The sequence below is a fragment of the Lissotriton vulgaris genome, chromosome 1_1, assembly GCF_964263255.1.
Source record: "Lissotriton vulgaris chromosome 1_1, aLisVul1.2, whole genome shotgun sequence".
In the NCBI taxonomy this organism is placed as follows: domain Eukaryota; kingdom Metazoa; phylum Chordata; class Amphibia; order Caudata; family Salamandridae; genus Lissotriton; species Lissotriton vulgaris.
Window position 1 is genome coordinate 558,611,580 of NC_141685.1, and position 72,089 is coordinate 558,683,668.

The 72,089-nt window shown below is 48.9% G+C and overlaps 1 protein-coding gene across 1 annotated transcript; it reads left to right on the forward strand.

The window, feature by feature from the left end:
- Positions 1 to 30,678: 30,678 nt before the first annotated feature.
- BARHL2 (BarH like homeobox 2) lies at positions 30,679 to 43,756 on the forward strand. Its single transcript, XM_086936326.1, has 3 exons — positions 30,679 to 31,739; positions 36,216 to 36,441; positions 42,900 to 43,756. The coding sequence occupies exons 1-3, from the start codon at positions 31,208 to 31,210 to the stop codon at positions 43,198 to 43,200; spliced, it is 1,059 nt and encodes a 352-aa protein (XP_086792452.1). The 5' UTR covers positions 30,679 to 31,207; the 3' UTR covers positions 43,201 to 43,756.
- The last annotated feature ends 28,333 nt before the right edge of the window (positions 43,757 to 72,089 follow it).

A 72,089-nucleotide genomic window follows, 5' to 3' on the forward strand; every position in this document is an offset into this window, starting at 1 on the left:
CTCACTAGCACTTTTCTAAGATTAGCCATACGTGCGCGCAAGACAATGGAAAATCCCTGAAATCAGAAACTAGTCATAATGACACTACTGTACAAATTTTATAAGGAAATGAAATTTACTGTTCAATCACTGTATGAATTATTATGATATCATGGAATGTTATTTATATAATTGTTTGTATTACATGTAAATGTGTGTTTTTGCAGTATTCGGTACTTTTATGAATTTTATGAAATTCGAATAAAGGTCTTTTGAACTTGAACTTGAACTTGATAAACCTACTTTAAATAAGCGTTAAGTCATGTATTCAGTTATGTTCAATCAAGACTGAATTTTAACAGAGACAGAACATGTCCATAATAGCTGCAGATATGTCTGTGTAAGGCAGCACGTGTACACTGTTCTGAATTAAGATTCAAAAAAAGAAAAAATTATTTAAAATAAAATATATACTTTATTGTGAGGTGCACTTTTTGTTTAAATTATGGTTACCAACATATGCGATGGCCAGATTATTGCAAGCATTGAAGTCTTGTTGGGGTTGAGCTCTAATAAGTCCTGATACCCCACCGACTTGATTCCTTACTGCTTATCTTAAGAACTGAGACACAAAACAAGAGAGGATGTTCTTATTTCAACATGGTAAAACCAAGGAAGCTGGTCATTTACAAATTAATACCTTATTACACTTGAGTCCCTATTGTTAAATAGAAATATCAACGTACAAGGCTAATCAGTAGTTCAGAACTTTTACCTAATGCAAGTTCTACATAGGAACCGTTAAACTTGCCATATTACAAGATGACCTACCGGTTATTAGATCGAAGAATCGGAGAGAGTCGAAGAGAGCATGTTTGTATTCTTCGAACCCACAGGAAAAGATATCAGGGGTATGCAGTCAATAAAAAGTTCACTTCGAAACGGATTCTACGAAATGTTCTTTAAAATACTGAAAATAAAGCAGTAAGGATAGCGCAGTCAGTGCCCAGGCATCAAGTGAACAAGAGATATCAATCATGCGCGACTTAAAAAATCGGTGCACTTCGAACTTAAATAGAAACGTTCGACATAGCATAGCTCCGTTTCACTCTTACCAAAAGCAGGAAAGCAAGAATGCTGTCGGGTTCTTATGGTTAAGATGAAGAGCGGCTGGAGTATGCCGGCGCGATAAAGTTGTGGGAAGATATATCACCACGCTCAGTTCGCACTTCTGGGAGTAATGGGATAAGAAAAAAGGGGGAACTATATTAGTAGGAACGTCGCTGGTAAGGCATGTAAAAATGTTGCGGTTAGAGCGGGAGATTACACCTCGGGCTTACCGTAAATAGAAAGTATCTGTGCCGTGTGGATCAACCTGCGGGAGCCGCATATAGGGTAGCCGCTGGCGTCCCGCAGCCGTTGAAAAGGTGAAGCGATTCAAATTGATGACGTGTGTCTTTTTGTATCACCACACTCAGATCGCACTTCTGGGAGTAATGGGATAAGAAAAAATCGAACTATATTAGTAGGAACGTCGCTGTTAAGACGTGTAAATATATTACGGTTGGAGCGGGAGATTGCACCTCGGGCTTACCGTGAATAGAAAGTATCTGTGCCGTGTAGATCAACCTGCGGGAGCCGCATATAAGATAGCCGCTGGCGTCCCGCAGCCGTTGAGAGGGTAAAAACAACTCAAATTGATGACGAGTGTCTTTTTATATGGAGGCCAATCGTATTGCTTAGTGCATGACTTCGTTAAGAAAAGATACGCCCATGGAATGCAACTCCCTGTAACTTGGAGATACCGAAGCCGAGTGGGAGACTGAATCATATGGTCGACCCGCCTATTGGGTGACGTATGTATAGTACCGACACACCCCAAAAAGGGAAAACATTAGCGTATATTTCAATGTGTTTCGTATGCAATTTAATGTTGTAGATATCCCTTATAACATTTAATTCGAAAAGTATGAAGGCCGACCGACCAATTACAAACGACCAGGATATATTTAGCGTGGTACATGAATAAACGGTCATTAGACTTCCAGGGCGCAAAAAAGGTAGCGAGTGGGGGTATAAACACGCACATTGCTAAATGTAGCTACGCCCTGTACAGAGAGGAGAACTAAGTGTGCTCCGAATGGGAATTATATGAATATGTAAATGGCGGTATTAAATGAAGATATTCAGAATGTCAAAAGTAAACGTAACATGTATCTAGGGATATTGACAGGTGTTTGAATCTGATAAAACTCTAGCAACAAGCACCACCAAAAACATAATGGAGTTACAAAAGATTTTCTGTGTCTACTGGATGTTATAATCTAATGGGGGCACTTGATGCGTACCAAAGAATAAAAAATAGGGAGGGGGTGTTTTTATGGAGGGTTTTGAGAATGGAAGGAAGGAAGAATGGGAAGGACCAAAACTTAAGCGGGCTCATCGTGCTAATTTGGACTGTATTTAATGCAGTACAGGACATACGTGCGAGTTATTATTGTATGGCATTCTCCCAGGGGATTTCACTATTTAATCCCCTTCTGTATGTGTCCAGAACAAAAATCCAGTAGACTTCTCGTTTTTTCCTAATGGCGCATCCCCCTTTGTTGTCCGCAGTTTTTATTTTCTCTAAGATACGCCATTGGAACTCATCTAACTTGTGATTTTTGTCGAGAAAATGTTTCACTAAAGGTGCGTTTACTTTTTTCGTTTTTTTATCGCTGATCTATGCTCAGTGAGGCTCGTTTGTATTGACCTGCAGGTTTCGCCGACGTAGCCTAAGCCACAGGGGCAACTGACGAAATACACCACATTTGTGGTTTTACAGTTCCATAATTCAATTGCTTTAGCGGTAAAGCCATTGTGGGTGAATATCTCACCGCCTAGGATATTTTTACAAGATTTGCATGAAGAACAGGGCACCGTCCCTCGAACCGGTAGACTCGTTATTAAAGATCGTTGCTGGAGGTTGGTGTCAGAATGTTTAACATTAAATTTAGAATGAACTATCTTGTCCTTAATGTTTCTGTTCCTCCTATGTGCAAACAGAGGTTTAGGTAAAGTGGAATTAGAAGTTGGATTGCAATTCAGGATATGCCAATTGGCATTGATAATTTGTCTTATTTTTTCATTCATAGTTGAGTGAGTCGTTACACAAACAAGTTGGTCCTTAGCAGGTTGTTCTTTGGGGGCTAGTAAGGCATCGCGATCAAAGAAGCGTGCCCGTTTATAAGAATTTCTTATTAATCTATGTGGATACCCGCGATCCAGGAACACAGGGGGTCCTTGTTATTTACACTATACCTGACCACACCTACACCATCCAAACCAGCGCAGCTGCAGCCGTTTGAAGCGCCGCTGCCTCCACTGCCGAGACGCCACCAAGCTATGGCGGCACCGCGCCGCGCAGGAGAAGTTCCTATACACCGAAGCAGGCGGATGTCAGTCCAGGGTCCATACAAGAGCCGCCAGAGCATTACCACCACGTCCCACAAAGTCCCGGAAGACTACGAGCAAGGTAGGTGTAGTGAAGATCACGGATGAGCAACTACACAGGAGCAGCCCACCAGCCTCTCACACAGCCACCGCAGTGGCCGCTATCTTGCCCCAGCTCCTACCCTAAATCCTAATGGACCCCCTTAGAGTGTATAGAACCCTCCATTAATATCGGGGCACGTAGGATCAGGCTCTACTTTGCTTTCTATATGTATTACTGTTCCTAAAACTCTTCTTATTTTACCCGTACAGCTAAACTCTGTATTGCGATTTGGAGCTTTAAGAAACACCTTCCTTCTAACGTTATCTAATACTACCTGAATATTTGAATACATTTCAGTGTTTGCTATGGATTTGTTAATGGCCTCGACAACCGCTGAGATGCTGGGGTAATAGTTGTAAGGAAAGCCAGCGCTGATGCTCAATGGCTCCTAAGCAAGCTTTATAGTAAATTTGACCTCAAGCACTGTAAATGTATTCCATGTTCTTGGATACTGGATTTCGGTTAGGGCTTCCTCCCAGTCCCCATTTAAATACACAGGTTTATCCAGTTTCACAGTATAATTAGAAATGTGATTGTTGGGGGAACATGTCCTTCGAAGCGTTGGATGGCAAGGTCATATAAAAGGATGTTGTCTCCATATTGTAGCCTTCAGGGAGCCCCCTCTACTCACACATTCTGAAGGGAGTTGGCCAGCCCTCAACTGTTACATTTCTCGAGACACCCCCTCCATTCAATCAATCAATCAATCATAGGCATTTATACCGCGCACTACTCACCCGGAGGGTCTCAAGGCGCTTGGGGGGGTCCGCACTGCTCGAACAGCCAGGTCTTGAGCTTCTTCCTGAAGGAGAGGTGGTCTTGGGTCAGGCGTAGGTTGGTCGGGAGGGAGTTCCAAGTCTTGGCGGCCAGGTGGGAGAAGGACCTTCCTCCTGTTGTCGCTCTGCGGATGCGGGGGACGGCGGCGAGGGCGTGACTGGTCGAGCGGAGATGGCGTTTGGGAGCGTAGAAGTTGAGGCGGCTGTTGAGGTAAGTCGGGCCTTGGTTGTGTAGGGCTTTGTGTGCGTGGGTGAGGAGCCGGAAGGTGATTCTTTTGTTGATCGGGAGCCAGTGCAGGTCTCTCAGGTGTCTGGAGATGTGGCTTCGTCTGGGGACGTCTAGGATGAGTCTCGCCGAGGCGTTCTGGATACGCTGGAGTCTCTTCTGGAGCTTGGCGGTGGTTCCGGCGTAGTGGGCGTTGCCGTAGTCCAGACGGCTGGTGACGAGGGCCTGGGTGACCGTCTTCCTGGTCTCGGTGGGGATCCACCGGAAGATCTTACGTAGCATGTGCAGGATGTTGAAACAGGACGAGGAGACGGCGTTGACTTGTCTGGTCATGGAGAGGGAGGAGTCCAGGATGAAGCCCAGGTTGCGTGCGTGGTCTGTCGGTTTAGGTGCGTTGCCCAGGGCGGGGGGCCACCAGGAGTCGTCCCAGGCGGAGGGTGAGGAGCCCAGGATGAGGACTTCCGTCTTGTCAGTGTTCAGTTTCAGGCGGCTGGTCGTCATCCACTCGGCCACGTCTTTCATCCCTTCGTGTAGGTTGGCTCTGGCGGTGGCGGGGTCGTTGGTCAGGGAGAGGATCAGCTGGGTGTCATCGGCGTAGGAGATGATGTTCAGGTTGTGTTGGCGTGCGATGGCCGCAAGGGGGCTCATGTAGACATTGAAGAGGGTGGGGCTGAGCGAGGAGCCCTGAGGGACGCCGCAGATGACTTCCGTGGCTTCTGATCTGAACGGGGGGAGGCGGATTCTTTGTGTCCTTCCAGCGAGGAAGGAGATGATCCATTCCAGTACCTTCTCCTTGATTCCGACGTTGCTGAGGCGCTGCACTAGGGTGCGGTGGCAGACAGTGTCGAATGCCGCGGAGAGGTCCAGGAGGATGAGGGCCGCTGTTTCTCCGTTGTCCAGCAGGGTTCGGATGTCGTCAGTGGCAGCGATGAGGGCGGTCTTGGTGCTGTGGTTGGCCCGGAAGCCTGACTGAGATGGGTCGAGGGATCCAGTCATCTCGAGGAAGGCTGCCAGTTGCTTGTTGACGGTCTTCTCGATGACTTTGGCTGGAAACGGGAGGAGCGAGATGGGGCGGTAGTTCTTGAGTTCGGTGGGGTCCGCCGTTGGTTTCTTTAGTAGAGCGCTGAGTTCGGCGTGCTTCCAGCTCTCAGGGAAGGTGGCGGTGTCGAAGGAGGTGTTGATGATGTCCCGCAGGTGGGGTGCAATGACAGCGTCGGCCTTGTTGAAGACGTGGTGAGGGCAGGGGTCGGTTGGAGATCCGGAGTGGATGGAGTTCATCGTGCTGATGGTGTCTTCGACAAAGGCCTGTCTGTTAGCCCCGTTAACTTTCAGTTTCAGAATCTTTTTCACCCTCTGTGGGTCATCCAGTACCTTTTGTAACTCCGCATTGTAAAAGACACCAACACCATTTTGCCATCGTAGTCCTTTAACCTGTAAATGTTTATACCTTCTTTAAGCTCCAGATTCTCTACTATAAATATTTCATCATTAAAAGTCGGCTAGTAGCCCTTCATCAAGACGCCTTTCAACTTTGAAACCTTAACGTGATTACCTTCTTTTAAAAGAGGCTTCTTTACCTTAGCAGCGAAACTGTTTCCACATCACTAAGGAATTATCGGTTGGAAACAGGAAACGTTTTGATGGTTCTGTGATAACTGGTGTTGTAAGATCTAGAAAGACCTGCATCCCCTTATCCTTAGGTGTTGTAGGCTGTGAAATATCTCCAAATCTTAGATTTTAAAGTTCTGTTAAAATGCTCTATAACAGCAGCATTTACCTCTGTGCACATTACAATATGATGAACAGTGTGCTGTTTTAATAATTTCCTAAACAAATTGTTTAAAAATTATGTTCTGGCATCTGTTTGCAGTTTTTGAGGGGTTTGTCCTTTCCTGAAGATGGCTTTAAAGGCAGTGGTGAAACAAGTACCGCTGTTATCGCTTAGAGCTTCTGCAAAGGCATACTTGGACAATACATCTATTACCATTAATATATATCAATCTCTGTTATTATGCTTGGCTATATCTTGAAGACTGATTATGTCTGCCTCCCATTGATTATCTAGCTGTGCATTAACGATGGTCGTCTCCTCCTAAAATGCCTCCTGACTGGCTAGTGGAGTGAGTACATCTCTTTCCCAGATAACCAGATCTCCATGTGCACTCTTTTTATCTGCTCATTTTCAACTAGAGCCCTTCTAAACAGAGCCTTGTGCTTTCAAAGCTTTGGACCCCACTCACATCATAACAAATCTTCTTTCAACCATCCCCTGACATGTTATCAGCCCCTGCATCCCATGAAATGAAAGATGATGGTTTTGTGCAGGGGCATTTCATAAAAAATAAAAAATGTTAGAAACACATAAACAGGGCAAACTTTACTGTTTCCTGGTACACATCTTTTTCGTTGTTGATGGACAGTTTGCTGACTTTTCATCACATATAAATAATGACACATTTTACATACCTTACTAGGGCCCTGGCAGATAATTTGCCTCTGCGTCATAACTTTTGATATTTGTACAGCTGTAAAGTCAAGACTGTAGACTGGACTTCCTTCTCAACCCTCCCATAACTTTGTACACTCAGGGTACTGATGTCATTCAAAAGATCATACAATTCTCAGTGATACAATACACAACCTTTTTTTCCTGAAATAATCTTCAGTCAGTTGCTCCAAGGGAATATGTAAGCTGGTCGTCAATGATAGTATCAAATCCCTCATATGGCTTTTGGATACGCTCCAGTATTCATCCATTGTAGGTAGCCACGCATTGATACATTAGTTGGATATGCAGATAGGACTGTCACACTGCATCGCCATCGGTGGCTCACCAAGTTTCAGATAGCACAGAGTTACAGTTTCTATTTCAGCTATTCTTTCTTTAAGGAACACTTATACCAATCTGGCAATACACAGTTATTCTAGACTTAGCTCAGAAGCATCTTACGCACTGACATTCTGATGTGTGACCAAAACGTGAGTAAGTATGTAACATTAAATAATACAATAATAACACAATACCTGTGGACTCGTAACAGTTTTCATGGGGCTAAAGAGCTGACTCATCTATTTATAAAATAAATATTGCACATACATCCTTCTATAGCCTTTTCTGCCATCCTTATAACAAATTACGTACACAAACCATGCCTACGACAGAGTTTTGAGCTTTGCACATTCGAACATCAGATCTCTTTCAGCGTGATCAACAAGACCTTAATCATATTAATGTGGACATTTTTCTTTTCCTTGGACAAACCATACACTAACTTTAAGTTTATATACTTTGATCTGATCTAACAATATATGTACCAGCAGCCCGGCCCGACCTTGTCCGGGAGCTTTCAGGCTTCCCCCTACCCCCGCGTGCCCCGACATTGCCCAGCAGCCCGTGCCCCCGCCCGCCCCGTCCCCCGCCTGCCGCCTGGCCCGACCCTCGCCTGGCCTGAGTTAATGGAGGTGTTAGTCCCCGTCCCCTGCCTTCCCCGACCCCGACCCCGGCCTGCCCCGACATTGCCTTTTGTAACTCCCCGCCCCCCGCCTGGCCCGACACCCGCCTGCTTACCTCAGCCGCCGCTCCTGAGTTGACAGCTCCTCGCCGCTCTGCTCCTCACCGCCTGTCCGCTGCTGCTCCTCCCCCGCGCCATGTGCGCCTCTCCACTGGTTGCACCGCTGCTGGCCTGTCCGCTGCTCCTCACGTGACCGCTCCTCCCCCGCGCCATGTCCGCCGCTCCTCTGACGCCGCCCTGACGCCGCTCCATGACGTGAGCACGCACGTCGCGGCCGTCACTACTTTGGGGGGACTACTTTTTTTTTTAAATACATTTTTTAAATAAGGTTTATTTTTAAACTTTATCTAGCCTATAACCATCTACACACCCTGACGATTTCTACGGTGTATCGGGTGTGTAGATTGGCGCAGTGGTTCCGGAGTTTACCCGCCTCAAAGCCTGAAAGTTTCTCCTTTATTATAGTAGTATAGATGACGGATTGTTCTTCAAGTGTACGAGATGTATAGACACTTGTGTGCCTCTTGCTGCATATCATTTATTTTATGGTAGTAACAGAGGTTATAATAGACATGTTTGACACATGTGCTCACAACAATAGCAGCAAAACCATTATCAGGTCATATGGTGTTGTAGGATATGCCAGGGGCTTCTTTTTCAAAATCTGCAATATTATAAGCACAAGCACATTTCTTATGCGCCTCTTTGTTTTGGATGTGAATATCCGCCAAAGAGGGTACCGGAAGTGACGACAGACGCTATTGCTTGCAGTTGCTTGCTTGCCAACTTCTTCAAGGTTGTGCTTTTATTCATTCATTCAACCTCTTAGGTATTGTTATCTGATTTTAACTTTTACCATTAACAGCTGGAGGAGTAACAAGACTAAGTCTAAGTGGCGTTTTATTACTGGGGCAATGGTAATGTCTGTTAGGCGACTGCACTCACAGTCAAAAACAAAATCAGCAGAAACCCTAGTAACCAGCAACCAGTGTGTCGAGAGCCCTCTGAGTCCCCTAAAACCTAAGAAAACTATTCGTCGACGCAAAAGCGGAGCTCATTTGACGCTATTGAAATCCTATCCATCGATAAGGTCAATGTTTACCAAAAAGGGAAGAAGTTCTAAGCACGGAACTGGTCTAAACAATGGAGATGAAGGAAAGGAGGAGAATCCATTAGAGGTTTCAAAGAACTCCGAAATATTAGCCAAGAATGGAGCGGAAAGTCACTCAATAAGACCAGAGGTGCTTTTCCCCGTTGTAAATATACTAAAGATAAATGGAGATGAATGTAATGCAACACCCCTTTTTTCAGTGAGAAGTACAGATCTGCAGCAAGAAGACGGGGAGGATAATATTTCGGAAATGGAGATGGAGCAGGCCCTATCCAAGCTTGAGGTAGTGGGTTCTCCTCAAGGTAAGGGCAGTGAAAGAAAGGAAACTACCCCAATCTCCCCATTAGCAGATCTGATAACCCTTTTTGAAAAGGCAAAAGACAATGTCAGTACCCATAGGTTCATGTCGGACTGCTCAATAGTAAAAGCAAGTGATTTCACTACTAAAATGGAACAGCAGAAAGACTACAGCTTACTCATTGGGCAGGCGAAAATAGAGGATTTAACTCTTCCGGGCATTGCCATACCATTGGAAAACAATGCCGTTCGAGTAAAGCAGCTAGAAAAATTGGATGCTTAAGGTTTGGACTCAGAGTCTCACTCTAACAAAGAAGTATTGACTTCTCAAGAAGGAGCTCACACACATACACCTATCATGTATAGTAGCACTCCTACTAACTTTTCTTTGGCTTCGGACTTACATGACTTTACAGGTGAAGAACTATCAATGTCATGCGATAAAAGGATAAGGAATACTCAGTATTCATTGTTCGCAAATGAGGATGCAGGGGCTGAGGGGCTAATGAACACGTTCCTCAAATTGGAAAAAATCTTATCCGCAATCTTGTCTCTGTTGGAGAAAAGTTTTTCTAACACCGATCATATTCTCAAAGTCCTCAAGCCCATTTTAGTTGGGGTTTTAGATCTTAAACATCAAAGTCAAGCATGTGTGAAATGTGTTTCCCCTATGTTTAGCAAAGCATGTCAAAAGCATAATGTAATAAATAATACTGATAAAGTATATGGGATAGGGGAGCCAAAATAATTGTTGGTAGACTTTGAAAGTTCGTTACCTGTAAGAAATTCAATCTCAAGCCCATCACACGTAGACCTAAATGATTCTGTAAAGGTCCCCAGCCCGGGGGTAAGGTTAAATGTAAGTGTTTCTCCTGTAAAAGACACAGTGCGTGTTTTTCCAATTTTTAATATGTGTAAGTCAAAAAAACCTAATCCTCAACAACCAGATGAAATAATTAACATCTTAGAGAGTTCTGCTGTGGGGGAAATATCAATAGTAAGCAAGGAAACTACTAAAAATGGTCGTAAGATGAAAAGGAAGATGAAAAATCGCAGGTTCCCAAAACGCAAGCAGAGAAAGCTGCAGTTCCAACCAGTAAACGAAAAGGAAAACACTTACATAGCCTCTGTGGAGGAAAAGAATACAATGTCTGTGGAGCAATTAAATATGAGCTCGAGTTTGAAACCCGAGCAGGATCCTGCCCTTCAGCAGAATAGCTCGTTTGCTAGGCCGAACACCAATCAGAATAATGATGGGGAAGGTGAAGGCATGTTGAGTAGGGGCTCTACCTTGCATAGTAGCTCAGGAACTAAAGAGGTCAATCTAAAAAGCGCCGTAGCATCCCTGAGTGTAGAACTAAGTGGTGCTTCACAGGAGTCAATTGGACCTGCTTTTTCACCAACGAATCCAGCATTAAGTAATAGTGGGGGAGTTGGTCAGAGAATGATTATAGCGGGGACTAAAAATAAAGGGGGGAATTTGAATGTCGATCTTCCCAGAAGCCTGCAAGAGACTAATTTAATTGGGCTTTCTGAAACAGGAGTTCGGCAAGTGAATAAGACTTTAATTTGTATCCCTCTTTTTGATTCTGAGCTAATGACACTGAATAGAAGCGCCCTTCTTAGAATCATATCTGAAATAGATGATCTAAAGTTAATTACCAGTAATGACATTGAACTGGTTCATTTAGATTGGAGGTACAAACCATATGCAACTAGAGCTATTTTTACATCTGGGGTAGTGTATTCGCTTGTTTTAGCAAATGTGGACGGCTTCAGGAAAAGAGGAATAGATGTTCTTATTAGTACGGTACCATATGGTGTCCCGCCCAAAAGCCTCGAAATACCTAATCATCAGCAAGGGAAAAGATTCACTGTACATAAGGCTGAGAATACACCTACAAAATTTGAGGACTTGGAAATAACAGTAGGAAGGGTATCGGGTACAAGAGAAACTAAGCTTTCAGCACCTGAGGTCCAAGAGGTCCTTAATAAAGATGGTGGAGACGAGGTGTCTAAATGGAGTTGGATCGCAAGTACTTTGAATGGGGCAAAAACAACTAACACAAAACCCATAGAGCGGGGGTAGCCTATTGGGGACAATTGTGTCGTGGAACATGGCGGGGCTAGGAAAAGAAAAACAGAAGCTTAAATCCTTAGAATACCTAGCCCCTAAGATATTTTTCCTACAGGAAACGTGGGCAAGTGATGACTTTCAGTTAGAGAACTACTATGTGTACTGTAGCAAAGCAAAAAAAATATCTAAAAAAAGGGGCATGCAAGTGGGGGTTTAGCCATTTTGTTATGCTGTGAGTTGGCATGGGACCCTGTGATATACATACATCCATCAAATTTCTATATCTGTGCTAAGCTAAAAATGGAGAAAAAAAATGTTGTCATTCAACCTTTTTGCTTTTGGTAAACGTGTATATACCACCTGGGAAAGCGTTTACTCCATTGTTTGACTCCATTTGCTCTTTTGTGCAAGATCTATCTAGTAATGGGGAAAGAGTATGTATAATGATGGTTGGGGACTTTAATGCTAAAATAAGTAACAGCTCCTTCTCATCTTTTTCCAACGTGGACTTGGAGGAGGTTTGGTTCATACCAGAGTCAACATTCCCGGCCGATTTAAAATCAGACAAACGTGGCCTTTCACTCTTGCAAAATCTTAGGAACCTTGACCTTGTATTATTAAATGGCAGATCCCCAGAGGATTCACCCGCAGCACTTACATTTCATGGGACAATTGGCCACTCCCTACTTGATTATATGGCAGTGTCTTTTCAACTGTTTGGGGCATGCTCACAGTTTAAAGTGCTTCCCACTAAATTGAGCGACCACAACATGTTGGTGGCAAATTTAGCATTAAATTTTGAAAAACCTGAAATCTGGAACCAAAGGAATGACAAGGTAACTTATTCTCGAAATAATGGTCGCACATGCTGGTCACATAAGAACCTTCTGAACTTCCAGTGGGTATTCAAAATTATTGCGCCCAGTTTAATCCGGGAGTGCCCAATTGTGAGATATGAAAGAGTAATGGCTGCTATAAGAAATCTGGGAAGAAAGAAGCCAGGTGAAAGAGCCGCCCCTAAAGTAATACTCCCCTCTGAAATTAAAAAGTTGAATAATAAGATAAATGGGCTGATTAGAGCCCAATTTAGAGATCCTAGCCCATTAAGACAAAAAGAGATATATAGATTAAAGCAGGTACGGAAAAGAAAATTAGCAGCTGACCGTAGGGCCTCCGAAGATGAAAAATGGGTTAACCTTCGGGAAGTGGCACTTTCTGGAGATTCTAGAAAATACTGGGCCTTAATAGCCAAATTCTGTGATAGTAGAGAAAAATCTCAACCCATGTTAATCCCAGAAACAGAGTGGTCTATTTATATATCCTTATTGTATGTCCCTAATCTATTTAAAGATGAGGGTGAGGTTTCCACTAATACCATGGCACTGGCGGGTGACGTAGAAGCACCATCAATGAGGGAAATTGAAGGATATATTAAGGGGGCAGGATACTCGGGTGCAATGGGTCCGGACGATGTCCCCGTAGCTATAATAAAAAAGGACTGTGGCGACTGGGCAAAATTATTACAACCTTTATTTGCCCATTGCTACAATTTCGGGGACATCCCTTACTCATGCAAGGGAAGCATAATAGTTCCGCTATACTAAAAGGGCCCTAAAAACTCCCCGGCTAGTTTTAGGCAAATTTCCCTTCTAGATGCAACGGGAAAATTGTTTGCTAAAAGTATCCTGGTTCACTTACAAGAGTGGGTATTTGGGAACAATTTAATTCCCCTTGAACAATCAGGGTTTCGGAAGAACAGTGGCACTTTAGATAACATCTCTGTTCTGCAAACACTAATTGATAAATATCCCGTTGGTCGGAGGACTCCATTGAATACAGCATTTATTGATTTCTCCACAGCGTTCAATAGGGTAGATCGGGGGACGCTGTGGAGGAAATTGATTACTATGGGGATCCCAGGAAATCTGCTAAGAGTAATAATTGCACTTCACTCCGAAACATGGGCCCAAATTTTGTTAGGGGGCACTCAAGGCCTTTCAAAGAAAATTCCTACCAACAACGGGTTGAAGCTGGGGTGCCTCTTGGCCCCTTTACTCTTCTCAATCTGCATAAATGACTTGCCGAGTCGGATAGGGAAGAGTAAAGGGGATCCTCCACAAGTGGGTAATCTAAAAATAAGTTGTTTACTGTATGCTGATGACGCTATAATAATGGACTTAACCTCAATTGGGCTGCAGAGACGACTATAGGAATTGGTTAGGTACACTAGGGAATACTTTTCAAAAATAAATGTTTCAAAAAGTAAAGTGATGATTTTCAGATATAATGGCTGTAAGGTTAGAGCAAATTTAAAATGGTTTTTAGGAGATGAAATGATGGAAATAGTAAAATTTTATCCTTATCTAGGAAAACTTTTCACAAATAGGTGTTCTGCTAACAGGCACATGGATCATTGCAAAAGTAAAGCGATCTCACAAGCCTCCGCAATTAATCGCTTGTATTTGCAATGTGGGAAAAGACATTTCTCTCATACTATTGCCGTATATAAAATAAAGATTCCCCCGACCTTAAATTACGCAAATGAAACGATAGATGAAGGTGAATGGGCATAGTATGAGAAAGTGAAAGGAAAAATCGGGCGAAATTTATGCAATCTGAGTAATGCTGCGTCAATTGCGGCCCTTAGGCTCGAATTTGGCCTTCTTTCAACATATGTCTTAACAATGGCAGCTTGTTTAAGATGGGGCAATGCATTGATAAATGGCCAGGAGAACACATTAAGGTTGGCATTGCATAAGGAAATTTTTGTTAATATGTTATCAAAAAGTGTAATTTTTAGGATTTATCTAAAGGCTTTAAGCAGTTTTGGTATAGATTTTGAAGGGGCGGCGGGTTTGGATAAAAAAGAATTAAAATATATAATTAAAAGAACTATATACGTGACTTCACGGGAAAGAGATTTGAAAATATGCCGTGCAAATGGAAGGTTGGACTGTATTGCGGAGAGCTCTACAGTTAAAAATCCTCAGCCATACGTTCTTTGGAACTTGAATCATGGAGTTCGCAGAGTGATTTTATTATTAAGAATGAACCTGCAGCCTCTGAGGATTGTAACAGGAGCCTGGGAGGGTATCCCCAAAAATGAAAGACACTGGGATTTATGCAATGGCGGCATACAAGACCATAACCATGTTTTGATTGTGTGTCCAGCACTTCTTTCAATACGCCGCAAATACTTAAGGCATGGTTTTTTACAGTATCATATCTCAACAGCAGAGCAGGCCCATAACTTCCTTTTGCTCCCACCATCTGAACTGATTTGTTTTTAAAAAAAAATGTTTTCTTAAAGAATTTTTGAATGTATATTAGAAAAATTTAGCAGACGAGTGTGACCCTTATGCTTTTAAAGTACTGCGTGATAAGTTCTGATGGCATTAGCACTTTGTTATGCACTTTAAGCACTTTAATTAGTTACTAAATATGAAAATTAATGCTTAATTTTATTGTGTATAGCATTCTTGTAAAATAGTTAATTAACAAAGTGCATTTCCTTAGAAACATAGCTCCTGGGTAATTATTTGTGAGAAATGTCCTAGAATAGCGTATTAATGCACTAGCACCTTTGTAATGCATTAGCACTTTATAAAAACATTTGCTGCTACTCCGATTCCATGATCACCTCCCTAAAAAAGTTTTTAACTATTTATGTAAATTGTTATGTGTATATTGGATGGTAATGGTATTTTTTCTTAACTAAGTGCCACCCAAACGCAGATGAAGTTGTATCTACTCAAGTTTTAAATATTGTGATTTGTATGAAATGTTGTTTTATCTGTATTTTATGTGGAATTCCTCGGAATTCCAAATCATAATAAAATAAATTGCACAATTGGATTGTGGAACTTTCAGTCTGTTTTGAACAGCAAAAGCAGGAAAAATTTACAGCATTAACATTTGGCAGCGTCCCCTTTACCACAGCTCTTTCTCCTGATGCTCTCTACGATTCAAAAAAGAAAGAAAGACAGACTATTAGTTTAAAATAAAATGTAGCTGGATATATGGGACAAATAAGTGTCTATAACATTTTTACTAACCTGGTCATTTTCATGAGACTTGGCTGTGGCTCAGAAATTGTGAAAGTCGCTGAGGTCCATCGAGGTATAACGGGCATTGGAGTTTCTGCACAGCTGTTCCACGACGAACGCCTCCGGAGCCGATTCCTCCAGAAACCCTATATCTTCATAGACCAGTGAGTTAGGAGCTATAAAAGATTTTTCACCATCTTCCATGTCGCTGAAATTGTTTCCAGCATTTGCTTTGTTACTCGAGACTTCACTGCGGCTGTGGAGCTCCTAATAGGGGATATCAGTTGCTGCAAATCATCGAGGCTGAGCGTTTTCTACCGACTGGCAGAGCTCCTTGTCAAAACAGGTGATGTGGTGACCACCCTCTTCAGGGTCGCTCTGCTGAGCATTTTGCTCCATTGCGTCGGTTGTCAGACTGCCATACTATCTATCGATAGTGTTCAAACCACCAACACAGAGCGTCGTTTTGATGAAGTGGCTGTATCTCTTCATAATGACCGAGCAATCTCTTTCTGGAGAGCGGCTCCTGGGTTTGGTATAGGCTGCTTAGGAGCTCCTTATAGGTATTCTAAGCATTAAAAACAAATGGGGTGTGCTCCTCTACATCACCTCACCTGATCTCCGGGGGCTCTGGTTCGTCGAGGGCTGTTACATAGCCCTAACCACGTGGTAGAACAATGAGCACATGACTAGCATGTGACACAACACACATGTACCAACACGATTATGTGGACCCCCCCTCCAGGTAGTCCCAATAATGGAAGTGAGGTCACTTCTGGCGTGGGACAACTATCGCGTTCTGCATGATGTGGAAGGCATCTCTCCTTACTACTCTCCGGGCATTGACAGTAGTTCTGTGCCCAATCTGAGGGCATGCATGGTATGCCTCTCCAGGTCACAGAACAGATTCTAGACTCACATTACAATGGACAGACGTAGGCCCCTTCGCTGTACTAGATTTGCCTGGAACTAGTTCCAAGTAAAAAGGCCCTACCTGTTTCACATGCAGTCAAACACTCAGAGCAGGGGTACTCACTTGTTTACCATTACATGGGCATTCCATCCCAGCAGGCCTTTATTATTAGCTTTTCAACTCTGAACACAAGCCACATGTAACCACTGAATTAGACATAAGTGAAGCTCTCCATCTTTCCTATACAAGTCAGACACTTTTCCACATAAGCTATACTTTAAAATAGATCATGCAAAGTGGTCACCACCTGTACGTTAGGACGCAGAGCCATACAGAACCAGCTGACGTCACCCACAGCGTCGAACCTATAGGTAAATAAATATGCTGACATCAGACTCACAAAAATCAAACCTCAGGCATTTGAAGCCTAATTTCACTAACACATAGGAACCAGGCCACATTACCTCTGGCCAGACAATAGGGAGGTCCACCCTTTCCTTTACAAATAAACTTACAGCTGAGGCACAGTGAGCCCTTTTCCTTTTAGGTTATCAATATCACCTTTGTTTTTGATGCCATTTTCTTTACATTTACTACAGTGCTGCTCCTTTGTATACAACTAAACACATTTCCTCACTTGTTACCCACATCTGTTTTTGTATACAGAAATTGCAATGCCATAATTTGCTGTGCCACACATAGTGTGAGAACACACACATGTATGTAGTAAAACCGTATGCATTTATATTACAACTACAGTAATCTCAATGAACGTGTAATACAGCCTTGAAAAGTCCTGTGCAGAGTGGGGCAAACCACGTGTCCGGTAAGGAAACTGAAAAACATTTGGAATGCTGCCAAAAGCGTAATATTTCTTCCTCACAAACCAATAAGAATAGAAAAAAAGAATATTTTTTTTCAAAAACAAATGAAATATTTCTATGGGCTTATTTGCATAAAAATGTTAAGGGCAACACCAAGCGAGTTTTTTAGTCAATAATGCACGTGTATCTCAAACTCAAGAATTATATTTAGCAACTTTACCTAAATTGACCATCGGGTTTTAAAACTTTCAATAATAAAAATAATCTTTCGATATTACACGTTGGCAAACTATTATTTTAGGGAATGAATCGTGATACTTCGAAATGACCAAAAAACACAGTTGATGGACAGAATGTAGAACAATGTCATACATTCAACCCAGTACAAGGATCTGGGCCTAAATCCATCGTTTTTTTGCACTCCACACCACCCTGGGTTAGAAACTGGCTATATGCAAATCAGCTCTTACCCTGTGCCTCATGGGAACAGTCCAGTCCGAACTACCAAGCCATGTCTAATATACTGTATTCAGAATATAAAATAACACAATATAATAGAATATTAAATGACTGATATGTGTTCTGCTAGCATAAATTTTGAATACACGTTTAGTGCCAGCCAGGCGTGGTACTCAACACCTTCATTAGCATTGCCCAGCGTCCTGCTGGAGATAGATACTAGAATCGGCTGGGTACAGCATCCGTTTCATGCGCGCTGTACATAGGGTGACTTAAAACACGTTTCACATATTCGTGCACCTACGTCATACGTTCCCCTAATACTTTCAGTTACTAAACCTGTTTGTGCCTGAAGAGTCAACAATTAAAGGATATATCTTGGCCCGTCTGTTTTGCATCCGGACTGTGTTTAAACTACAGCTCACAAAAGGGGACACTGGAAAGGCGTTTAGAAAGGACCACGCGCAGCCTATAAGACTTGTAGACGAGGTCGTTGCTGCCGCCGTCTGGTGGAAGAAGATATTACCTCCCAGAAGTCTCCGAGACATTCAAGGGCGGGGACGTCATATGTTCTATTTCCAATGAGTCAGAAGCTGCGCCCAAATAAAATAGATAAAAATAGACACAAAATAGACCTAAAAAAATCAAGATCCTCTCTCTACCTATAACCACAGGTGAATTAAACAATCTATGCTTTATGTCGGCTGAGCGACGCAGCACTTTTCAAAGCTTGACTGAAATGTGAAGTTCACAGATTGTCAGAAATACAGACGTGCTGTTCTACTTGGCACTGTCAAAAGAAGATACCGTCTAGGAAGAAGTATTTGCAACGGTGTTTCTATCGCTCAAAACCCAGTGAAGTTTTGCTTCCGGGAAACGCGGAAGGAACCTTATGCCCCGGGGACAGAGGGCGCCGGCAGACGCAGCCCCTGTCATTTTCTTCATCAATGCTCAGCCTTTTCTCAAAGGCGAAATGAACCCTTGTTATTAAAGCTACAAAAAATGACTACTTTAAAGTCGATGGCTGTATTTTCTCAAAAACGATTGCAAATTGAGTCAGACGAAAATATCACGACTAACATCCACGTGTACTTTGAAATAATGTTACGTAAGTTTATTTTGTGTGCTTCTTACAGTGTACGATCCGCACACATCGTTTCTGTCATGCTGGGGTTTTTTTTAGAACAGATATTTACCAATTAAATTAGCAAACGCAAAATATGGTAAATGCCCTCAGTAAGATAAAATCTATGATCTGTTGTTTTCCGTCTATAACATTCTTGCAATCGGTAATCTGTTGGCTGCGAGCAGGGGGTACTCGAGGCAGTTCGGCTGCAGGGCGTGAATACAATGCATCGGACCTTTGTGGTGGTGTACAAAACCTGTGAAAGGTGTAAATATACTCGTGCTAGATTCGTTTGATTGTTGTCAGTAACGTTTTATTCTGGCTGGCATGGTATTTACATATAAAATATACATGGATAGACAGGGAAACAGATAGATACAGGATAGATGGCTAGATGGATAGATAGATAGATAGATAGATAGATAGATAGATAGATAGATAGATAGATAGATAGATAGATAGATAGATAGATAGATAGATGTGCCATGGCAATGAAACTAAAGGTGGACCAATAACACGTTATTTAGATTAAATGTACTAATAAACACATATTTATTACTATAGCACAAAGGTCATATTTGTGTTCCTTCTCATAGTAGAGGAAACTTCACAAGAGGAAAGTACTGTACGAGTCACATGGTCGCTTCATTGTGATTATTCATTCATTCACAAGTGTAACTAATTGCATCCTGAATTTGGTTAAAAAAAGTCTTTAAAACAAATACACATTAAAAAGTTGCCACGCAGAAACTATGTATGAAGTTGTGCAGAGCGCCATATGCTTTTTAGTTCTATTATTGAGATGGTGGACTTCATGGCCACTCAAAAGTCCATTTCTTGTGCACCCTGGTTCTTCCCTATACTCAAAGAGGGTAATAAATAGCATATGTGTGCATGTGCAGACATATTATATAATATATATATATATATATATATATATATATATATATATATATATATATATATATATATATATTGTTTCCCTACCAGTGAAAATAAATGTTGTCTAATAACATGTTAATTAAAGCAGTTGTACAAACATCACAGAGCCAAACATATATTACTACGGTGCAATGTTCATATATTTCAGTTTATTATCTCAGTGAAGTGACCTTGGCATGAAAAGGACACTGTTTACTTCCTCAAAGATTGCATGTCCCAATTGCTCTACACAAGACAACAACTCTCCTGAAATTGACTAGGCCCCTTCAATGTGGTTTTCTCTTCGAATCAAATGTAACCCCTTGCATTTTAACTTTGGTAAAATACCATATATATTTTTAACAAATACACACGCAGCAGTCCCATCGAGTAAGCCATATGCCCAGATGTGAAGTGTGTAATATGATGTCATCAAAAACAACCAAGGGCTTTGCCTTTCTCTTGTGTCATCTCCCAATACTCAATATTGGTAAATGGATAAATACCATATTACACTCTGTATGTATATTTATGGTTTCATGAGTTTACTGGTTGCTACTAATAAAAAAAACAGCTATGGTTTTAAACCCCATAATTGAAATAAATATGGACGGGAATCCGAGGCGTTTCACACTTTGGTCTGATCGCCTCCTCCCAGACCAGTAAGTCTTTGTTTTCTGGGTTTCTAGGTATTAAATAATGACAACAAACTATACCGTTTAATGAAACCCCTCTTTTCGTTCAGAAACAACTGCGGCAAAAATCCGTTTTTAAAAAAAAATAAATGAAAGCACCTAGATCGGTAGGTAATTCATCAGCTCTACACACGCATACTTGATACAACGGCATGAGCATAATACATCAGGCTGACCCCCTTCCTTCGCTGAGCATGAAATAAATGTGATATTAGACTGCCCTCGGGCGCAACTGCAGGTATTACTCATTCCGGATTCTTACACTTGGCATGAGACCAGCAGTGAGCACGTGTAGTCCAACTTCTAATGTTTTATGGGCATAGGACGGCCACTACTGTGGCATAACACGCGCACACCCCTTATTCTGAGGGACAACCTATTCCCCCGGATATAGAGGTAACGTGATGAGGGGCGGGGACAGATCCTAGCTCCGTTCTTCTCTGCCGTGTGCCCTGTGTCACAATCTGGCGTAAAGAACGGGTGCGTCTGGATGGGACACTGGCCCAGGGTGCGCGGGGAGCCAAAGCTTCATCTATTTAGGGGTTCGGAATGCGCACGCAAGAGTGAGCCCTTCATATCAGCAATCCCGAGCGGTGTACTGCCTCGCATATCTTACCAGCTCGTCAAAATATAATCACACCTATATTGTTAAGCGCCTACCAACCGGCATCAAGGCGCTGCTCTGCGCTCGCAGCGGTCCCGCCTCCTCGTGCTGCTGTGACTTTACCAACGCGCGCGGCTCTGCAGAACGCGCAGGTTTCTTCGGTGACCTGAACTTCCACCTCCCCAAAACCACCTCGAACCGTGCTCAGAGGCTCCATTCGCAAGGATCCGGGAAGCGCGGATAGACATAGTAAAGCTGGCAGCGCAGACTCAATTCATGGCTTCTTTTTCACCCTTCGAATTACCTAGTTAAATACAAGCGGGAAAAAACGAAAAAACACAAAACTGATAGAAAAAAACAATGCCTTGAAACAATTATTTACAGCGGCACCAGATACCACATTATAGTTGTAATGTTCTGCAGACGTCGTGTGGCCCTTAACCATATAGAACCCGAATTCGAATCGGTGTTTTCGGAGCTACCGTGTGTGGGGCGGATCGGCAATCATCCTCTCTGCCCAGTTAAACGGTGAACTTTGCTCCAGTGCCCCATCCGCCCTCGCCATCCCTGGTCCACTGCCCCATCCGCCCACGCCAACCCTGCTCCACTGCCAAATCCGCCCACGCCAACCCTGCTCCACTGCCAAATCCGCCCACGCCAACCCTGCTCCAGTGCCCTCTCCGGTCCACCCCAACCCTGCTCCAGTGCCCTCTCTGGTCCACCCCAACCCTGCTCCAGTGCCCCATCCGGCCCTCTCCATCCCTACTCCAGTGCCCTCTCCCGCCCACGCCAAACCTGGTCCACTGCCCCATCCCTCCAGGCCAACTCTGCTCCACTGCCTCATCCGCCCACGCCATCCCTTGTCCAGTGCCCCATCTGCCCACGCCAACCCTGATTCACTGCCCCATCTGGCCCATGCCAACCCTGCTCCACTGCCCCATCCACCCACGACATCCCTTGTCCAGTGCCCCATCTGCCCACGCCAACCCTGATTCACTGCCCCATCTGGCCCATGCCAACCCTGCTCCACTGCCCCATCCACCCACGACATCCCTTGTCCAGTGCCCCATCTGCCCACGCCAACCCTGATTCACTGCCCCATCTGGCCCATGCCAACCCTGCTCCACTGCCCCATCCACCCACGACATCCCTGCTCCACTGCCCAATCCGCCCACGCCAACCCTGATTCACTGCCCCATCCGCCCACGACATCCCTGCTCCACTGCCCCATCCGCCCACGACATCCCTGCTCCACTGCCCCATCCGGCCCATGCCAGCCTTGCTCCCGTGCCCTCTCCGGCCCATGCCATCCCTACTCAAGTGTCCTCTCCGGCCCACGCCAACCCTGATTCACTGCCCCATCCGCCCACGACAACCCTGCTCCACTGCCCCATCCGCCCACGACATCCCTGCTCCACTGCCCCATCCGCCCACGACATCCCTGCTCCACTGCCCCATCCGGCCCATGCCAGCCTTGCTCCCGTGCCCTCTCCGGCCCATGCCATCCCTACTCAAGTGTCCTCTCCGGCCCATGCCAACCCTGCTCGAGTGCCCCCTCAGCCTATGCCAACCCTACTCCAGGGACCCATCCGGCCCATGCCAATCCTGCTCCACTGCCCCATCTGGCCACCCCAACCCAGCTCCAGTGCCCAATCCAGCGCACAGCAGCCTTGCTCCAGTTCCTACTCTGGCCCACGCAACCCTGCCCCAGTGCCCCCTCCTCCCACGCCATCCCTGGTCCAGTGCCCCATCCGCCCACGCCAACCCTGCTCCACTGCCTCATCCGGCCCTCACCAACCCTGCTCCAGTGCTCAATCCAGCCCACACCAGCCTTGCTCCAGTGCTTTCTCTGGCCCATTCCAACCCTGCTCCAGTGCCCCATCCGCCCACACCAACCCTGATTCACTGCCCCAACCGCCCATGCCAACCCTGCTCCCCTGCCCCTTCTGCCCATGCCAACCCTGCTCCACTGCCCCATCCGCCTACGCCAACCCTGTTCCAGTGCCCCCTCTGGCCCACGCCATCCCTGCCCCAGTTCCCCCTCCTCCCACGCCATCCCTGCTCCAGTGCTCCATCTGCCCATGCCAACCCTGACCCATTGCCCCATCCGCCCACGCCAAGCCTGCTCCACTGCCCCATCCTGCCCTCACCAACCCTGCTCCAGTGCTCAATCCAGCCCACGCCAGCCTTGCTCCAGTGCTTTCTCTGGCCCATGCCAACCCTGATCCACTGCCCCAACCGCCCATGCCAACCCTGCTCCCCTGCCCCTTCTACCCATGCCAACCCTGCTCCACTGCCCCATCCGCCCACGTCAACCCTGCTCCATTGCCCCTTCCGCCTACGCCAACCCTGCTCCTGTGCCCCCTCTGGCCCACCCCATCCCTGGTCCTGTGCCCCCTCCAGCCCACCCCATCCCTGCTCCAGTGCCCCCTCTGGCCAACGCCATCCCTGCTCCAGTGCCCTCTCTGGCCCACCCCAACTTTGGTCCATTGCCCCCTCCGGCCCACCCCAACCCTGCTCCAGTGTCCTCTCCGGCCAACCCTAACCCTGGTCCAGTGCCCTCTCTGGCCCACGCCATCCCTGGTCCAGTGCCCTCTCCGGCCCTCGCCATCCCTGCTCCAGTGTCCTCTCCTGCCAACTCTATCCGTGGTCCAGTGCCCCCTCCACCCACACCATCCCTGCTCCAGTGCCCCCTCCACCCACACCATCCCTGCTCCAAACAAATATGGAACCCTATTCCCTTCCCCCTCCATTGCCCCTCCAGCCCACACCATCCCTGGTCTAGTGCCCCCTCAGCCCACACCATGCCTGGTCTAGTGCCCCCTCAGTCCAGGCCATCCCTAGTCTAGTGCTCCCTCAGCCCTCGGCATGCCTGGACCAGGGCCCCCAACAGCCAATGCCAAGCTTGGACCAGGGCCCCTCCAGCCCACGCCATACCTGGACCAAGGCCCCCCACAGCCCATGCCAAGCCTGGACCAGGGACCCTCCAGCCCACGCCGTGCCTGGACTAGGGCCCCTCCAACCCACGCCATGCCTGGACCAGGGCCCCCTTCAGCCACGCCATTTCTCCTCCAGTGCCACCTCCAGAAGAGGGCATCTTCCATTAGTAACCAAATATGTGCACTATTACCCTCCAGTCTGGGGCATCCCTGTTCCAGTATCCGTGTGTGCTATGTGTATGCAGTTGCATGTAAATATATGCAGTTGTATATTACACACACACATATACACAAAAATACACAGTATACACATACAACGTACAACTTGCCATGTGAGTGCTCATGATATATTCAGTGATGTGAAAAGTATGTGTACAATACATGTATTTTACAAACAGATTCATTAATAAGTGTGCATTTGCATTGATACCTGTGAGTAAACATAAATCATACTTTATATACCCACTTATATATAGGTCACATATACTCATATCATGAATATAGCAGCTATAAATAAACCTATATGCACTATATGTCTTTGCATAACTTGCGTGAGGATTTTTGTGTTATGCACTTTATGTGCGCGCACGCACACACTCACACTCACATGTGAATGAAAATATGTGTGAATTTGTGTGCATTTGAGACAGTCTTCACCGATACAAATAGATTTGTTTGTGTGAACATTCAGTCACACATATCTACCCTTGTTTACGTGCATGGTTAGGTGTATACAATTGCTATACACAATTTGGTAAGTGTGTGTATGTGCAATATTCATGTTGAACACACAAAAACACACGTACCTGTGTTAAAGTGAGGTTAAGCCGATGCATGTATGTTCCAAAGAGCAAGGTCTTGAGGTCCTTCCTGAACTGGAACAGTGTAGGGACTTGCCAGAGGAGCAGGAGGCGGTCATTCCAAACCTTGGCTCCCAGGTAGAAGAAAGACTTTCCTCCCATTCTGGTCTTTTAGGTGCGTGCGACGGTGGCCAGAGAGAGGTCAGCTGATTGTAGGAGTCTCTTGAGCGCAATGTTGTGGAGGGCCTTGTATGCGTGAGTGAGGAGCTTGAAGGTTATCCTTCTTTCGATGGGGAGCCAGTGGAGATGGTGGAGGTGTTGGGTGATTTCTAGGATCAGTCTGGCTGTGGCGGTCTGGACAGTCTGGAGTTTGCGAAGAAGTTTCTTGTTGATTCCGGCACAGGGGGCATTGCTGTAGTACAGTCTGCTACTGATTAGGGCGTGCCTGACCGTTTTTCTGGATTTGGGGGGAGCCATTCGAACATTTTTCAGAGTATGTGAAGGGTATTGAAGCAGGCCAAGGATACAGCATTGATCTGGTGGTTCATCGTGAGCGATAAGCCAAATATGAAGCCGAGGTTTTGTGCGTGGTGTGTTGGGGTGGAGGATTCCAAGGGTGAGGGGCCACCAAGTGTTGTCCCACACGGAGGAAGTGGAGCCATGGACGAGGACTTCTGTTTTACATATAAAAACATATTCTATACATGCGTGGATATATATTGGAGAGAACAATGCATGTATATGTACATGTGCATACACATGTATAATATGTGTGTATATCTTTATGTCTATGCATGCATGAGTGCATATATACACCCTCCATATAGATACGTGCAAGGCCAATAATAGTATATACGCCCATACACATATTTAAACAGCCAAACAGGACGTTCTATATAAAGATAAACATTTTAGGCATTGGAATCTAGTTTGGCATACTATCCAAGGAAGGTTAGTGCAACTTGACCACTCACCAGCACTCCCTTAACCTTAAAGAGGTTGTGACAGCTGCAGCTGGCTGCAAAAGAATGGATGCAACCTGCTGCATGAGGGCCAGGGGAAACCCTACTGCCTAGTCCCTCTCATCCACCATGCTGCATCCCCAGACCCTCTCATGCAGCACACTGCACTCCTGGCTCCCTCACATGTGGCACTCTGCACTCCAGGCCCTCACACGCAGCACACTGCACTCCGGGCCCTCACACGCAGCACTCTGCACTCCAGGCGCTCACACGCAGCACACTGCACTCCGGGCCCTCACACGCAGCACACTGCACTCTGGGCCCTCACACCCAGCACTCTGCACTCCAGGCGCTCACACGCAGCACACTGCACTCCGGGCCCTCACACGCAGCACACTGCACTCCGGGCCCTCACACGCAGCACTCTGCACTCCAGGCGCTCACACGCAGCACACTGCACTCCGGGCCCTCACACGCAGCACTCTGCACTCCAGGTGCTCACACGCAGCACACTGCACTCCAGGCCCTCACACGCAGCACTCTGCACTCTAGGCCCTCACACGCAGCACTCTGCACTCCTGTCTCCCTCACATGTGGCACACTGCACTCCAGGCCCTCACACACAGCACACTGCACTCCGGGCCCTCACACGCAGCACACTGCACTCCAGGCCCTCACACGCAGCACTCTGCACTCCAGGCCCTCACACGCAGCACACTGCACTCCGGGCCCTCACACGCAGCACTCTGTACTCCAGGCCCTCACACGCAGCTCACTGAACTCCGGGCCCTCACACACAGCACACTGCACTCCAGGCCATCACACGCAGCACACTGCACTCCGGGCCCTCACACGCAGCACACTGCACTCCGGGCCCTCACACGCAGCACTCTGCACTCCAGGCCCTCACATGCAGCACTCTGCACTCGAGGCCCTCACACGCAGCACACTGCAATGCGGGCCCTCACATGCAGCACTCTGCACTCCGGACTCTCACACGCAGCACTCTGCACTCCTGGCCCTCACACGCAGCACTCTGCACTCGAGGCCCTCACACGCAGCACACTGCAATGCGGGCCCTCACATGCAGCACTCTGCACAGGCACGCCGGTGCCGGGCGTTATACTGGGGCGGTGATGTCAGGCAGGGGAGGGCCAGGGTGGGGGGTTGTATAATGTGAAATATGGACCATTAGAGGTAAGTACCAAAAAAACGAATGTGTTGCCCATGCTGCATCACATTTGGCGATGCAGCGTGGGCAACGAAATTCGTTTTTTTCCGGTACTTACATCTAATGGTCATTATCCCGCATTTTACAACCCCCCACCCTGTCCCTCCCCTGCCTGACGTCACCGCCCCAGTATAACGCCTGGCACGGGCCGTGCCTGACTCTGCACTCCATGCACTCTCATGCAGCGCACTGCACTCCAGGCCCTCATACAGCACAGTGCACTGGGCCCTCTTAAATAGCATGCTGTACACCGGGCACTCTCATGCAACACACTGCACTCTGGGCCCTCTCGCGCAGCATGCTCCACCCAGCCTCTCTCATGCAGCACACTGCACTCTGGGTCCTCTCGTGCAGCATGCTGCATCCAGCCCCTCTTATCGAGCACATTTCACTCTGGGCCCTCTCATACAGCACACTGCACCCCGGGCGCTCTCACGCAGCATGCTGCACCTAGTACCTCTTATGCAGCACGCTGCACCCCGGGCGCTCTCACGCAGCATGCTCAACCCAGCCTCTCTCATGTAGTACACTGCACTCCGGGCCTTCTCATATAGCACAATGCACCCCATGCCCTCTCATACAGCACACTGCCCCTTGCATGCAGCACACTGCACTCCAATCCATCACATACAGCATACTGTATTCTAGCCCCTGGCATGCAGCAGACTGCACTCCGGGCCCTCTCATACAGCACACTGCACTCCAGCCCCTCGCGTGCAGCATACTGCACACCGAGCCCTCTCATGTAACGCGCTGCTCCCAGCCCCTCCCATGGGGGACGCTGCACTCCAAGCCCTCCCGTACAGGACACTGCACTCCAGCCCCTCGCGGGCAGCACACTGCACACCGGGCCCTTTCTTGCAGCAAGCTGCTCCCGACCCCACTCGCACAGCAGGGCGCCTACCTGATCCTCACTTGCAGTGGGCATCGCTAGTTACAGCACCCTGCCCCCCATGGAGCACGGTGTGCCCCTGCACCTGCCGGCTGCGCCTTCGTCCCTCTGTGCGCCGCATGGCGCAGCCCTCGTGCAGTAGGGTGCAGCATTGCCCCTCTGATGAATCTGTGTTTGCAGCAGGCGCTTCCATGCTTCAAGAAGTTTATGTGTTTTTTTGAGTGTGTGTTTTTTAAATGCCGTTTCCATGTCATTCGCCATACGGTTTTCTCGCAGATATATTAAAAGTAACCAATTATAAGATGGGAGCCCTTAAGTGCCAACATATGAACTGACATATTTCTCCAGCCGGGTGACGTGTCTGCGAGTGGGGCAGGTTTGCCACAGATTCATGGGGTCTTAAAATGGTAATTCCAAGTAAAATAGAACTCCGAGAACTTTGAATCATTCATTAGCACCTTATAATTACTCTGCTAATTAGGTTGAACACGGCACTTAATCAGGAGTAATACGCCGGCTTGTCACTGGCACTTCCCATTACCCTGACATTCAACAAGAGACAGCGGCGGGGGCGGGGCCGGCACCGCGCGGTGCGGGCTGCGGAGAGCGCCCCCTCCCGCGCCGAGACCACGCGGCACCGTCTGAGGCAGCCAAGGGCGCTCATCCCTTCCGAGCAACGGCCACTCAGTCACCTACCCCAGCCGAGAGAACTCACCCCTTCGATACTCAGTACCCCTAGTCCCAGCCTAAGGCTGGGACTAGGGTAGGGTCACTCAGTGCACCTCTGCCCCAGCTAAGATGGCTGGCTTACCCCCCCCCCCCCCCTCAGAGTAAGGGTCACCCAGCCAAGCCAAGAGCACTCACCTCTACGTCACTCTGTACCCCGTGTCCCAGACTACGGCACTCACTCATTTAGAGCTAGGGTAGCTCAGTGCACCTCTTCCCCAGCCCTTTGTCACTCAGCACACCCCATACCAGCCAAGGGCACTCACTCCTTCAGAGCAAGGCATTCAGTGTCCCTCTGTCCGCACTCACCTATTCAGATCAAAGGTCACTCATTACCTCTGCCCCAGCCAAGATGACACACTTCTTGAGTGCGGAGGCCACACAATGCCATGCGCCCCAGCCTGGGTCACTTATTCCTCAAGGGCCGAGGTCCCTATCGCCCACCCCTCCCGAGCCGAGGTTACAATCGCCCACCCCTCCCGAGCCGAGGTTACAATCGCCCACCCCTCCCGAGCCGAGGTTACACAATCCCTCAGCTCGAGCCACGACCAGCCGCCACTCCGGATCAGAGGGCACTCGGCACCCTCTACGCATCCAAGACCACTCACCCCTCCAGGGCAAAGCTGGCTCAGCCTCCTCCAGCGCCGAGATCGCCCCGCACTCCCCGAGCTAAAGACACAAAGTCCACGTCCTTCCAGCGCCTGAGAAGCCGAGCACCAATACCCTGGGTATTGAGTCACATGTTATGTACACAAAATGCAATATGAGGCGCTGTCTAAAATCATTATTATTGTTCTGATTGTTGTTTCCAGTTACCGCTGGACACGGCACCCAGCAGGCCTGAGTGGGAGTTTGAGTGAGAAATCTTTCACTTCAGTGTGCCGCCAAGAGACCTAGCCTTGTTCATATGAGCGCTACACTTCCAGGAGTGTCTTTGGCGCGTTCCCGCTGCAGCGCGCAGTTCACAATATATCTGTCTCTGAGTTTATGCTCATATATGTGTACATATGTGTTAGTATATATCTGTATGTGCATGCGTGTGTCTGTGTATGTACGTTTGCACGTTAAAGCTGATTATTCAATGAAGATATATTTGTCAAGTGCATTGTAATTGTCTCGCTCTTCCGTAGATCATTTTCTTTGAACTTCGGGGCGTGGATCTGCGAGGCGAAAGAATGATGTTAAAACTCTTACTGAGACAGCGAGCCAAGCTAAGCATTATCTGGGAGTGCGTATTCCTTTTTATAGCAGCGCCCAGAGCCATCGTCTTTGCTACAACAGTTCATTAACAAGTGCATGTGGCTGCGGAGAAGCCGTCGCTCTCAGACTGACATTCTTACACGCCGGGCCTCCGTCAGACTGAAATACAGTGGATCTTTCGAAAGACCCACACACTGCTATTTGCCGCTCCCTTTGTTTACTGTCCTTTTCATCTGCTTCTTTCTTCCTGGCGCTTTCGGTGGCTTTCAGCTTTTTAGCCCTCGCTTTTCTTCCTTCTCCTTGTGAGTCTTTTCTGGCGATGTGTATGTTTCATTCTTCGCATATATTTCTCTTCTCCCGCTTTTCGTTCTATTTCTTCATTTTTATCAATCCTTTCTTTTTTTTTTCCTGTTTATTTGTTATTTTTCAGTCATTCTTTTTTCATTTCTGCATGCAAACCTTTTTCACCTTTCGTTTTTTAAATTATTGTTTTTTTCAATTTCTGCTGCTTCCCGGTGCTAATGGTTCCTATAGAATTTTAAGATAAGATGCCCACACGACCGACCAAAAAGAGAGCAGCCCTGCTCAGTAGCGGCTCCGTGTCAGCGAGGTGATGGGCGGCCGGTGATTGGCTGCTGGCTCGGTTCGTCACCGACTCCACGCACCTGGGCACCAATTGGCGCACAGAGGAGCAGTGGGCGCGCGCGGGGCTGGGCTGCGGGGCCGGGGTCGGCCTGTCCCAGGTGACGTCACGGGCGGCGGGGACTGGAGTCGGTGCGGGGGAGGCGGAGGCTGAGAAGCGGATCAGCGCAAGCAGAGGCCGGAGTCCGTCCCTTCAGCTCCCGCAGCGCATCCAACTTTCAAACAAAGTTCAGCCGGAGCCAGGAGGAGCCTCAGTGAAAGCCGGAGCCTCAGGCATCAACAGGACCTGCACCTCCGGTCACTCACGGCTCCTGCAGCCCCCAGGGCACCTGCACCCCAGGGGGGCCGAGGTTTCTTCCGGGTGTCTGTGCTGAGCCCTACCAACTGACAGGTGTCTGCACAGAGATCTGCGCCCTCCAGTGTTCTCGACTCCAGGCGCACCTGCGGGGATATCGTCCATCCTTGCAGGCATCTGCGCCGAAAGTTGCGCTCTCACGTGTGTCTGCGCCTAGCTCTGCGCAGCCCGAGGTGTCTTCAAGGAACTCACTCCATCTGTGACCGCACGGAGCTTTGCTCTCCACTGTTGCCTTCAGGGAATTGTACAGCTTTGCAGCAGTTTGCGCCTGACCTGCGCGTCCAGGTGCCAGTGTTTCCCTGCGCACCGAGGCCCGGCATGAGGAGCTGCACCTAAGGCGTCCACGCAGCGCTGCCATGGAAGCCTCCAGCGCCTCGAGTTTCGGCATAGACACCATCCTTTCCGGGGCCAGCCCTGGCACCGACTACCGGCCATGTGAGCGAACTCTGGTGGGGGAATTTCGCGTCCAGACCCCCCTCTCGCCGCCCTGCTCGGACATTGACACTGTGGGCAGTGCCCCTTCCTCGCCCATCTCCGTCACATTAGAGCCCGAGCAGCACTGTTTGGGGCAGGAGCACCCGCACCACCAGCACCACGGCCAGCACCACCCGCACCTCTGCCAGCAACCCTCCCCCCTGGGCCTCGCCGGGGCCGGCGCCAGGACGTCCACCTCGTCCTTCCTCATCAAGGACATTCTGGGCGACAGTAAGCCGCTGGCGGCCTGTGCCCCCTACAGTACCAGCGTGCCCTCCCCGCCGCACCAGCACACCCCGAAGGCGGAAGGGGCCGGCGAGGCCTACCGGCCCAAGCTGGAGCAAGACATGCAGGAGGCCAAGAGCAAGATGGAGCGCGCGCGCGAGGAGGCGCACATGGACCTGAAAGGCCACGGTGAGTACCTGAGGCGAGCGGGGCCCCGAGCCGGCCGCAGCCTGCTACCGAAGGGGTGGTGGGGGTGGTGGGGGAACCGGGGGCCGTCAAAGGGTCCTCCTCGAACAGTGAGCATGTGACCATCAGGGGGCTATCCCGGGCCCTCTTCAGACAGAGAGGGCGACCACAGAGAGGCACCGAGACAGGCTTGGGGCCTGGGTAATGTGCAATGAGTGGCCCAGACCTCTTTTCAGCCAGGAACAGATTCTAAAGATGCCAGAAAACCACAGGGAGTTCACTTGATGGCCTCTTCGGGGAGGGGGGGGGGGGGGGGGTTATGAGACCCCTAGGAACCAGCCCGGAGCTGTCATACAGCCCTCTTCAGACAGAGAGAGCGCGTGGGAACCTCTGGGAACTGACCCGGGACTATCTTCCGGCAGAGACAACCTCTGGAGCACAATAGGAAGCCACAGAGAGCTGCTCGAGGTTACACTTCACACAGGAAGGGGACAGGAAGAAAGCAGTCCAGGTTACTCTTCATACAGGGAGGTCAGCGAGAGGCTGGCAGAGGGACAGGGAGAGAGTGGCCGAGGTTACTCTTCACACAGGAAGGGGACAGGGAGAGAGCTTTCCGAGGTTACTCTTCGTACAGGGAGGGGACAGGTAGAGAGTGTCCGAGGTTACACTTCACACAGGAAGGGGACAGGGAGAGAGCTTTCCGAGGTTACTCTTCGTACAGGGAGGGGACAGATGGAGAGTGTCCGAGGTTACTCTTCGTACATGGAGGTCAGCGAGAGGCTGGCAGAGGGACGGGGAGAGAGTGTCCGAGGTTACTCTTCGTACATGGAGGTCAGCGAGAGGCTGGCAGAGGGACGGGGAGAGAGTGTCCAAGGTTACTCTTCGTACAGGGAGGGGACAGGTGGAGAGTGTCCGAGGTACTCTTCATACAAAGAGATTTGGGAGATTTCTGGATTGACAGGAAGCAGCAGCACGTGCCTCTTCAGGAAATGAGGCCCCAGCAGCTGCCCAGGACCCCGGGGGAAGCTGCCGAGGTTACTCTTCATACAAGGAGAGCCACAAGGGCCCCTTAGAGGGGTAGGAGGTCACGGGCCTCTGCAGGCAGAGAGCTGTTGCACCTCACAGAGACCACAGTGAGCCATCTGGGGCCCTTGCAGACAGGCACGGTCTCCACTGACAGCAGGCACATTACTGGGGGTATCCCTGGGTCACCTTAAGACATGGATGTCCCCATGGGATCCGAGGAAGCTATCCCCACCCTGTTAAAAATGAGTGTGGGCCTGTTCCAGGCAGGACATGTCTCTGGTAACTCCTGGCTGCAAAGTTCTAGCAATCAGATGATTTCAGAGAAAAAAGGCCCACGTGGGGCAAAGCTCCGATTGTGGCCTGTGACAGGCAGGGGGAGCCCCTGTGGTAGGAACCCAAGGCAGCCACCCGGGGCCTGGTCCGAGAGACAGCCTCTTGTGACCTGAAGCGGCCCGGGGCCTCCCTCCGGCTGCAGCCACAAGAAGCTGTCCCAGGGCCCAGTCACTGGTAAGACTCGCCGGATGGATCATGCCCGGTGTGCGGGACAGAGAGCTCCGTCTCGGGGCAGCAGCACGTACCAGGGCTTCTCATAGGCACGGAAAGACTGGAGGATTGTGTGATCCAGTGAGATAAGCGAGGGGCTTACCTCTGCTGACCCTACTGAAGCCATAATACTTATCCCACCCCCTGGAGATGCGAGCGCCTCTCCTCGGGCAGAGAAGCAAACAGAGCTCCCCTAAACCCCGCTGCGGAGACACCGAGGCATCTCTGCCTACCCCTTGACACTCCAGAGACGCTGGAGGCCTCTCCTGTCTAACAGAGCACTCTGACTGCCCCCCTACCCTCCGGAGACTCCCGGAGAGGCCGAGGCCTCTCGTCTCCAGCAGGGCCCGTACACAACCATACTGGCCACCGCCTGACACGGGGAACTCTCTAAACCAATACTCCCGACGGCACCTAGGCGCCTCCTTCTCTTTCTGCCCTCCCAGGCCTCATTTCGACACCTCCGTCCCTACCTGGGCCCTCCGCTGCGGCGCCGTCTGAAGCCCTGCGGAGGGTGTGGGGTTTGTTTAAAACTGTCCCAAGTGGTCGTGGACGATCATCATGGAGGGATCAAAGTAGCTTCCAACTATTATCAACGGAAAGCACTGCCCGGGAATGGCCCACAGTGGCACCTCCTGCCCGGGACAGTGCCAGTCTCCAGTGAGCGCATCCCGGGCCGAGAGCTCGCCCCGAGGCCCAGGCTCACGCCCGGCTCCGGCTGCGCGGGGGTTGGGGGCGCTGCCCACAGCACGGTGGCTCTGTGGCCTTTCTGGGCACGCCTTTAGTTTGTGTATTAATTATAATGTAAACAGACCTCTGGGACCGAACCCTATCACTTGATCCAGCCCAGAAACTATTTGATTACTTCGTGCGCTGCGTTCATTTTTGGGATCGCTCCACTCGCACTTCTGAATCGCACGATAGGTTTGCGAGCGTTCAGCTGTGCAAAATGCAGAGATTCCTGTCATTGATTCTCGCTAGATCCAAAATAAAAAAAAAAAACGACCCACGCCGGAGGGTTTGTCACATACCTGTCCTTCAATACTAGAGAACACTGAAGAGAGACCTTTTACATGAAAATGCAGCATTGCTTTAATGCTGTGATAAACGCACATTGTGCGCGACCCATGTGTATTTGTTTTTTATTTGTTTAACATGATGCTAGGGTATCTGTTTATTTAATTAAAGACATTAATTGTATTAACAAAAACAACACAAAACTGTACGGAGCATCTTTTCTAAAGCAGCGAACCGCAGATGGGTGAATGTTAAAATGGGGAGAAGCTCGGGTCCGGCCAATGAGAGTCGGTGTGGCACAGCCGCCCTGCAGGGCCCAGCAGCCGCAGAAAGCAGCGGCTGGCGATGAACCGGTCCTCGGAGCGGCCCAGGCAGCAGCTGCCGAGCCCGGCGCGGATGAGCGCTCGCCGCCCTTCCCAGTGGGGCAATTAGAGAGATTATGGCTCTTCCTGCAGGGAGGATCAAGGCAGCTGCGAGGACTGCCACCGCGGAGACGGACTGACACATCGATCGCGCCGCATTTCAGCGAAAAACACCACCTTGACAAATAGAGTCGGAAACAGCAGCGCTGTCACCGGGCGAGCTCCGCGGCCGTCCCTCGGAGGGCTGGGCCCGCGCTGGCCGGCCCTCGGTGGGGGGATCGGGGGCGTCCGGCAATCTGCCCCGGGGAGAGCCGCGCCGGGTGTATTTACTCTTAAAAAACAGACGTGCGGGAAAAGTAGGAAATATAACATGCAGAGGTAAATTAAATCACAAACAGCGTCAGGTAAAGAGGAGTCTGATCCGTAAAACCTTGTATCGTTCACGCAAACAACGGGCATCTTCTGTGCGGGAATGTAGGCATTTAGTTTATTGTTTCCCTTAGAGTCTGCAGGCTGTCAGTCTATACATCTCAGTCCGTCTGTCTTATTTTATCAGCCTATCTCCTCTTTCGGGTTAACTATCTATGTAGAGGAATGCCTTATTGCGTGCGGGTTCGAAAATATACCTACTGTACTCATCTATCTATCTATCTATCTATCTATCTATCTATCTATCTATCTATCTATCTATCTATCTATCTATCTATCTATCTATCTATCTATCTATCTATCTATCACTAGACAGCTCTCTGTATGTGTGTGTGTGTTTATATATACATATATATTAGTATCTCTGTTCATGTGGGTGCAGATGCACAATCAATATTGTACACATCCATTACATAGTGCATTTTAGCAATTCCCCTGAACTTCCCACACTGCCCCACAATTTATTGATATCCGTCTCTTTATTTTTCTGCACACACTTTCACATTTCATTGCACACTTTTAATCGAATGTTTAACGTTTGGATGCCCCGTCCCAACCTGAATGACATTTGACTAACTTCACAATGAATACGAAACTTTGAAGAGAAGAGAAACAATCTATGAAGGAAACAATTGTTTATTGTTGAAACATTTAAGGAAGATTTGTCGAACGTTTCGAAATATTCTACTAATCAAAAAATGCTACTGGTTGACTCAATCAAAATACTAATATATATATATATATATATATATATATATATATATATATATATATATATATATATATATATATATATATATATATATATATATATATATGTGTATATATATATATATATGTGTATACATATATGTGTATATATATATATATATATATATATATATATATATATATATATATATATATATATATATATATATATATATATATACATATATTAGCTATAATGTAAAAATGATGGGACGACATATATATATATATATTTATAATTGGTGCTGCTCCATGTAAACCGCAAAGGGCCTCTGTGAGTGTGCGCCGCGCCATGCCTTGTTGCCTTGTTCTTCGCGCCGGCCTAACGGGAGCTGTGCGTTCTTTGCTGCAGGCACAAAGGAAGAAGGTGACCGGGAGATCTCCAGCAGCCGGGACAGCCCCCCGGTGCGCGCCAAGAAGCCCCGCAAGGCCAGGACCGCCTTCTCGGACCACCAGCTCAACCAGCTGGAGCGCAGCTTCGAGCGCCAGAAGTACCTGAGCGTGCAGGACCGCATGGACCTGGCCGCCGCCCTCAACCTGACCGACACCCAGGTGAAGACCTGGTACCAGAACCGGAGGTAAGGAGGAGCCCAGTGCGCGCGCAGCGAGCAGCGAGAAGAGAGGAGTGGGCAAGCAAACCAACACATGAACACAGACACACACTCCAGGACAGACGCACTGAGAATCACACACACCATAAACACAGAGACAAGAACATACACACACAGACAAACACTCCAGGACAGACGCACTGAGAATCACACACACCATAACCGCTCACAGAGAGGCACAGGCAAGCACCAAAACACATGAACACAGACACACACTCCAGGACAGACGCACTGAGAATCACACACCATAAACACAGAGACAAGAACATACACACACAGACAAACACTCCAGGACAGACGCACTGAGAATCACACACACCATAAACACAGAGAGGCACGGGAAAGCAAAATAACACATGAGCACAGACACACATAAAAACACTCCAGGACAGACGCACTGAGAATCACACACACCATAACCGCTCGCAGAGAGGCACAGGCAAGCACCAAAACACATGAACACAGACACACACTCCAGGACAGACGCACTGAGAATCACACACACCATAAACACAGAGACAAGAACATACACACACAGACAAACACTCCAGGACAGACGCACTGAGAATCACACACACCATAAACACAGGGAGGCACAGGAAAGCAAAATAACACATGAGCACAGACACACATAAAAACACTCAATGACAAACACATACAAACACTCCAGGACAGACACACTGAGAAACACAAACGCACCACAAACACTCACCTACTCCGCCAAAACACACCAACATAAAATGCCACACACAGCAAACACATTAGCGAACAAGGACAAACACCCAAAGGCAAGCACACTGATAAACACACACATACACTCACCTACACCACAAAACGCACGTTACCAACAGACGATACGATAGACGCACGAAATAGGATTGCTCCACGCCGACCTCGGCTTTCTTGACAAACACAGGTACTCACAACGTGCTCTACACGAACTCACACACACTAACTACGTTTCAGACACACACACGCACCCAAACATACGTGGCGTGTTCGAGACAGGCACACACGGGCAATTCCGGCCGCTGGCTCACACACGGGCAGGAGAAGCGAATTTGAGAGCTGGGGCTTGCACTGAAACATGTCGCATGCACACATGCGTGAGGCTGAGCACATATGTGCACCACATACTGTGGTGGAGCATGACCCACGGATGCGTCACTGGAGTACCTGTGCACTCAAACGGGGCAGAGTAATCCCGGGTACGGACCGGCATGGAGCGCGCCTTCCAGATGAGACCCGTTGGTAAAGTTACAACGTCTTATGTACAAGCCCCTGGCGCAGCCGGTACGACTCTTGTTCCCATATCAAAAGTGACTTGTAAATAAAATCTTCCGTGTGGTAGGCACATGCTGCTTGTGAAAGCGGGGGTCCCTGGTGCAGGCAATGTTACGACCCTAAAAAAAGGATGCCACGCGCCTTTCAGAAGGTCACAGAGACGGGGCTGTGGCCCACACCTGGCAGAGCCCTAGGAGCCCATGATGGCGTCAGCGGAAAGAGAAACGCCCGCGTGACTTTCAATCGAAGTGACGTTAAGGCCGGCAGCTCTAGTCCTAACGCCACATCCTCTTGGGGTCGTCATAGTTTGGAACACACAAAACACGTTTTGGAAAAAAAACTGTGAAAAAAATGAACGATGTAAATAGATCAAAGATAGTATTTAATACTGATATTTGTGTAAAAAAAAGAGCGTCTTCATACATCGTTTCGACAAATTATGTACAAAATATTCACATCTGTCGTATAAAAAAAATCGTAGCTTCTAAACAGGCAGTCTCTGAGGCGTGAGCTCCCATGGCACAATTAAAATATATTTACATGCACAGAAACCAGGCCCACAAACCTTACATAAAGATATAACTGGCTCTAATTAATCGAGTCTATGGAAAGGCGTGTGAGCGAATATACACACATGAATAAATGATGCGCGAGCCCGGATTAGAGATGCGGCTGACTGCTCTTCCTGTGTCCCCCGAAGAGGTCCCTGCACAAGCTCATTATGCCGCCGTGTTCTTGGAGCGTCTTTATAATTCAATTTAGAAGGGCTGGCTTTTTGGTTTTGCTTTTCGCCCTTTCCTGGTGCGGAGAGGGTCGGTGCGCAGTTATCGCGCCCTCTGCGCAGAGCTCCGGACTCGGGGTCCGGGGGCAGGCGGCCTCTTCCTCCGCCATGCGGCCCCTGAGAGGCCACATCCCGCCCTCAGCCGCGCCTTCACGTTCTGTCTCATTACAGACGGTCGCAGCCACCCTAATTCTGTCGCACACCATTAGTGTCATTTGCATGCAATCCAACCGCGCTGTGCTGTGTTTGTGGTTTTTTGCGGGGAGAGTTCTGTCCGCTCATAGACTTAGTAAAGCGGACACACAGCAAATAAAGCAGGCGAGCACTGGCCTGTCCTGGAGCCGTGAGTGCTCCTATTGGACGGGCCCCTGGAGTCCAAACCGCGCCAGATACTGAGGTTCTTCGTGCCTAATTTACCCCTCCCAGTAGCGTCTTCCGGTGACTGAACACCTTTCGGTGTATCCTTACTTCCGGTGAAGTTGAGAACTTTTCACTGTGTCTCTACTACCGGTGAGACTAAGGCCGAGAACTTTCTTTGAATTTCCGAAACCTTTCGTTGCGTTATAACTTCCGGTGAGACACTCTTCAGTGTATCCTAACTTCCGGTGATGCTCTCAATGTATACCTACATCCAGTGTGACGTACTACCTTTAAATGTATCCTGCCTTCCGATGAGGCAGAGAACCTCTCGGTGCAGTCTTTCTTGCTGTGACACTGAGGGGTACTGGTGATTCACAGTACAAAATCAGGTGCAGGTGGGATTGGGGGAAGCTACTGCGGGGACTGTGGTGGCAGGAAAGGGCAGCCGAAGCCCCACGTGACGCGGACTTAGAGAGGGTGGTCACACTGCGCGCCCGGTACCCTTGTCTGCTAACTTGGGCCCTGTGCCTGGAGAGGGCAGGCCGCAGAGGGCCTCGCTGTGATGAGTGTGCACGTGTACTGGTCGGACCTTCCCTCTGCCCTGTGCCCGGCGCAAGGCCCCACCTGAGAGCTTGCCCGCCTCGACGCGCCGCCATGTCTGCGCACACTTGCTGCCGGAGTTGAACTTCAGTTTCTCCCGCACCCACGTGCCCGGCCGCAGCATGCCCTGGCTGCCCCTGACCCGTCACTCGCGTGCCCCTCTTCCTCATCCCAGGCCTCCCCCTGTAGTGCTCCCCACGTACCCTTCTTCCCGCCGCCAGTTCAACGTTCTAATCTCCACTTGTACCAGCGTCTACTCGCACTTTTACCACGTTTTCCGTATAATTTTCATAACAAGAGCCTCCAAAACGAGCATATTCTCGTCCACTCTTCTATCGATGCCACATACAGACCGGCCTGGATGGACCGCGAGCCCGCGCATTTGCGTGTCACCCACTCCTCCGTTTTGGGTACCCTGCTCTTCATCTCCCGGGCCTTGTTATTGGCTGAATGTACTTACCTGCCCCTCTCCCCCAGTTTTACGTCTCTCCTGCCCGTGTACAGCGGTTCCTCGCGCTGCCCTGCCTTCATGTGGATGGGTGTACCCCGGCCGGTCCTTGCTGCTGTTTGTTGTCCAGTGACCCCTTCCCCTGTCCACCCGTCTGTCCCGACCAGCTTGTACACCCCGTGCCGCCCTTCCCCGCCTGGGTCCACTGAGGTGCATTCACCCAAACAGCGGTTAAGACATTCTACCTTTTTCTGGTATATGTCTTTGTCTTGTAGGTCCTATTCACTTCCTGCCATACCCCCTGTATTTTATAACTTGATCACTAAAGTGATATTTGTATTAACTTCCCTTCCTTTTACCGATGTCATTTTTTTTATTCTGTCGATTTCATGTTCATATTTGTTTTTCCTCGCCCTTTCTGTTCCTTACTACACGTGGTGTAAATTGCTAAATTACTCTTTTGCACTATCCAGATATGTGCTGCGCGTTGTAAATGTCTGGATTGCTCCTCCCCATACCACATCTCACAGTGTAAATTAATGTATGTGCATTTTCCCCTTTCCACACCATATCCTATTGAGTGTACACGAATCCCCTTCGTCACAGCACGTCACATCCTGTGTACACGGATATGTGCTGGTATAGCCCGCCTTCATATATCAGCCCCCTGCGGAGTATATATGAATATATGTTCGTATCTCGTCGCCATACAGTATCCCTGCAGTGTGTATTAATATATGATTGTCCTCGTCGCCATACCATTCTCATGTAGTGTATGCACCATTCCTTACTCTCCAGTGTTTGTCAACATGTGTCCGTGTGCCCCCCCACCCCCCATACTAAATTCAGGCAGTGCACACTCATCTCCCTTCATTCCCGTAGCTTACAGTATTTGTAAATGTATATCTATATTATTATTTCTTAATCCACATCCTTCCCACTGCTCATTATATGTACGTCCCTGTGTTATTTCTCAATGCCATATTCCCTGAGGTGTTTATTATAATAAGTGCCTATACCATTTATCCCTATAGCTCCGTATAGTTTTTATCCACACCATACAGTCAACAGTATTTGCACAAATGTCATTTTTCCCATACTGTCTCCTTAGTGCCATTCCTCCTCCTATCTCGTGTAATGCATATTAATAATATATATGCCTATATTCCTTTGCCCGTACCACACTGTAATGATCTTTCCAGCCGTGTATAGTGTCACGTGTGTGTACTTCCCTTCCTATGTACACGCAGTCCCTCCATTACTTCCATTTCTTTGGCCCCGCATCGCCCTTGTCAACACTCAATGTAAACGTTTGTGGTTATTTCCTATACGTCGCCCCAGCAGTATATTTCCATAGACATGTGTTCACGTGTCGATCCCCGCAGTGAGCATCTGCTCCCTGCTCGCTTCCCAGCCCTGTCTTTGGAATCTTTCTTGAATCTGTATTTTTCTTTTGGCGCGTCCCTCGGAGCACGGCGTAGTGTCGTTTCCTGCCCACTCCTTTCCCCGCAGTCTATATTCACGGTTGCATGTTGCTCCTGGGCCGTGTACAATGACCTCAGCAGCATATACATGCTTGTGCTTGCCCCACACTCACACTATAAACTCAGCAGCATATACATGCATTTGCTCGCCCCACGCTTCCATGATGATCTCAGCAGCATATACATGTGCTTGTGTTCACCTCACGCTCACATGATGATCTCAGGAGCACATACATGTGCTTGTGCTCGCCCCACACTCACATGATCCCTGCAACTAATAAAAAGTATCCTGTGCTCACACTCTTGGTTACTAGCTAATCACACCTTCGTACCCACAAACTGTTCTTTAAAGTGTGTTTACATGTTTGCGCTCATATGTTGATCCTGCAGTGCATACCCATGTTTGTGCTCACTGTTCTGCCTAAACGGCCTTCCTGGCAGTGTGTATCTAGCTCTGATCACACGTTGATCCCAGCAGTGTATTTATAAGTTAGAGCTCACCTTCGTGCTGACATGATGTACACACACACACATATAATATATATATATATATATATATGTATGTATGTATGTATATATATATATATATATATATATATATATATATATATATATATATATATATATATATATATATATATATATATATATATATATATATATATATATATATATATATCTCAGTGGTCGTACTTTGATTCCAGCAATGTAAATACACTTTTGTTGTGCTTTCCTTCGTGCTAATCACTTCTTGTTCACTTGTTCTATGCTCTCTCTATGCCTGTGCTCACCTCGAGCTCGTTTGGTGCAATGTATACTCATGCTTATGCTCACATCTTGTTCACTTGTTCTATGCTCTCTCTATGCCTGTGCTCACCTCGAGCTCGTTCTGTGCGGTGTATACTCATGCTTATGCTTATGCTCACATCTTGTTCACTTGTTCTATGCTCTCTCTATGCCTGTGCTCACCTCGAGCTCGTTTGGTGCAATGTATACTCATGCTTATGCTCACATCTTGTTCACTTGTTCTATGCTCTCTCTATGCCTGTGCTCTCCTCGAGCTCGTTCTGTGCGGTGTATACTCATGCTTATGCTCACATCTTGTTCACTTGTTCTATGCTCTCTCTATGCCTGTGCTCACCTCGAGCTCGTTCGGTGCAATGTATACTCATGCTTATGCTCACATCTTGTTCACTTGTTCTATGCTCTCTCTATGCCTGTGCTCACCGCGAGCTCGTTCTGTGCAGTGTATACTCATGCTTATGCTCACATCTTGTTCACGTGTTCTATGCTCTCTCTATGCCTGTGCTCACCTCGAGCTCGTTATGTGCAGTGTATACTCATGCTTATGCTCACATCTTGTTCACGTGTTCTATACTCATGCTTATGCCTGTGCTCTCATGGTGCTCACAGAGCGACCTCGGCAGTGCACAGAACACTCACCCAGCCTTGTTCTCTTCTCCTCCAGGACAAAGTGGAAGCGGCAGACGGCGGTGGGCCTGGAGCTGCTGGCCGAGGCGGGCAACTACTCGGCCCTGCAGAGAATGTTCCCCTCGCCCTACTTCTACCACCCGAGCCTGCTGAGCAGCATGGACAGCACCACGGCGGCGGCAGCGGCCGCAGCCATGTACAGCAGCATGTACCGGACTCCCCCAGCCCCCCACCCGCAGCTGCAGCGGCCCCTGGTGCCGCGGGTCCTCATCCATGGCCTGGGGCCCGGCGGACAGCCTGCCCTGAACCCCATCCCCGGCACTCCGCACCCCCGGTGAGAGGGCACCCCCAGACACGCCACAACCAGGACAGACTGACGCAAAGTCGGGGCCCGGAGCCCTGGACGGAGCTAAGACTCGTTCCACGGGAGCTGCTGCCGGCCGGTGTGGTCATTCGGCACCGGGACAAATCACGGGGTGCCCAGAGGAAACTGGACTGAATCTGAGCAGCCGTCTCTCGCCGCCTCCAAACAGGACACTTCGCCTCACTCAGAGCACGGACTCGAGGCGCTGCAGCCGGAGTCTACCCCAGAAGAGATACCCTCGACGTGCTGCAGAAATTCCTCCACAGACCGAGCGCGGGACCGGGGAACCCTTGAGACTCTGCGAGGAGATAAACACAGAGAACAGACTGTCCCCCCAGTCCAAGGCACGAGGGTAAAACCGAGAACTTTGCACTGATTTCTCATGACCTTTTCCTCCTTGGAAAGCGGCATGCCCCGACCTAAAAAGACATTTAGATTTGGGAAGGCCGAATGATATATCATATTTATTATATGTCGTCCCCAGAAAGTTCTCTTATATACGTTAATACTGAAACTTTTCTTTACATTTCTTTTTTTTCCGGTTCAGTAAAATAAATGCCTAGTTGAGAAATATAGGTTTTTTTTGTGATTGAAATTTTAATAAAATAAATTTTATCTTTTTTTAACAAATTCTTGGAACCCAAGTAAATTAATTTTGCTGAAGATCATTTTGAAAGATTATGGTTCAATTACAGAAGGAACAATTATCCCTGTCAGCTGCAAAAAGCAAAAAAGAATCTTACACAGTTTAATGATGTGCACTTCTCAGTTCTCCCATTCTGTTTTGCGTGTACGGTGTTTGTGGGAGGGGCTGGGCGGGGTGTTCTCCTGCAGCCATTAAATTCGTTAAGGTACTTTGAATAGTTTATCTCGACAAAGACAGGCTGGGCTGCGGGTTTTATTGCCCTTGTCTCTCGGTGACCCGAGCCCTGGGTGCCCGGCGTCCATTCTGAGGCCAGGCCTGGCTGGGCGCAGCGCTCGTCTGCTGTCTGTCCTCTCCTCTCCCTTCTTTGAATATTTAAGGGCCGGCCGGGGGTGTGGAGGGCTGGCAGGGCTGGGTGGGCTGTCTGGGAACCGAGGGTGCGCGCTGCCCGGCCTAGCAGCTGCTATGGAGCCGGCCAGAAGCTCACAGCAACAGACAGCGAGCGGGAGGCGGCTTCGAGTGAGCAATTATGAGCCGGGCGGGGAGGAGAAGGCGAAAAACAAAGAAACAATAAACAAGAAAGACAGCGAGGGAAGGGGGTGGGGGTCGGCGGGGGACGGCGGCCCTCGGCCGCTCTCCCACACACTCTCCCTGCTTGGAGCGGGCACTGCGGGGCACATGTTGGGAGTCACTCCGAGACACCTCAGACGAGAGCGGGCGGGGAGATGAGACTCGCCGCGCTCCACGTTCTGTGTGACATACATGCGAGGGGACGTTTCCACATGTAATTCGTGCACACAGTGACGTTAATTAGCACCTTGGTGTGCTGCACTAAAGTGTGATAGAGCCCCACTGCTGCACCGGTGCACCGGCCGCCACGCCCGAGTCAGGGAAACCAACACCAGCTGATGGCGCAACGCACGTGCAAGGAGCAGACACTGTGTACACAGGACAGGCATACCCCCTTCAGTGTGCGTGGGGCTAAGCATGCTTTCTTCTTAACAACTGACTAAAGCAGTTGGAGAAAGACTAACACGTCGCCCAGAAGCTTCAGGCCAGCCCCAACACCCGGTCAGGGAGCCGAGGGCTCGGCAGGTCATCGGGTGCCCCTGTGTTAGGCGAGGGCGCGTGAGGCAGGCGCTTTAACTCATAATGGTTTGGCTGAGAGTAGTTCGATATGAGCGATTTACCCGAGACTGGTTCTGATAAACGTGGTGTAACTAATCGTGGTTTAGCTGAGAGTGGTTAGATCAGGAGATGTATCTGTAACTGTCTTCCATGAACGTTCTTTAACTCAAGGTGCTTTGGCTGAGCTGGTTAGATCAGAGTGGTTTATGTGTGACTGGCTTCCACGGACGTCCTTTAACTCAGAGTGGTTTGGCCGAGCTGGTTAGATCAGAGTGATTTATGTGTAACTGGCTTCCACGGACGTCCTTTAACTCAGAGTGGTTTGGCTGGTTGCAGTTCAAATGAAAGTGATTTAGTCGAGAGTGATTGGCTGAGGCCGACTTAGACGATCACCTTATACATCAAAGTGGTTAACTAGGTGCAGTTCAGATGGTTGCGGGGATCAATGCTTGGCTTAGCTGATTGTGATTCAGCTGGAAATATTTGGCTCAGGGGCGTTTAGGGCAGTGTGAGTTATGTGTTATGGTTGAGAGTGCTTTATCGGAGTGTGGTTCAGTTGAGGGTGGTTTTGCTGCGTGCTTTAGCTGAGTTTACCTTAGACAGGGTGTAGTTTAGCGGCTGCACATTAGCTGGTCGTAGTTGAGTTGATTCCCTTTGGCTGGGCGTGCTTCAGCTGCCAGTGGTTGAGCCTGGCACGGACCTGCTGAGAGTTGTAGACCTCTCTAAACGAACACAGCTCAGCTAAACTGCTCAGTGTAGCTTACATGGGAGCGCGTCGGTGTGTTTGGGAAGGTGTGGCTAACCAGAGTCGATTAGCCGAATGTGCTTTAGACGAGGTGGCCACATAAATGCGATTCGGCTGGGAGTCGTAAGGCAGAGTTGGTTTAGTTGATGGTGGTTTAACCAGAGGCGCTTTTCAGGGGGCGGGGCGTATTTACCCTGAATGTGGTTTAAAAGAGAGTGGTCCGACTGAGTACTGGAGAGCTGAGAGTGAGTTGTTATAACATGGTTTCGCCGAATGTGGGGTTGAGTGTGTGAGAGTGCCCGGTTAGTCCTGGGTTAGCTGAGAGTGCTTTAGCTGAGGGGTTCAACTGAGCTGGGTTTACGGGATCTCGGTCTGTTGAGTTTGGCTCAACATGTAGCCTGAAAGTCGTTTAGCTGAGTACAGGTTGGCTAAAATAATTTGTGTGAGTGTGGTTCAGCTGAGCTTGGCTGAGCTGACATTGGCTTATCCGAAACTCGTTTGGGAAGTGCTGTTTCACTAGCAAGGTTTAGCAGGCCTTGGATGACCTGAGAACGGTGTAGATGAGAATGGTTTGGTTGAAGGAGGTTTAGGTTACTATGATTGCCCTGAACGCGGGTTACATTAGTATGGGTTAGCTAAATGTGATTTGGTTGAGCACGGGTCAACTCAGGGGGCTTGGCTGAGGACTATCCAAGGGGGACTTACGGGCAGTGGCTTAGATTGCTGCAGTTTGGATCAGACGAGTGCCTGGCCTGCGGCTGAATTGAAGGTATCCTAAATGAGAGGGGTATGGATGACAGGGCAGGGTATGGCTGAGAATGGTTTCAATAGCAGCGATGCAAAGGAGATGTTTGTGATTTCATTAAGTGCTGGCTACAAGAGAAGGATATATGCTTAGATGAGTGCGGTTTGGATTACATAAATACGGTTTGGGTTAGATGAGCAGTGGTTCGGAGGAACGGGATTGAGGTGCTTGAGGTGTAACTGAGAGTTGTTTACATGAGTGCTGTTTGGTTAATGGCGTGTAACTAAGGGTGGTTTACATGACAGAGGTTTGGCTGAGAGCGGGTTCAATGAGAGCGCTTTATACGAGATTATTGAGGTTTAGCTGGGAGTGGTCTACAGGAGAGGTGGCTGTGGTTTGGCCAAGGGTGGTGTAGCTTTAGGTTATTTTCGTTTAGCTGAGAGTTGTTTACATGATTAAAGTTTAGGTATTAGAGTGTGGCTGAGAATGTTTTCATTGAGAGCGATTTAAAGGAGATGGTTATGGTTTAACTGAAGGGGGTTTACAGGAGAGATGGTTTTGTGGTTTAATTGAGGGTGGTATAGCGGAGAGGGGTTTGGGTGCTTGTGGTTTAGGTAAGAGAGTTTCACATAAACATGGTCTATATTATAGAGGTGTGACTGAGAATGTTTTCAAAGGCAGTAATGAAAACGAGGTGTTTGTGGTTTCAATGAGAGCAGTTTATAGGTGTTCGGTTTGGGGGATTGTGGTTTGGCAGGAAGTGGTTTTAAGGAGTGTGGTTCAGTGCATGAAAATAACACCGCAGGGGCGTCTCTGCCTCTCTTCAAAGGTTATGACGCTCCGCCAGGGCTTGGCAAGGCAGGCGCGATCAGTCAGGGGGGCGATAATCCCGACCCTTTGAAGGGGGGATAATATTTTTCTTTAGAATTAGGAAGATATGCAGCAATTACGCATGAAAGATTCATGCCAGCGGAGCTCGGCAGCCCTACTGGGGGTTGTGGCCGGCGGCCTGCTCTCTGTGGGTTTTTAACTCTGCACCGACACCGCCCCCGGGCACATTTAGTTGGGCTTTGCTAATTAGGGGACGGTTTGCTGATTTCTCTGCTAATAAATTTGCGTTACAACCATATTGACCTCTGCTTCGGTGTAACAAAAGGAGCGGGGCCAGGGCCCGCCCCCTCGTTAGCCCTCTCTGGCAAAAGGGGCGCGGGTGGTTTCAACTTCTGCGCGCAGCCCCCCCCCCCCTTTCTCCTCAGCGTGTGTTCTGAGAGCCTTGTTGTATTCAAGGCAACTATCAAACCTACGTTTGGACCTCTTCACTACAAGCCTCTCAAAAATAGCGATTTCCCGGTCCGCGCTACTTGTATTTCTCTGACGTATGGACCATCTTTACACGTCATCAACAGCAAGGACCATGCAAGAGACGGAGCCAAAATGCAAGTGATGGAATTCAATTCATACCACCTCTTGAAAATAAATCTAATATTACCAGTCCTTCGAACAGCTACGCTTCCTAAATAATTGTAAGCCTTAAAAAAGTCACTGTTTGGGGATCGGACTTATCGTTGTGTGTGTGTGTGTGTGTTTGCGCGCGTGCACATGCGTGTGTGTGTCTGCGCGGGCGCGCTCAACGGGGTATATATGCGCCTCTCGATGTATATAAATACATATTTTTATATACACAAATGTACCTATATATATTTGAACATTTACGCAGACACATACACGCAACCATATAAACCCCCGCACATACATACAGAGCTACAGAGTGCAATATGCTTTTTTAAAACATTGTCGCGCGCTCATACAGATCACAGATTCTCAGCAAAATAAAATCACTCCATAATTTGACACGCCTTGCTTTAGATCAAGAAGGCTTTCTGTCGTTGTTTTCTAAGCTGTGTTTTTACTTTTTTGACTGTGCATACCCCCACATTTTTCTCACTTTTTCCTTTGTCTCGGAATTTACACCACCAGTGCCTGCCCTTTCATTGAAATACTTTGGATTGTTGGTCATTAATGTTCTTTTTGTTCAGTACTCCGCTAGTGTGCGATTAATTATAAAACTTGTTCGTTTGAACCTTGTTCTTGTTCTCTGCAGGTCGTTGCATCTTTGGTCCTGTCCGGGGCTTGTAGTGGGAACAGGGCCAGTCCTAAAATAATCTTTTGCCGGTAAGCCCGCGTGCGAAGGCACAAACTGGATAGCATACCTCCTTCCCTTTCCGGATCTGCTTCTGGAGAAGCGCACACTTATTTGAGTGTGTAATACTTCACACTCGGCAATTATACGTACGTATTACTCTGCCAAATACATCGGCGTCATTAAGGTTATTTATGAATGAAACAGAACTGCCTCTCGGTAATTTGTGAAAAAAACAGATTTATCTGTGGGCACTATAGTAATGGGGATAATTATTAACACCTCAAATAGTAATAATTGTTCGACCTTGGAAGGTGGAAGGCTCAGTGGACCCTTCGTGTATTTGCATCCGTGGTCTGCATGTCTGTGGGCGAGTGCTGAGCCCACTGAACTGTTACAGAAGCCCGAAAACACAATATTTTGGGATGCGATTGTGCCCGAAAAAGCAACACAGCATTCTCGGGTGCCCCAATGTTAATGCGCGTGCGCGGGGCCCGGAGAGCACGCCCCTGCACGCGCGCTCTGGCGGGGCAGACCTACCCGTGCCCATTTTGGCTCGGGACAGTAAAGTGCAGCGATCGGCGCTCCGCATGTCTCAGACCAGAGACAGCATCTTTTAGAGCCTTTCACTGCCGTTCTCAGGACAGGTGGAGAGGAATCCGCAGAGTTGAGTGGAGTGCCAGGTGTGGCACTACCGCCGCGCACGTGCTGCTGGCGCGCCCACGTGTGGCACAAACACGGATGAACCGTAGAGAAAGCGGGCCTAAGAGGCCGAAGACTGAACTCTTGAACGAACCAGAGCCCAGGCCTCTCTGCAGTCTTCACCTAGCGTTGTTTACTTGCAGCAAAGAACAGACGTAAGCGCATTGAGGCGGCCAGAAGGCTGCCAAAGTGTGCAGTGCACACGGTCAATAGATAGAATTAGGGGAAATAAAAGCGAAGCAAGCGCTTAGTGAGGCTAGGTGAACTGTAAGGGTGTTCACAAGGAGCCCACCCAGTAAAGCGCGGGTCTCTTGCTCGGGTATAATTGATGAGAAAAGGGCTATTGGTGCGAGAGCAGGGAGCTCTGGGACTAGGTGTCACTAGTCAGGCCTGGGACACTCGCTCTCTGTGACTGAGCAGCAGGCTCCCCTGCAAGGCCCAGCCTTTCCCCTCTTAGAGGACAGGGGTTCTGGGGAGCTCTGCATCTTTGAGCAGTGTGTGCCTGGGCTGGTGCGCGGTGACCGCTCCATAGCAGCGGCCCGGGACCTTGTAAAGGTTTCTGCAGCTCTCCCAGCGTGGAGGGTGGGATCTCCGTCCACTTCTTCCTCACGGGCCCGGTCTATCAAGGAACAGTCCGGTGTTCTCTGTTAGTAAACGCTCCCGTCGTATGTGCGGACTCCTGGAGACTGTCTTATGTGTTTGTCACACCTCAGCTGCCTTCTCTCCAGGTGTCTGGGCTGTAAATTGCTCAAACTTCAGATGAGTCTAACTTCTCTGGACAGGCCGGGGCTTCAGCTGCTGGCACCTCGGGCGAGGTTCTTCTGTGGAGCGGCCCGGGACTTTAACCAGGGCAGGTCGTTCCCTGGAGAGGCCGGGGCTTCAGCTGCTGGCACCTAAGGCGAGGTCCTTCTGTAGTGCGGTTCGCGCCTTTAACTGCTTACACCAGGGCAGGTCGTTCTCTGGACAGGCCGGGGCTTCAGCTGCTGGCACCTCGGTGAGGTCCTTCTGTGGAGCGGCCCGGGACTTTCACCAGGGCAGCTCGTTCTCTGGAGGGGCCTGGCCATTCTGTTATGTGTAGCTGAGATTAGGCACCTCTTTGTAGCGGCTTGGGTGTTCAGCTAGCTACCCTTGTGAAGATGGGGCCTCTTCTTTGGGCTCTATGAGAAACCCACCTCTTGTGAGGAGGAGACATAAGGCTCGCTGGTCCCATGGGTGTCTCTTCTCTTGCAAGGAAGAGCCCCCCCCCCCTGCCTTTGAGACTCTGCTTCTCAAGAGGTTCTCAACTCCGTAGGTCCCGTGAAAAGTCACTCTCTTGGGCCCTGTGGGAAAGCTCTGTCACTTTAGCAAGAGACCATCATGTCTTGGGATGCTGAGGAGAGGTCTCCCCCTGGAGAGAGTCAGATCTTCACCTGGGAGGCAGTAAGCTGCATTTCCCTCAGCACTTTAAGGTGCTTGGCAGTAAGGCTCTCGGATACAGCCATCTTAGATGGGTGCACCCTTGAGGGGAGCGGCGCGAGAGAGGCCTTTACTTGAGGGTCCCCCTCACAGTGAGTCACCAGCATTGAGCAGTGCCTCGGTGCCAGGGAGGGCACTCGGTCTCTCACCACTGTGTCCACCACGGAAACGTCACGGTCTAACAAGACATCTACTGTGCGCACCAGCCCGCGCAGATGTTGGCTTGAAAGCGGGAGCCGGTAATCAGTGACCCAGAAGGAGCGCCCTCGGGTCAAGTCCAGGTTTGCTTAAAATGGCTTCTTAAATAGAACAGTGTTGTAGCTGGGATTGGGGCCTTTTCTCATCGGATACGACTTGTAAAATAATATACCACACACACAGCGGTTCCTGTTTAATATGTTTTTCCAAACCTTGCCAGTTTGGTGATTCTGGACACCGGGATTATTTGCTTGGTCCGGCGTGGCATGCACGGTGTAGTTGTAGAAACGAGTACTCGGTTGGGTTGTGACATTTCACTGATCAGGCCTGTCCGTGGTACTAGTTCACACACACACCTCCCGGAATGTACAAGTGTTTGCAGGTCAGGCCCGTGTCTGCCCGTCGTTTCGAGCTCCTCTGCTCACGCAGTCACAGTGTCACAGTTTGCAGCACCACAGACAGCTCCCGTGGAACTACTGCTTCTTGCGCAGCCCGTGTCAGGGCCCCGCACTTGGAGCCACCGACCGGCAGCTCTCCACGGGTCGCCAGGGGCCCGCCCCGGAGAAGAGTGCCAGCCGGTGACAAGGGCCGCGGCACGCCCCAAGGTTGTGGCAGAGCAGATACACACTCCACGGAAGGAGATACACCCACACTTAAGGAAACATGAAAACAGGCAACACAATAAAGACCGTCACCTCTGTCTCCGCATAGGAAGTGTGGAAAATAACCGTTTTCTACACAGATTTTAACTATATTATAGTTCTGAGAAAAGAAAGGAACCGCCCCACGCGCCTGAGTCCTCGGACTTTAACTGACAGGTGAAGGTTAAACCAGGAAACGGAAGGCGAATGCGGATTGTGCCGTGACGGCGGGATCTGCGGGGTGCTCACCGGCCAGCATGGGTGGGTGCTATGAGTGTGGGTATGTTGTCCCACAACAGACACGTCTAGGCACCGGAGATTTCTTGCCTCCTCAAGGTGTCCCTGGGTGTATGTACTCTGTGGCTAGGGGGCGAGGAGGGGGGCACGGCTGTGAGTCTCTGGGTTTATGTGGGTTCTGGGGCAGGAGGTTCGTGTCTGAGTGCTGTGGGTGCTTCCTGCCACCGTCGGCTGGGTGAAGCAACATTAGTCTCTCGGATAGTCTCTGCTGGAATAGCTACGTTGTGGGTGCGCAGAATTTTGGGGTGAGGATTCCCTTGTCGTCTTCTTACATTGTGACGTCAGAGCAGGCCCTTTCTGTATCGGGGATTAGGGGAATTGCGGGGCGACTGTAAGTGGAAAGGACACTACAGCTGGCGTATTTGTTACCTCACTTGTTGCACACCGGCAGATTTATAGGCTGCACACTCGTGGAACTTGGATGCGTTTTTTACAGCGATATTTAGGTGTTCATTTTCCTATTGAACACTGTCACTATAATATACACCTTCGTCATCTAAATCCACGCACGGCAGAGGGCATGGGTTGCTCCCTTTCCCCCTGCGCTGCCAGAATGCCCCGAGTTCCTGCTGCCCTGAACGCCGCGCGATCACTGGCAGATGCCTTTTATTTCTTTCTTCTCGCGACATTTAACGCGAGGGCAGGACGGGACTCCTGTACAACAGCCGGAACCGGTGACAGAGGGATGGGGTGGAGGCGGGGGGTGGCCGCAGGGGGTTGAATACCGACTGCTGGACGGGCCCCTCCCTGAGCAGTGATGTAGGGTAAAGGGGAGGTTCCCCAGTTACTTGCTCTGAGACGACCATCAGACCTTTGCTTTTCATTGTGAGTGAGAGAATACAGACGCTCCTGCCAGGCAGTTTTTTTTATTCAGAAGTGAGTGGGACAGCTGGAGTTAAAGCCACTTTTTTCACTTTTAAGTCCGGGTGGTGGGGTGGTATTGGATAGAGAGGTCTAACAGACCGCCCCTGATAAAAAAGTGTTTTTGTACCGAAGGCTCTGATGGGAGGAGAGGGGCTCGCGCGACATACAAACAGACGGGTGCAGAGAGGATGGTGACTTTTGGATGAAAGTTCCCCAAATCGGGTTGAGTAGAATAATGCTCTTTCACGGTGTGAGCTTGGTCGGAATCTGCGTCTCATTCTATACTGCCCAGTATCCTCACCTCCAGCGAACGCCACAGCTGCAGGGATTTGACGTGTGATCTGCACAACTACACAATATCATGCTGTAGGTGGCAACTATTGAAATAACGCCACTCTTCACACCGGTAAACAAAGCGCTTGGCGGGTAAAGAGAGTGATTTAACTGTTCATTTTAGCAGAGTCCCGAATGAATGGCGCTGTGAATGGAAACGTGCACCGTCTCGGAGAAGGCGCAGTACCTTTCATGAATAAGTCGGCACACACGCAGGGTTTCACACGCATAAACGCAATTAGCACAATGCATTTGATGTCTACAAACTCTTTATTTTGGTAATGCGATTTTAAATCCAACCTTTTCAAAGTTGATTTTCTTTCCCACACTTTCAGTCGTGTTCTTTTTAAGCGGGTTCCTGTATTCTGGTCTGGTATGTTTTAAAACGACGGGTTTGTAAGGCAGCATTGTATTCATTTTATTAATACACTGCTAACATTCACGTGACTATATGATGACAGTTATTAGGGTAACATATTTTTTTAACTCAACCGCTCTATACACCATGGGGCAGATTTATGAAGGACTTGCGCCGCAGGTGCGTCACTTTTTTCCCATGTTAAAAATGACGCACCGGCGGCGCAAGGCCTTCATAAATCTGCCCCCATCATGTTTTAAAGGTCGTGCTTTTTTTAGACTTGCTCATAGTAACACTTCAGACATTTCGCATTATTGCTGGAAAGGATGCCCGACGTCCCTTGATTATATTCCTGCTGATCACGGCTGCTGAGAGGTCAACAAATACAAAACTTACGGAACACGACTGAAACAAAAAGGGCGGAATTTGATGTTTTACTATTGGTATTCCAAAATCAATAAAAAGCTGGCGATGGATACCGAGTCATAGTAGATCAATGAACGCAGGACTGCTTCTTCCTCTCCCTCTCTCTCTCTCTCTCCACTCTCCTCTTCTCCTCCACTCTTCTTTGTCCCATTATGCGCTTTTATGCTACCCGGCACTGATTGCATTGGGAGCAGGGCTCGAGTCGGGGTACCACGCGGGTCGACGGCGTCCCCCCACTTATTTTACTGAGTGGATGCTGTCCCCTCTGCTAAACAGCTGGACTTCACTTTATGGCCTCTCTGGGGCGAGATCGGAGCTCCCAGCACGCTGCTCACCTCCGCTTTTGAGCCGGGAGGAGGTGTCAGACAGGGGCAGCTCAGTCTGAAGCTGCACTACAAGGAACCCGTCAAAGCCCCCCTCCCCCTGCCCCCGCTCCTCCTCTGTGCCTGTCACCCCATTCCATCGCTAGCTTGTACAAGCCCCCCTCACTGTATCCCAAAACAGCACACTCTCCTCGTTGGAGCTCCGCGTCGCCTCCTGCACAGACACCCCTCCCCCCTTTGCTCGCTTCTACAAGCCCCCTCACTGAATCCCAGCCCAGGGCACATATGCCAATCACCTCCGGCTCCTGCCCCTTTCACCTTTCTTGATGTCACTTCCTGTTGTGACGTCACTTCCGGTGACAGTGTCCCCCCACTTCTTTTTTTAGGATTTGTGCCCTGATTAGGAGGATCTCTGGCATGTGAGCCATGAGATGCCAAATATTCCAAAAAGAGTTCACTAGCAATATTGTGCACTTTGAGTGCGGGGATTGCCCAGATAAAGTCAGTGGGGGTCCCTGGTGAATGTTAGGTGTCGAGCACATTTTTGAGGTTTCACTTAGGCCTGGACGGACTTCGCGGAACTCCGTGAAATGACCCAAAAACTTTAACACGCTACACGGGGTTCCGCAAGCCGCAGAGGTCGTTAGGTTGTGCCATCCGTGCAAATTTTTAGCACTGGGTGTTTGTCTCATGCTGAAAAATCAGGACAAACAGCAGCATGCACAGTGCAGGAGGGTGCTGCTTCTTTCTGCCACTCGTGTAGATGTTCTACTTAAGCTACAGCTTCCTCAACACAAACTGAAGGTTTCTCAATGAGAGCGGTAGCAGCCATCCACAACCGCCCTTGTTGAGAAATCTTGAAGGAAAGTGGTCTGGAGTAAGATTTTTGCACTCACTGTCGCCAACTTAACGTTGGCAAGTGTTTGCGAGGAATAAACTCTGCTCCACTATACGGAGCAGAGTTTCTCAGATCTCAGCCTGCTACGTGGAGCACGTAGCAGGAAAAACTCCTCAAACTCTGGGAGTGGAGCGGAATTTCGAATGCAGGCCTAGTTTCATTCCATAAGCACCTCCTCTAAATCAGGCCCTTACAAAATCTATAAAAACACCCTAATCCGTGAGTAAGTAAAACTTGCACTGCTCTTGATGCTTTCCTAGATATACCTGTCCTCTGAAGGAGTGATGCTTGCACTATTTCTGCCCAAGGTTTAGCGGTTCTATGAAAATGGTTGTTTGCACTGGTTTTGCCTCATTTATAACAGTTGGATATAAATATATAGATAAAACCTACTGGTGGTCGCCAGTAGGTAGTTATAGTTAGGACCTATTTTCCATAGGAAATCCGCAACATTTTATTCCCAATAACGTTGGCGCCTGTTGACGAATCATCGTGAAATTTTCAAAACTTATGACCTGCTCCGGTTCGCTCTTATCTTGAAAGTTTCGGGGTGATTCGGCAAGTAGGGGCTGAGAAAAAAGGGGGGTCACAAAATGTGTTTTCCCTATGCAATTTTCGATAGGAAACTTTAGCCGCGGCTACAGCCCGATTTGCTGAACGGAATTACTCCAAATTCGGAAAAGAGGTAGCCCTTGGTTCAGAATCGTGCCTTTTGTTAAATGGTGTGAATCTGTTCAGTAGTTGCTGAGAAAATCTAAAGTAAAAACACATATATATCTATGGCTGCGGTGGATCCACGCACCCTGTGCGCACTCTGCGCGCACCCTCCCAATCACAACCTGAATGCTAATTGGTAGTCAACACTCCAAACCAGGAAGTGTTGCCAGCAATCTTGTGGAAAAAAGCCGAAATGCTGTCTCCCGCTCTCCTTTAATAATTAGCCCCCAGGGGGGCCTAATCCCGGGGGCAAAAATGTTTAATGTAATTGGCCCCGGGGACCGACCCCCCGGGGCTTTTATGAAATATGTGCTGGGGGGCTCACAGCCCCCCCTAGCCCCGGGGACCAGCACCCCGGGGCTACAAAATACATGGGTGGAGGGCTCAAAGGCCCCCCCTAGCCCTGGGGACCAGCACCCCCGGGGCTTCACAAGTAATGGGTGGGGAGGCTCAAAGGCCCCCAAGTCCCAGATACCACCACCCCTGGGACTTTCTACATTTTGGGGGGGAGGTAGCGCAGCCCCCTCTTCTGAAGCCCTCAAGGGCCCTGGGGACCATCACCCCCCAAGGCCAACTCCTGCAGTGTCCCGGGGTGACCACCCCCGGGACACTGCAGTTTGCTGTGTCAGGGCGGGAGCCTCGTGCCATAGCACACCGTGGTTTGGATTTTGAAAGAGAGAGCCGGGAAACCTGCTCTCTCTTTCAAAATGCAAACCAGATTGCTTTTCTACACGGAGAGCTGTATGTTAGCAGCTCCCCGTGTGGAAAAGCAATGCCGGCTCCCGAAGGGCGTGGGGAGCTGGCAGGACCGTTGGGGCATTGGGGCTCCCCCCATGGTCCCCAACGATGTGTATGGGCCCTGGGGGATGGGGTCACTGGGGAGAATATAAATTAGTGATAGAAGTAAAAAAAAATGCCAGTAAAATTAGGAGTCGTGCATCCAGCGCGGCGCTCAGCGAGGCCACCTGGTGTACATGAGCTGGGTGCGCAACTCCCAGTGTGGCCCCCGGTGTGAACACATTGGGTGCGTGACTCCCAGAGCGGAACCCTGGTGTGAAGGCGTTGGGTGCACAACTCCAAAACGCGCTGGGTGCGCGACTCCCAGTTAAAAAAAAAGTAATATTTTTTAAATATACATCAAGCTTATGTGTTTAGATCTTGGGTGGCTCTTAAAAGAGCCCTTGTGTTTATTGGGAGATTTTGGTACCTACAAGTAAGTACCGATGCAGAGTTCAAAGCTGTTAAGGAAGACTCTGTTACCCTCATCAGTGAAATGTACATCATCTCTCCTATAGATGCCATCCATAATAAAACGCAGATTGATGTTGTAAATGGACCCCATCCTATAATCTCGTAGATAAGCAGAAACAACTTTCTTGACATGTTTCCTAGCTTTCTGAATCGGTGGACAAAATTGATTGGACCAGTTCTATTTCTGTCTTTGGCATATGTTAGAATAGACAAAGGCAGTTTGGGGGAAAAGTGACATAAATTCTCCAAAGGTGTCCTTCATAAGCATTTCCAGACCTACCTCAGTCAAAGTGCCTAGGTCATTGCCACCACAGTGCACAATTATGAGGTCAGGGTGTTGTAGATGCAAAAAGGATTTAACCAATGGCATCAATTGGTGCCACTTTAATCCTCTCTGTCCAATCCATGTAATGTCTACATTTGGCAAAGCTAGGTCTTTGTCAATACCTCTGTTTTCTGCATACATTTGGCTCCAGAAAATATAGCTGTGTCCCACAATCCACACTCTAAGCATCTCGAAGGGAGGTCTGGATGCACTCAGAAGGTGTCTGTATGTGAAATGGGCAGTTTGAAAACTAAGATTTTTCTAAATTGGTGGATAAGATGCATTTAAAAAAAAAGAGAAATGATTGGCTGTTTGAGAACATTATAGACTGAAAAATAGGGTGCATGTTTTTGTTTTAAAAGCATGTTTTTTTATTGGTTAATGAAAACTGTTTGAAACGAACATTACATAGGATTAGCTGATATTTTGAAAAGTCAAGCACACTTGCTGTTTGGATTTGCAACATTGTGTGCTGAACTTGTGACCTGTGCATTCAGTTGAGTGTTCAATTAACTGATACTTTGGTAACAGGCATTAAGCAGAGTGGGGGTGTGGTTCAAAGTTATGTCAATTGGAAAGGGTTGAAATGTGTAACCAATAGAAATGTGTGTTAGCTTTTGAATGAATGTGGGAAGCAATGTGATTTGATATTTTCATGTATATGTGTGCAGAATGAGAGGGAAAGTTTGCCATTGCTTGGTTTTGCTAAGAGCAGTGTACTACAGACATTCTCTGTAAGAAAATCTAGTGTGTGATTCAGATACTTCTTAATCTACTAATCATTTAATTTGAAAGGTGAGTTATTATTTTGTGAGGTGTTGTATGTGGTGCCTTTGTTTTTATTAAAGCACTGTGTTTCTCCTGCTAAAGTACAGGGAATAGTCTTGGTTGTCTAGAATCACACTGTGAGTCTGTGCACTTGTGCACCATTGTGGCAGAAGAATGCGGTTACTTTATGTCTTTGCTGAAACATACCTGCTTAAAAAGCTATCCTGTTGTCAAATTTCAGTACTATTAGAAGTGAGTGATTATTATGCATTCCCAGAATGAGTCAGGAATCCACACTAGCAGTGCAGTACTGAAATGTATAGAATGTATGCAGTCACCTTGCCACTTCCAGAGTAGTGAGATTCTCCTGCTAAAGCCCTGGGAATAGTCTTGCTTGTCTAGAATCACACTGTGAGTCTGTGTGTAGTTGTGCAACCATCATGGCAGAAGCATGTGGTTACTTCATGTCTTGCAGACACATAACTGCTTAAAAAGCTGTCCTGATGTGACATTTTAGCAGTATTAGAACCCAGTAATTGCTTATGCATTTGCAGAATGAGTCAGGCATTCACACTAGCAGTGCAGTAGTGAAATTTATAGAATGTATGCAGTCACCTTACCCCTTCCATACTAGTGAGTTTCTCCTGCTAAACTTCAGGGAATAGTCTTGCTTGTCTGGAATCACACTGTGAGTCTGTGTCCACTTCTGCAACCATTGTGACAGAAGCATGTGGTTACTTCATGTCTTTGCAGACACACAAGTGCTTAAAAAGCTGTCCTATTGTGACATCTTAGTAGTATTAGAACCCAGTGATTGCTTATGCATTCACAGAATGAGTCAGGCATTCACACTAGCAGTACAGTAGTGAAATGTATAGCATGTATGTAGTCACCTTACCCCTTCCAGAGTAGTGAGTTTCTCCTACTAAAATCGAGGGAATAGTCTTTCTTGTCTAGAATCACACTGTGCATCTGTGTGTATTTGTGCAACCATTGTGACAGAAGCATGTGGTTACTTCATGTCTTCACACACACATAAGTGCTTAAAAAGCTGTTCTGTTGTCAAATGTCAGTAGTGTTTGAACCCAGTGATTATTTATACATTTGCAGAATGAGTCAGGCATTCACAGTAGAGTGCAGTAGTGAAATGTGTAGCATGTATGCAATCACCTTACCCCTTCCAGACTATTGAGTTTCTTCTGCTAAAGTCCAGGGAATAGTCTTGCTTGTCTAGAAACACACCGTGAGTCTGTGCCCACTTCTGCAACCATTGTGACAAAAGCATGTGTTTTTTAAATTTCTTTTATTTTTTTATTTGTAAAGCTTTTATTCAGCATATCATATCCATACATCATATTCATTTTAGACACAAAAGAACAGTGGAGTAATCTATAATGAACTGTAAACAAACTGGCAGTCTAAGGTCAATTCAGTTGGTATAAAGGTACAAGCAATCAATCAATCAATCAAAGACATTTATATAGCGCACTACTTACCCGGAGGGTCTCAAGGCGCTGTGGGGGGGAGGGGGGGGGGGGGCTGCTACTGCTCGAACAGCCAGGTCTTGAGCTTCTTCCTGAAGGAGAGGTGGTCTTGGGTCAGGCGCAGGTCGGGAGGGAGGGAGTTCCAGGTCTTGGCGGCCAGGTAGGAGAAGGACCTTCCTCCTGTTGTCGTTCTTCGGATGCGAGGGACGGCGGCGAGGGCATGACTGGCTGATCGGAGGTGGTGTTTGGGAGCGTAGAAGTTGATGCAGTTGTTGAGGTAGCTCGGGCCTTGATCGTGTAGGGCTTTTTGTGCGTGGGCGAGGAGACGGAAGGTGATTCTTTTGTTGACGGGGAGCCAATGCAGGTCTCTCAGATGTCCGGAGATGTGGCTGTTTCGTGGGATGTCGAGGATGAGTCTGGCTGAGGTGTTCTGGATCCGCTGGAGTCTCTTCTGGAGCTTGGCGGTGGTTCCGGCGTAGAGGGCGTTACCGTAGTCCAGTCGGCTGGTGACGAGGGCCTGGGTGACCGTCTTCCTGGTCTCGGTGGGGATCCACCGGAAGATCTTCCGTAGCATGCGCAGGATGTTGAAGCACGACGAGGAGACGGCGTTGACTTGTCTGGTCATGGAGAGGGAGGAGTCCAGGATGAAGCCCAGGTTGCGTGCGTGGTCTGTCGGTTTGGGTGCGGTGCCCAGGGCGGGGGGCCACCAGGAGTCGTCCCAGGCGGAGGGCGAGGAGCCCAGGATGAGGACTTCCGTCTTGTCTGAGTTCAGTTTCAGGCGGCTGGTCGTCATCCACTCGGCTACATCTTTCATCCCTTCGTGAAGGGTGGCTCTGGCGGCGGCGGGGTCGTTGGTCAGGGAGAGGATCAGCTGGGTGTCGTCGGCGTAGGAGATGATGTTGAGGTTGTGTTGGCGTGTGATGGCCGTGTGGGGGCTCATGTAGACGTTGAAGAGGGTGGGGCTCAGCGAGGATCCTTGAGGGACGCCGCTGATGACTTCGGTGGCCTCTGACTTGTACGGTGGTAGACGGACTCTCTGTGTTCTTCCGTCGAGGAAGGAGATGATCCATTCCAGTGCCTTCTCCTGGATTCCGACGTTGCTGAGGAGCTGCACTAGGGTGCGGTGGCAGACAGTGTCGAATGCCGCGGAGAGGTCTAGGAGTATGAGGGCAGCTGTTTCTCCGTTGTCCATCAGGGCTCGGATGTCATCGGTGGCAGCGATGAGGGCGGTCTCGGTGCTGTGGTTGGCTCGGAAGCCAGACTGTGAGGGGTCGAGGGATCCATTCGTCTCGAGGAAGGCGGCCAGCTGTTTGTTGACGGTCTTCTCGATGACTTTGGCTGGAAACGGGAGGAGCGAGATGGGGCGGCAATTCTTGATTTCGGTGGGTCCGCTGTTGGTTTCTTTAGTAGAGCGCTGAGTTCGGCGTGCTTCCAGCTCTCCGGGAAGGTGGCGGTGTCGAAGGAGGTGTTGATGATGTCCCGCAGGTGGGGTGCGATGACAGCGTCGGCCTTGTTGAAGACGTGGTGAGGGCAGGGGTCGGTCGGAGATCCGGAGTGGATGGAGTTCATCATGCGGACGGTGTCTTCGGTGCTGATCGGAGTCCAGGCGCGGAGGGTGGTGGTGGGGGGCGTTGCTGCGGTCGTGGCGTGCGTCGGTTGAATGCTGAAGCTGTTGTGTATGTCCGCGATCTTGTTGTGGAAGTAGGAGGCGAGGGAGTTGCAGAGGTCTTGCGATGGGGTGATGGTGTTGTTTCCGGCGTTGGGGTTGGAGAGCTCTTTCACGATGTTGAAGAGTTCCTTCGTATCGTATCGTAAGGGGTGCTTATATAGCGCACTGACACCATGGGTTTCCTGGCGCTGGTTGGAAATAGAGGGGACAGAAAGACTAACCAGAATGAGGGAAAAGCCAAGTTTTTAGAGATTTGCGAAAAAGAATCAGAGAATTAGAAGTTTTAAGAGAAAGAGGGAGAGAATTCCAGAACTTGGGGGCCAGGTAAGCAAATCTCCGGCCTCCAGATCTGCAGAGCTTGTAAGAGGGGACGGTTAAGAGATGAAGATAGGAGGATCTCAAGTTGCGGGACGGGCAGTAGGGTAGAATAAGAGATTTTACAAAGATGGGACAGGAGCCAGCCAGGGATTTGAAGATGAGGCAGCCGATCTTAAAGGCTGCCCTAGAGGCGACAGGGAGCCAGTGGAGTTTGACGAGGAGGGGCCTGGCAGATTGCCACTTCGGGATCCCTAAGGCCAATCTCGCCGCCTGATTTTGGACCACCTGTAGTCTGCCCATCGATGTTTTGGGCAGACCATGGTAGATCGAGTTGGAGAAATCTAGGCGAGAGAGGACGAGGGCCATGATGACCTGCAGGAGGGCTTCAGGTGTAAGGAGGTATGCCACTTTCCTGATCCTGCGCAGTTGGTAAGTGCAGGATGAGACCACGGTCCCCACCTGCGGCCCTAGGGATAGAGCAGAGTCAATAGTGACCCCTAAGCTCTTCACCAAGGCCACGGGAGTGGGAGACGGGCCCAGTTCCGCCGGCCAGAAGTGTGGCCCCCAGAAGGTGGGGCTCCTACCAGGAAGGAGGAGCTCCGTCTTACCGGGGTTCAGTTTTAACTGGTTATGGCCCATCCACTGGAGAATGTGGGACATGGCTGACTGAAAGTTAGGAATAGCAGAAGGGGAATTAAGAGAGAAGATGAGCTGCAGGTCGTCCGCGTAATTGAACACGGTGACGTCCCACAGCCTCAGAGAAAGTAGAAGAGGGCGGAGGTAAAGATTGAAGAGAAGAGGGGACAGAGAAGAACCCTGGGGGACCCCACAGAGCGACTGCTCTCTAGGGGCCCTAAAGGTACCCAGGCTAAGGGTCTGGGACCTGCCCGTCAGGAAGGATCTGACCCAGGCCAGAGCCGGGCCCTGGATGCCAGCCTGCTCGACACGGCGGAGAAGGATGTTATGATCCACCGTGTCGAAAGCGGCTGACAGATCTAATAATACCAGGGCCTGGGGGGTACCTTTGTCAACACCGTCTCTCAGGGCATCCAGCACGGCCAAGATCACTGTCTCCGTTGAATGGCCGGGTCTAAAGCCAGCTTGGTTGCCCTCGAGAAAGTTGGAGCTCTCGATAAACTGTGAGAGACAGGTGGTGACGTGGGCTTCCAGGATTTTTGAGAAGAAAGGTAAGAGAGAGATGGGGCGGTAGTTAGCCGGGACGGCGGGGTCAGCCCCCGGTTTCTTCAAAAGAGGTACCAACACGGCCTCCTTGAAGGGGGCCGGCACCTTCCCAGAAGAAAGAGAAGAATTTAGCAGAGGGAGAATACAGTCGGGTAGAGTGTGGCAGATGTCCCTAAGAATGGAAGGGGGGCAGCAGTCATCTGGAGATCCCGACTTAATGCGGGTGGCAAGAGTAGCCAGGGAGGAGGAGTCAAGAAGAGGGAATTGTGTAAAAGAAGAAGTGTTGTGGGGAGGGGAGACAGGTCCAGCGCCAGGAAATGTAGTAGGAATGGTGTTCTTGATCGATACGATTTTTTCAATGAAGAAAGTGCTAAGGGCGTTGCATGCTTCCTGTGTAGGGGCCTGAGTAGGGAGCGTCCTGGGGTCGGAAGTAAATTCATTAAGAACTTTAAAAATTTCCTTAGTCTGGCAAGGGGCAGATAAAAATTTTCCAGAGGCATAGGTTTTTTTGGCAGCCAGAATAGCGAGTTTATACCCATTGCGGGCAGCCACGTATGCGTCTCTGCTTGCAGGGCTGTAGTCTCTCCTCCACTTCCGCTCAGACTGGCGGAGTTCTAAATGGTGAACTTTTAGGTGGGGGGTAAACCATTTGTGGGAGTTATTGTGCCGGGATTGAGGGATTGCAGTTGTGTGCGTTGTTGTCCAGCCGGTCCTTGAATGCAGTTTTCTTGGTGGCGCGGATCAGTTGGTGGTGCTTCCGGGTGGCAAGCTTGAGGGTGGTCATGTTGTCCGGTGTTGGTTCCCTTCTCCAGACTTTCTCGAGGGCTCGGCAGTTCTTCTTGGAGCTCTTGAGTTCGTCGGTGAACCATGGAGCTTTCTTGCTGCCGGGTCTGCTGGGCGGGGTCCTCAGTGGGGCGAGTTCGTCCGCGCAGTTGCTGATCCACTTCGTGAGGTTGTCGGCGGCCTGGCTGGGGTTCGCTGAGCTGGTGGGAGGGTGCTGGCTCAGGGAAGCGGCGAGCTGGTCGGCTGTGATCTTGTTCCAGCTTCTTCGGGCAACCTGTTGCTGGTGGTGGTGGATCGTCGTTCTTCTGAAGGTGAAGTGGACGCAGCTGTGGTCCGTCCAGTGGAGTCCTGTGGCGTGGCTGAAGGCGATGTCTTTGCTGGATGAGAAGGCGGCGTCGAGTGTGTGTCTGGCGAGGTGGGTGGGGGTGGACACCAGCTGCTTGAGTCCGAGGTTGGCGAGGTTGTCGAGCAGGGTGATGGTGTTGCGGTCACTGTTGTTCTCCAGGTGGAAGTTGAGGTCCCCCAGGAGGATGTTGTCAGCTGAGGGGAGGGCATGCGGGCTGACGAAGTCGGCGATGTCCTCGCTGAATTGTGTGCGTGGTCCCGGGGGTCGGTAGATCAGGGTGCCTCTGAGGGTGGTCTTCGGGTCGGTGTGGATCTGGAAGTGTAGGTGTTCGGCGGTGGTCAGGGTGTCGTCGGTGTTGGTCGTGATGCGGATGGTGTCCCTGTGGATGATAGCAATGCCTCCTCCCATCTGGTTGGCGGTGCGGTCCCTCCGGGTGATCTTGTAGCCCTCTGGGATGGCGATGGCGATGTCGGGCGCTGAGGTGTCGTTCATCCAGGTTTCAGTGAGGAAAGCAACGTCAGGAGCTGTGGTGTCGAGGAGGTTCCAGAGTTCGATGGCGTGTCTGTGGACGGAGCGGGTGTTGAGCAGGATGCACTTGAGGTGGTTGCTGCTGGTGTTCGGCTTGGCGGGTGCTGGTGCGAGGCAGGTCCGGATGCAGGTGAACTTGCAGGCGTGGCAGCTGAAGGGTCCGTGGGTGCGTCTCGGGGTGGCTCGGTAGCATCCCGGGATTCGGCCGGTGTTGAGAGCGTTGAGGGTGGCGGCGGTGTATGTCCGGCGGGTGGGCTGGGGTCCTCGAGGGCCAGGGGTCCTGGCACTGGGCGCGGTCCAGGCGCGGACGGGCGCAGACGGGCTTACCTTTGGCGCACCTTCGGCGCTCAGTCGGTGCTCCCGCTGCGCGCGTCCGCTGCGCGGTCGCTCTGGGGGCGTCATAAGAGGGGAGCCGGGAGGGAGGGTCTGCGGGGAGGCGGGTAGCGCGGCAACCAATCGGGGGGCTGGGGGGTGGGGTTTCGCGGGAGTCCGGCGGGAAAAGGAAAGCCTGGGGGCTCAGCGGCGGTCCTGCGGTGGCTGGGGCGGCACTGGGGCGGCCCTGCGGTGGCTGATGCGGCTCAGCGGCGGTCCTGCGGCGGCTGGGGCGAGGTGAAGTGCGAGGCACAGGCACAGGCAGCAGGTAGCAGCAGGTGAGGAGGAGCAGGTGGGGGCGACCAGGCCAAGGGCGCAGTGGTCACTGCACCATATATAAAGTCAATACATTCCAATGCCATCATTTGCGATCACCTCTCTTCCCCACCAGTGCAGGGTGACACCACATCCAGCATTATACACGGGTTTCTCAGACATCATCAACATTAGCCCTTTAGCTCATTCAGAATCCGAGTCACTGCAATTCAGGAAGTACTCTCTCAGGGGGGCCCATATGTCTTTGGGTTTAGAAGATAGCGGGAGCTCATCGGCATACACCTCAAGCTGGTCCCTACAATATACCATATCCTTTAACCACATTTCTGTTTTGGGACTTCTCCTACTGTCCCACGTGAACAGTAGGCGCCGCTTTGCCAGGAGTAGTGCCACTTGAATAAACCTCCCTATTCTGCCTTTAGGCTGCAAAGCATGTGTTAGTAGGCATATCGCCGGTGTATTTCGTAACGTTTCCCCTGACATTACCGGGAGTAATGTTAACACCTTTTCCCAGTATTCGAAGACCGGTTTGCACTGCCATGCCAGATGCAGGAAGCCAGCCTCTTTCGCATTACATCTTTTGCAGTTAGCATTTGCTCTAAGACCTATCTTCCACAGCCTGTGAGGAGTATGGTAGGTTTGATGCAGGAATTTTAGGTGTATTATACAGAGATTGCTATTAGACGTTAATCGCCCTGTTATCGAGCACACTTTTCCCCAGTCCTCCTCTGTGAGAGTAGGATCCATCTCATTATTCCAGCATGTCAGACTGGCGGTAGTGTTGTGCTGAGTGTCGTTTTGTACGGCCTTATATAACTTGGTAACTAGTTTCTTTCTCGTGGGAGCTGTGATTATCAGTTGTAAAGCCGACAGCGTCTCCGGTTCCTCCGGGAAGTTAGTGTAGTGTCCCCCCATCACCCTTCGTAGCCTATAGCAAGTGAATTGGAATAGCAGTGTAGGATTGTGTATATAAGATAAATCCTCCCTTGTGAGGTATGTACCATCCGGGTATAAGTCATTCATGTGCGATATGCCCACTTCGCGCAGTGCCAGAAAGGAACCTCTGTCGTTAGCTACCGACAGTGCAGCGTGTCCCTCGATCGGCATTGCAGGTGCATATAAGGGAAGTTTGTTTGTGCGAGTACCAATCGCCTGCCAGGCTGACACTCTGATATCTAGCGTGTTTATCTTAGCCTTCGGAGTGTGTCTGTTGGTATGCGTAACGACCCCTCGCAAGGGGACGGGGTGAGCGTCGCCTTCCTCCGGTAAACATCGTTTACCACGAAGTTATAACACGCGGTACCTTTAGCACGCATCCCTTACAACGCAAGTCGTTACCACGACTTGCGCTGGAGGGCGCTAAAGGATTACAAATAGTATATTTACTATCCCAACACCTTCCCTAGGGTCCACGGGGACTGGGGTTAGAATACTAAATTATACTATTTGAAATCCGCACCCCCAACGCAAGTCGTGGTAACGGCTTGCGTTGTATGGGATGCGTGCTAAAGGGATGCGTTGTGACGGTACGCGTTGTACCGTCATACATCCCCTTCCTCCACCGCCACGTGTGGAATGAAGTTGTGTGGTTTGTACCAATAGTATGCGTATTGGGCCTGACAGCATATGTAATATACATAGAAATAGAAATCCGGCGCATTAATAAAAAAAAACTCCTCAAACTCCGGGAGTGGAGCGGAATTTCGAACGCAGGCCTAGTTTCATTCCATAAGCACCTCCTCTAAATCAGGTCCTTACAAAAGCCATAAAAACACCCTAATCCGTGAGTAAGTAAAACTTGTACTGCTCTTGATGCTTTCCTAGATATACCTGTCCTAAAGGAGTGATGCTTGCACTATTTCTGCCCAAGGTTTAGCTGTTCTATAAAAATGGTTGTTTGCACTGGTTTTGCCTCATTTATAACAGTTGGATATATATATAGATAAAACCTACTGGTGGTCGCCGGTAGGTAGTTATAGTTAGAACCTATTTTCCATAGGAAATCCGCAACATTTTATTCCAAATAACTTTGGCGCCTGTTGACGAATCATTGTGAAATTTTCAAAACTTATGACCCACTCCGGTCCGCTTTTATCTTGAAAGTTTCGGGGTGATTCGGCAAGCGGGGGCTGAGAAAAAAGGGGGGTCACAAAATGTGTTTTCCCTATGCAATTTCCCATAGGAAACTTTAGCCGCGGCTACAGCCCGACTTGCTGAACGGAATTACTCCAAATTCGGAAAAGAGGTAGCCCTTGGTTCAGAATCATGCCTTTTTGTTAAATGGTGTGAATCTGTTCAGTAGTTGCAGAGAAAATCTAAAGTAAAAACACATATATATCTATGGCCGCGGTGGATCCACGCACCTTGTGCGCACTCTGCGCGCACCCTCCCAAACACAACCTGAATGCTAATTGGTTGTCAACACTCCAAACCAGGAAGTGTTGGCAGCCATCTCGTGGAAAAAAGCCGAAATGCGGTCTCCCGCTCTCCTTTAATAATTAGCCCCCAGGGGGGGCCTAATCCCCGGGGCAAAAATGTTTAATGTAATGGGCCCCGGGGACCGACACCCCCGGGGCTTTTATGAAATATGTGCCGGGGGGCTCACAGCCCCCCCTACCCCGGGGACCAGCACCCGGGGGCTACAAAATACATGGGTGGAGGGCTCAAAGGCCCCCCTAGCCCTGGGGACCAGCACCCCCTGGGGCTTCACAAGTAAATGGGTGGGGGGGGCTCAAAGGCCCCCAAGTCCCAGGGACCACCACCACTAGGACTTTCTACATTTTGGGGGGGAGGCCGCGCAGCCCCCTCTTCTGAAGCCCTCAAGGGCCCTGGGGACCGCCACCCCCCAAGGCCAACTCCTGCAGTGTCCCGGGGTGACCAACCCCGGGACACTGCAGTTTGCTGTGGCAGGGCGGGAGCCTCGTGGCTCCCACCCTGCCATAGCACACTGTGGTTTGGATTTTGAAAGAGAGAGCAGGGAAACCTGCTCTCTCTTTCAAAATGCAAACCAGATTTCTTTTCTACACGGAGAGCTGCATGTTAGCAGCTCCCCGTGTGGAAAAGCAATGCCGGCTCCCGAAGGGCGCGGGGAGCTGGCAGGACCGTTGGGGCATTGGGGCTCCCCCCATGGTCCCCAACAATGTGTATGGGCCCTGGGGGATGGGGTCACTGGGGAGAATATAAATTAGTGATAGAAGTAAAAAAAAATGCCAGTAAAATTAGGAGTCGTGCATCCAGCGCAGCGCTCAGTGAGGCCACCTGGTGTACATGCTCTGGGTGCGCAACTCCCAGTGTGGCCCCCGGTGTGAACACATTTGGTGCGTGACTCCCAGAGCGGAACCCTGGTGTGAAGGCGTTGGGTGCGTAACTCCAAAATGCGCTGGGTGCGCGACTCCAAGTTAAAAAAAGTAATATTTTTTAAATATACATCAAGCTTATGTGTTTAGATATTGAGTGGCTCTTAAAAGAGCCCTTGTGTTTATTGGGAGATTTTGGTACCTACAAGTAAGTACCGATGCAGAGTTCAAAGTTGTTGAGGAAGACTCTGTTACCCTCATCGGTGAAATGTACACCATCTCTCCTATAGATACCATCCATATTAAAACGCAGATTGATGTTGTAAATGGACCCCATCCTGTAATCTCGGAGATAAGCAGAAACAACTTTATTGACATGTTTCCTAGCTTTCTCAATCTGTGGGCAAAATTGATTGGACCAGTTCTATTTCTGTCTTTGGCATATGTTAGAATAGACAAAGGCAGTTTGGGGGAAAAGTGACATATATTCTCCAAAGGTGTCCTTCATAAGCATTTCCAGACCTACCTCAGTCAAAGTGCCTAGGTCATTGCCGCCACAGTGCACAATTATGAGGTCAGGGTGTTGTAGATGCAAAAAGGATTTAACCAATGGCATCACTTGGTGCCACTTTAATCCTCTCTGTCCAATCCATGTAATGTCTACATTTGGCAAAGCTAGGTCTTTGTCAATACCTCTGTTTTCTGCATACATTTGGCTCCAGAAATTATAGCTGTGTCCCACAATCCGCACTCTAAGCATCTCGAAGGGAGGTCTGGATGCACTCAGAAGGTGTCTGTATGTGAAATGGGCAGTTTGAAAACTAAGATTTTTCTAAATTGGTGGATAAGATGCAGTTTAAAAAAAAGAGAAACGATTGGCTGTTTGAGAACATTATAGACTGAAAAATAGGGTGCATGTTTCTGTGTTTTAAAAGCATGTTTTTTATTGGTCAATGAAAACTGTTTGAAAGGAACATTACATAGGATAAGCTGATATTTTGAAAAGTCAAGCACACTTGCTGTTTAGATTTGCAACATTGTGTGCTGAACTTGTGACCTGTGTGTTCAGTTGAGTGTTCAATGAACTGTTACTTTGGTAACAGACATTAAGCAGAGTGGGGGTAGGGTTCAAAGTTATGTCAATTTGAAAGGGTTGAAATGTGTAACCAATAGAAATGTGTGTTAGCTTTTGAATGAATGTGGGAAGCAATGTGCTTTGATATTTACATGTATATGTGTGCAGATTGAGAGGGAAAGTTTGCCATTATTTGGGTTTTGCTAAGAGCAGTGTACTACAGACATTCTCTGTAAGAAAATCTGGTGTGTGATTCAGATACTTCTTAATCTACTAATCATTTAATTTGAAAGGTGAGTTATTAATTTGTGAGGTGTTGTATGTGGTGCCTTTGTTTTTAATTAGAGTACTGTGTTTCTCCTGCTAAGGTCCAGGGAATAGTCTTGGTTGTCTACAATCACACTGTGAGTCTGTGTGTACTTGTGCAACCACTGTGGCAGAAAAATGTGGTTACTTTATGTCTTTGCTGAAACATACATGCTTAAAAAGCTATCCTGTTGTCAAATTTCAGTACGATGAGAAGTGAGTGATTACTTATGCATTCCTAGAATGAGTCAGGAATTCACACTAGCAGTGCAGTACTGAAAATGTATAGAATGTATGTAGTCACCTTGCCCCTTCCAGAGTAGTGAGTTTCTCCTGCTAAAGCCCTGGGAATAGTCTTGCTTGTCTAGAATCACACTGTGAGTCTGTGTGTAGTTGTGCAACCATCATGTCAGAAGCATGTGTTACTTCATGTCTTTCCAGACACATAAGTGCTTAAAAAGCTGTCCTGTTGTGACATTTTAGTAGTATTAGAACCCAGTAATTGCTTATGCATTTGCAGAATGAGTCAGGCATTCACACTAGCAGTGCAGTAGTGACATTTATAGAATGTATGCAGTCACCTTACCCCTTCCGGACTAGTGAGATTCTCCTGCTAAACTCCAGGGAATAGTCTTGCTTGTCTCGAATCACACTGTGAGTCTGTTTACACTTCTGCAACCATTGTGACAGAAGCATGTGGTTACTTCATGTCTTTGCAGACACATAAGTGCTTAAAAAGCTGTCCTGTTGTGACATCTTAGTGGTATTAGAACCCAGTGATTGCTTATGCATTCGCATAATGAGTCAGGCATTCACACTAGCAGTACAGTAGTGAAATGTATAGCATGTATGCAGTCACCTTACCCCTTCCAGAGTAGTGAGTTTCTCCTACTAAAGTCCAGGGAATAGTCTTTCTTGTCTAGAATCACACTGTACGTCTGTGTGTATTTGTGCAACCATTGTGACAGAAGCATGTGGTTACTTCATGTCTTCACACACACATAAGTGCTTAAAAAGCTGTTCTGTTGTCAAATGTCAGTAGTGTTTGAACCCAGTGATTATTTATACATTTGCAGAATGAGTCAGGCATTCACAGTAGAGTGCAGTAGTGAAATGTGTAGCATGTATGCAATCACCTTACCCCTTCCAGACTATTGAGTTTTTTCTGCTAAAGTCCAGGGAATAGTCTTGCTTGTCTAGAATCACACTGAGTCTGTGTCCACTTCTGCAACCATTGTGACAAAAGCATGTGTTTTTTTAATTTTTTTAATTTTTTTATTTGTAAAGCTTTTATTCAGCATATCATATCCATACATCATATTCATTTTAGACACCAAAGAACAGCGGAGTAATCTATAATGAACTGTAAACAAACTGGCAGTCTAAGGTAAATTCAGTTGGTATAAAGGTACAAGCACCATATATAAAGTCAATATATTCCAATGCCATAATTTGCGATCACCTCTCTCCCCCACCAGTGCAGGGTGACACCACATCCAGCATTGTACACGGGTTTCTCAGACATCATCAACATTAGCCCTTTAGCTCATTCAGAATCCGAGTCACTGCAATTCAGTAAGTACTCTCTCAGGGGGGCCCATATGTCTTTGGGTTTAGAAGATAGCGGGAGCTCTTCGGCATACATCTCAAGCTGGTGTAGCAGGGTTTCCGTTCTCCCACAGAACTGTGCATAGAGATCTAGAACCTCAGTGAGTTAGGATGATCCAAAACTCATCTCAGTGTCAGAAATCCCCTTACCTAGCTAGCTACAGTGTCTCATGGCTCATTATGGAATGATCCATGTCTTAGACAAACCAGAACATGAACTTTAGAATACCTCAGGAATCGTGGAACACATGAACACTCTTTCGTTATATAATCATTTCAAACCAAAACTGAGAGTCAAAGAATACACGTGCAAGTTTGAAATATTTATTATTCAATGCAAGGTTCTCAAACGCAGTATCTTGTATAATACCAAAATGCAGATGATAAAAATCAGAGTTAGCAGCATAGTCACTAATCCATAGTAAGCAAACGGTGATAGCATGTTACAATGCAAAATCTATAGAAATCTATATCACCTATATTTCGCGCACCCTATTTAGCATATTATTTTATATCTAAGAAGGTCTCATTCGGGCTTTAGCAGGGCGAACCCATACCTCTAAATGTCAGTAGGAGTAGATCACATCAACAGCTACCAGCTCTCTTCATGCGCAGCACCAAGTGTCTGCGTTCATTCCCTGTAACTCTATCTTAAACCCGCGT

Bases quoted from the DNA above. Each gene is read 5' to 3' on its own strand.
- BARHL2 (XM_086936326.1), top strand. From the start codon at position 31,208: ATGGAAGCCTCCAGCGCCTCGAGTTTCGGCATAGACACCATCCTTTCC. The intron at 31,740-36,215 runs GTGAGTACCTGA...TCTTTGCTGCAG, and splicing joins CATGGACCTGAAAGGCCACG to GCACAAAGGAAGAAGGTGAC. The intron at 36,442-42,899 runs GTAAGGAGGAGC...CTTCTCCTCCAG, and splicing joins ACCTGGTACCAGAACCGGAG to GACAAAGTGGAAGCGGCAGA.